The 72,089-nt window shown below is 37.2% G+C and overlaps 1 protein-coding gene across 9 annotated transcripts; it reads right to left on the bottom strand.

Moving 5' to 3' along the window:
- Window positions 1–13,487: 13,487 nt before the first annotated feature.
- LNPK (lunapark, ER junction formation factor) lies at window positions 13,488–57,115 on the bottom strand. 9 transcript variants are annotated; one of them, XM_052791349.1, is made up of 13 exons: window positions 57,037–57,115; window positions 52,943–53,024; window positions 51,656–51,700; window positions 50,263–50,450; window positions 46,910–46,968; window positions 43,638–43,678; window positions 36,705–36,785; window positions 36,565–36,616; window positions 29,008–29,226; window positions 23,669–23,774; window positions 22,887–22,957; window positions 21,433–21,603; window positions 13,488–14,453 (listed from the first exon to the last, which is right to left on the bottom strand). In XM_052791349.1, the coding sequence occupies exons 2-13, from the start codon at window positions 52,967–52,969 to the stop codon at window positions 14,257–14,259; spliced, it is 1,257 nt and encodes a 418-aa protein (XP_052647309.1). In that variant the 5' UTR covers window positions 52,970–53,024; window positions 57,037–57,115; the 3' UTR covers window positions 13,488–14,256. The 9 variants fall into 9 exon arrangements, with proteins under 9 accessions (XP_052647309.1, XP_052647316.1, XP_052647314.1 ...); XM_052791356.1 differs by having other exon boundaries at window positions 51,656–51,697; XM_052791354.1 differs by lacking the exon at window positions 57,037–57,115 and adding an exon at window positions 56,924–56,941.
- Between the last annotated feature and the right edge of the window lie 14,974 nt (window positions 57,116–72,089).

The raw sequence follows: 72,089 nt of genomic DNA, 5'->3' as shown, positions 1-72,089 counted from the left end.
AAAATACTCTCTGCAGTAACTTTTACACAGATATTATATTTTTTTCTTCTAAAAGAATTTTGCTCGAAACCATGGGCAGCAACCAACCTTCTCCAGTCAGATGCTATCTTCGTATTTATCCTCTTGAGAGTATCCAAATTAATTCAAAACTGCCTGTATAGGGTCTGGCAGGGACGGGGTTAACTTTTTTCGTAGCAGTCCCTCTGGTGCTGTGTTCTGATGTTTTGGCTGTTGCTGAACAGTGCTTGCCCACCCTCAAGGCTTTCTCTCTTTCCTGCTCTGCTCCCCCAGCAAGTAGGCTAAGGGTGGGCAAGAATAAGTCTTCTGGAAGATTTAATTACTTTTGACAGATTACTAGTAAATGGGACCCACCAAAACCCTTTGCAGATTCTCCACTGCCACTCGGCTCTTTAAGCATGTGTAGTTCCTCTGCCTGTTACTGGAGCCGCCAAGGAGATCTGGGATTAAGTATAGGTCAGACTGTACATAAGAGTTTATAAATAATATTGATAGACAGACACTTTAGTAAGTTAATCAAGTCTTAGACAGCAGTGGTTTTAGCTACAGAGTTAATACTTCTATTGCTTCTAAGAGTGCATATCACCTTTCTAGTATAATTTATCTTACAGATCTCTTATTAACTCTTTATTAATCATAACTGGAACTTGACTATCAAGTATGGCCAAGCTCCTGCCTGTGATAGAAGAGGGACATGTTCTGCAATGGTCAGTTCAAATCCCAGAGGAGAGCCTGCCCCGGCATGAAGTGCTTCCCGGAGAACCACCACAGACCTGTATGTTCTCTGTGTTCCCCCTACCTGGGGGGAAGTAGCCCAAAGAGTGGTTGGGGGTTTTTTGGTGCTTTGTTCTTTTTTTCCTGTTTCCCCTGCCCCCCCAGTATTTTTTCATTCAGTGAAAACAGATTCGTTCAATTAAGTTCTCTACAGAGACTCCTTGGAACTCCAGTGAGTAATAATTAAAAAAATAATTTACTTACAGTCCTAGCATACTTTCAGCATAAAAGACAGTAAGCAAACAACTGAAAAATGCCTTTTTTCTCTAAGATCTCCTGGCCTCCTAGCATGGAAAATGACACCCATTGCCCATGACCAAGGAACTTTCAACTAAGCACTACAGAAACCATTAACTGTTTTATCAAAAATGCTAAACAAGTAATTCAATTCATAATTACTTGGACAAATACCAAATTAGAACAAGATTTCTGAGGAAATAAATGATGCAATAAAGGCAGGTTCAATAAAATCATGGTGATATCCCTTCATGGCTATACATAATGTCCTTGTCATTAAGAAATGAAAAATTACTGCTAGACAAATCATGCTGTATTGAAGCACTTCAGCCTTTTGCCAAAGAGAAACCTGAAGTGTATCTTGGGTGGATTAGTAATGCTTGAATTTTTTAGGACTTAATACTACCATGTTCATTCCTTCTTACATTTGCTGTACAGAAGTATCCATTCGGATTATTCAAAGACTGTCATGTTCTCAGTTATCACCACCATCATTATATATGACAGTGAACACTTACAACCATAACACAAAAATTAACTTTTCTACAATTCTAGCCCTGACCCTGACAAAAACTCCCTACCCAAGACTTTTTTCATTCAACAAAGAGAGATCCACTCAATTAAATGCTACTAGTCTAGTAAACCCCATTTTTTGTTCAGGTATTAAAATAAAAAAAACAGGTAATATTCCAGTGTTGTATAAGCTCAGAGGGAAGAGTTTATTAAATCATTATTTTTGTAAAGGCTGAAAAATAAAAACAAATGCTTTTTTTTAGTCACTATTAAACACTTACATATTTACAAAATACATGTATCTTGTACTTCGTGGATGTATTGCAGAATTTAGCCTGAAATGGCATCCATTGACTGAGAATCCTTACAAAAATATCATTTAAGTTGGTTTTAAGCAACTCTGTGGAGAACAGAAGTCTGAAGCATAACAAGAGAGCCTTGAAGACACACGTTCCTCAAATGCAGCTGAAAGCCCGCTCCCTCAACAAGCAATGTTTTGGGAGATGTACAGTCACAGGCTTCCTTGGCCAGTCTTGGGCAACGGGGCATTTGTAGAGCTGTGACATCAGATTTCTCAACCCTGCTGCCCAGGGAATTTTTTTCTGTCTCGGCTTACATCGGTGAAGGAAATTAAGAGTGGCATCAGCATCCTTACACTGAAGAGCGCACTTCTGGAAGCCACAAGACTTTGAGGAACTTCCCTTCATCCTCAGCGTGCCAGCCTTTGGCAGAACCTGCAGAAAGCAACAGCCAGGCAACACACTTATGTCCTTTATACCCCCTGACCATAGGTGCGTCACCTGCGGAAGGCTCTTATAACCCCTAAGCTTAGTTTTCAGTGGGGCACTAATGGCTCAGGGGGAAATCTCAAGGCTTTAACCAGGATACACTGTTCCAAAAGGGAAACTGGATGCCCCACTATCAACGTGAGTGTTTAGCTATTTAACACCTTATAAACACGTCTGTGTTTAGCAACTGAGCTTTTTGGTATTTGATAATTTTATCAAGCTACCTTCTGAGCCCAGAAGGAAAGATGATGGAGAATCAGCATTAGTTTCTTTGAGGGAAGGCAAAAGGAGAGAAAGATATATTCTTGTACATTTGTTATGCATATTTTGGGGAGTTATACAACTTTAGTTTTGCAAAGCAATTTTCTGAACTTTCACTGACAAACAAATCTGATCTGAAAAATCTTGCATCAGCAGGGTTGGTTTGCAGATGTTATTTGCACCATTTATTTATCAAAAATAACTAGAAAATGTTTTTAAAACATCGTTCCAGACTGTACAAATAGGAATGTGACATGGGCTGTCTGTTTTACTTATACTGTTTTACTGCTTCATATTCTGAGCAAACAGAGAGGCTATTTTCCCCAGGGGTTCAGGAGGGCATACTATTTCATTTCTTCAGAAAATTGTTTCTCTGGATTTCAATCTTTTTAGCTAGATATGACAAAATATAGTATCAAGAACACTTATGTTTTTTATCAGTTCTATTTTCAAAGCATAAATAATAGATCAGTATATACTTAAGTCAGGTGACCAAGTCTTATTTCAGAAATCAAATAAGCATTTTGCAATTTTTAAATGATGCTGTACATTTTCACTACAGTATCATTATGCCTTTAAAATGCTTTCAAAAGACCAATTTATAAGCACAGAGCAATTCTGAAGATATTTCACTAGTGTTAATAATACCTCACTCAGGTGGCATTCAATTTTCTGAATCCTTGGGTTAATGAGGCAAATAAATCAAAATTAAATTGGCCTTGGAAAAAAAATTCAAACAAAATTGCATCTATCACATTATACATCCTGAGGCTCCTTCAGTACTGTTCACAATGGCTAACAATATTCCAGCTCTCGGAATCATTACACTTACTCATAACACGATCTGAGATTTTAAAATCAAATAGATCAGACTTCATGACTAGATTAACGTAATGCCTTATTATAATATATCAGGAGTATTGACAATAAGTTGCACACACTCTTAGTTGAGTACTTTCCAGTAAGTGTCCCTAAATTTCAGCTGCCCACTATTTGTTCAATAATCCAACAAACCCCTTCCAGGAGGATTTCACCATTGCAAACTGGTAAGTTTTAAGATAAGCCTTAAAAAGAAAATACATTCTGTAACTAGGCGGTCATTCACCATCTCTTTAAAAAAGCCCCAGCAACACACAGATGTAGCCAAATAGTTGAAAAACAAAAATACTAGCAGTTTTGAAAAATAAATACTTCTAGTCATATTGCCGTAGTAGGAATGGTGGAAAAAAATATTACCTTCACTCCCTTCTTTAAAATATGCGAGAAAGGAAATATTTTCCAGATATTATAAAAGGAATTCTACTGTTGGGGAATACCAGTGTTGTTAACTATTTTTTTACAGAACTGACAATATACAATACAGAGAACTAAAGATGCCTAAGTTGTTACCAGAAGTAATAAATTCAGCATGAGCAAACAATCAACAAATACTGACATGCAATGATAGAGCAGTTGCCATTGTTTTGCTGTTGTTACTTGTAGCCAAGTAACAAATGCACTTCTCTACCCATGGAGTCACCTACCTGCACAAGGGCATCCTTTCACCCTAAGGAACTTCCTATGAACACAGAGCCCCAGTTGAAAAACAAAATTCCACACTGAGCTGTTGTAACCACCTTCATCTGCTAAGTCAGCAGCATAGACTCAAGATTTCCATATATGCACTATTTACACTTTTTAATGGAAAACGCTGCACAAAAGTAGGTTGGGTTTTTCCAAGATAAGTTAGTACTATTAACATTTAAAATTTAATGAAAGTATGCAAAAAACCTTGAGGGTTTTTTTTTTTATTTTGAAGGAGTTAAGGGCCCAAGTGCCCTTACATGGCACAGGTTGAAAGCAACAAGGAACACCGCAGAAACATCTTTGCACAATTTCCCCAGGCAGTGCCTTCCTTGTGGCTTTTCAAAATAGTTTGTACGGCCAAGAGCTTGATTAGGAGTAATTTATGTGATGATCTAATGTATTTGTTTTGCTTTTCCTCCCAGAGAATAAATGACACCACAAATAGTCAAGAATTTTCTAACTGTTGCTAGAAAAGTAGTGAGAAAATGTGTTAGAGACACCTTTCCATTTTGATGAAACATTCATTACAGAAGTTTTTAGGTTTATTGCCAATCTACAACTAGTGTGTGTGTACAGCAAATGAGTAATTTTCACAGCCAGGAATTCGAAAGAGAAAGCTACTCTAGAGAAAGCACTCACCCCTCTGCTCGTGGCAGATTTCAGAGAGACAGGCTCCATTCAGTCCCCATCCCACATCAGCAACTTGGGTCACCTGCCTCCTGCACCACAGTCCCAGTTCAGCCAAACGTTACTGGGGACTAGGGGTTCAGATTCTTGACAGCTTAAAGAAAACTATTCCAAAAGGTGTTGATTTCACCTCACTATAAAACAGAATAAGCATTTTCCCAGCTCCTGAATTAAAGTTCAGTGCCTAACACCAGCATGCCGACACTGCTCAGTGCCCAGCTGCTGAGGAAGCAGATATTTTAGAAGAACACAAAGTTCTACTTCAAGTTATTCCATCGAGTTTTGGTTGTGACAGACAGCATTGATAGAAAGTCACCATTCAATGGTTACTCAATTGCTTGCTCAGAATGACACAGTAATTTTATTCTGATTTTTAGTCCACAGAACAAAAGCCACAACTGTTATCAGTCCTCTCGAGGCTTTATGCACTTTGGCAAGGAGTATTGATTTGTGTTTTTATAGCGCCTACCAGGTAGTGGTTGGGCACTATCCTTACCCAGTAATTTATAACAACAGGTGAGGAAGAAGGCTTGGAAACTAAACCAAATGTATCTTGATCTGCTCAGGAAAAAGATGAAACGTTGCTGGAGCAGCTAAAACAGTCTTTAAAATCAGTATGTGGTGCAGGTCTGAGATACTCTCGTATGTTCTGAAAGGCACTTAAAAGCATTTAAACTTGCATTATCATCACGTATGTAACCAACTCTCATTAAGTATTATCACAGGAGCAACAAGAACACAGTGACTTATCAACTGCTTGCAGGAATTGGCTTTAGCCATAAATCAGAATACAAAACTTGGATTACATTAGAACACAACAAAAAGGGTTAAAGAAACTCTCTCAGAAAAAAGTATTGTAAAGGAAGCCAATGGCACAAGACTCCCTTCTACCACTGAACCAATGTTAATTTAAAAGCCAAGACTCATTTGAAAACATTCACTTGCAAATCAAAAAGTCCCCAAAGATTAATTTCTGCATTTACACTATTTGCAAAATATATTTAACTTAGAGGCATCCTTTTTTTCCTGAAATAATTGCTTACAAGATGAGAACTAAAACACAATCTCAAGTGTAGTAAAGGTAATTGCTGCACTTACTGCTCATGTCATGTTGATGTATTACTACGTATCAAAGGTCACAGTTCTGTACTCATACATTATCAAATTTGAAAGAGCAATATTCGATTCCGACCAACCTTTAAACTGCCCAGAATGTGTGTGAAAATGGATGTCGGGCTAACTTGGGTTTTAAAAAAATGAACCCATGTTTCGGAAGCTGAGGGGTCAATCTAGCCAGACTGACAGGGTTAGGTGTCACTTCTGTGCGTCTAATACTCTCTTAGATTATCAATGAGGTGCAGTACACTGATCACAAGCTAAAGCAGCTGTACTAATGAAAATGAAACAGTCTGAAAAAATTAGGTAATACAGGCCTGTGACACAGGGCAGTACCTTGTGGACAATAATGCAGGAATAAGGACATAAATCACCATTTAGATACAATAAAACCTGTAATACCCACCCTGAAACATATGTGTCTACAGAATAGCAGGCCAAAATCGGCATCTTTGCAACTCCACAGTCCCCTCTGAAGTTCCCACACAATTTTTTATACTGAGTCAAGGCAGGTTTTCCATGCCTCTACTTCACTGCGCACACAAAATTTTGCAGTCGTATGCCAGCCTGACCTTTGAGGGTGGGTAGCTGGCTGTTCATGCCATGAGCTAGGAGTTCTCACAATTGGATGTAGCACAGATAAATGGGTCTTATCAGAACCCACTCAACCTTGAACAACTTTCTTCTCCTACATATGCCAGTCCAACTGGGGGGCAGGGGCTGCACTGAAAAAGCTGGGGCACCCTCATCCTTGTTTTGGTAACGTATGAGGTCCTTAAAAAAAATAATAATAATCTATGAAATGCAAGTTGATTGAGTACAGCCAGCACAGAATGAACTAGTAAATAGAGCTATCACCTTAAAATCATAAATCCCTACTATGCAAAGAGCAACCTGACTCTTATCCCAGCCATCATCATAATCCAGATCAGATGAATATTCAATAGCTTTTTCAGAATCAGGTTTTTCTTCAAGAGGTTACATACACCGCAAAGGCAGCATATATTCAAACAACAAGCTATAGAATTTAATTTCATACTCTTTAAAATTTGCTTCATTTGGTAAAATACTAAATTTCAAAAGGGGTGCACAAGTTTAAATATTTTCTTAATTACAAGCAGAAAAGCTAAGGCAGACATGTCATGAAGTCTATTAGACCCTAAGAAATCACACTGTCTTCACCATTGATTTTAATGGAGTTTCAGCTGCAGGTGATGTAACTACTGGTCAAGGCCACAGCTAGGATTAAAATTATACTTCTGATTAAAGATACTATTTATAGTACATAAACAATATACCCTTTACTAATGCAACAACAAGGCTATTACAACAATAAGGACTTAAACTATAAATATACAGGATCTCCTGTTTAAATAAAAGCTCAATATACAAAAAAGTACAAGTTCAAACATTCCTCAAGAAATACCAACTTCCCCATTTCTTCTAAAGCATTTAAAATAGTTTTCTTAAAATGAATTTTATTGGTGTTTTTGTAAAATGTTTTTATTTGTGTGCTGAACAAGTCAAAATTAAGTTTCATCAACTGAGCAGAACTCCTTGAAGCAATGCAAGGAATTAGAGGGGAGACCATTTCAGGAGAGCTGGAAGGTCTTTGTTGCTTGAGTTTTCTACAAATCCAGCACCTCTATTTTCATTTAGGCAGCAAAATGGAGAGACAAAGAGAGAAAGAAATATTATTTCAATATAAGTTACAAGTTTAGAGATGAATTTGAATTTACAAACTGAACACCCAAAATTGCCAGATCTCCAGTATCTGCACCCCTTGTTTTCTCCTATATCTGATTATTTCAGGATTTTGCTGCATGTATTTCTCTCTGGCAGTTGCAATCTCCTTTTTGCAAATTATTTTTGTCACACAATAAAAGGAGAATACATGATTTCACAGTGGCAAAGGCTTATGAAGCTCTCCTGAAAAACATTAGTAATTGTTTACTGAGAATCCTAGCAGTACAATGCTAGGTACATACAGAGGCAGTCTTACAGTGAGAAGTAACTAGTATTACAAGAATCAGTCCGGACCCTCCCTTCTATGCAAAAATTAAGTCACGATCAAATGGATTTTATGCAACCTTGAAAGGGTTATATTATGATTCAGTGCTTTAGATTTTGCACTGTTGCCAAGTTAGATAATCTATCAAGAATCTTAGAAGTGTTTGCTTTAATCTCAAAACCCCACAGTTTGGGAGCAAATTATTGTATAATCAATACATTCCATTTTAAAACCCTTCTCTTTATCCTGCCCATCATACACCTCTCTAAGTCTTATTCTTGCAGAGAAAAGATTGAATGTGACCTGACAGGACCCCGGAGAGGTTCACAAATCAAAAGCAGTGGTGAAGAAAAGTCAAATTCCTTGAGACTCACTATCTTAAGGGACAATTCAATTTGTTGTGGGTTGTTTGGGTTGGTTTTTTTTTTTTTAAATGCTGGAGGGTAGCAGTTCCTTTTGTTAAACACTATTACAACTTAGTCTATTTGTTGTGTAAACAAACCCCTGGTAAAGACCAACTGCTAAGAAATTCCCACTGACTCAGGATGCCATCATTTTCCTCCAAAAAGCCAGAATCCAGAGCATGAAGTACACTTAATTTCAGACTACCAGATACAATCTCAAGTATGGCACACTTCTGATGGGTGTTTACAGTTTGTCATCTGACAGAAGCTTTGGTGCATTACCACGCACCAAGACCTGGAAGCCAACAGCCCTATGCCAATCAGCCCCCCTAGGAACATTAGCATTAGAAGAGTCGGTTTTAATTCCTTACCTTCATCACCCTGCACAAACTTGAGACCTGTGAACTCAACCTAAAGACCACACACTGGAAGAAAGTAGCACTGCCACAGATCAGTAATTAATAGTTCCACAAACACTTTCCTTTCAGTGAATCAAAACTTTCTGACAACAGCCAAAATTCTCTTGCATGAACTATCACACAGATCCTGTTGTTTAAGACATTCTTAAGCAAAAACAGGAAAGGCACACACCATTGGAAAGAATCCATTGGTCACAGAGTAACCTCCTATTGCCCTCTCGTTCTCAAACTCCATTTTAAACCTGATGTCTCCTGCAAGACTATTTGTCCAAACTATTAGTAACTTTCAAACTTCCAGCCTGAGTTTATTCGTGGAAAACTTACTTTCCTCCTAGTGTTTATGCACTTGATGTATTTGTAGCCTTTTTTAAATTAGTTTGTATTAGGGATGTGTCTTCTGTACAGTCTCCGATACACTACAAACATACATGTGAAAATTCAGAGGCTCGCTACACCAGAAATCTGGACAGGTCTGCATTTATCAATTCAAGAAAGTAATTGAAATGTGAGATGCTAAGGTCTGAGGCACTAACTTCTAACCATGTGACTGGACAGGCAAGAACATCTTAGAGATATTAGGAAAAAAAAACAATCTGCAAGACATGGAAGGAAATGAGGGCCTAAAGATTTTGCTTGAGAACACTTAGTGAACTGATGAAATGATTATTTGCCAACAAAGACACAAAATGAATCTTCAAGGTTGTTGTTCTAGTGAAACATTCACAGAGAGGCCATTCCTTACCCCATGGACAGTCTTCCACATTGTGGAACCTAACAAAATCTCACTCCAGAAGCAGCTTATTTAGAACTTTCTTTACATCCAGTACTCTTGTACTGAATATGTTCAGACTTTATGAAGATTGACTTTTGAAGTTTTAATAGCAGACTTAACTATTGAATAATGAACAGTTTCCTCTAGCCTACTCACTCATCAATCACCACAGATCCACAAGTGCACAAATATTGCTAAGTTCAGAACCTTATGCACTGGAGAAGTGTTTCTCCCAGCCTTTGAAGGTTAATAAGGTTATAAAAATTAGTTACTGCTACAGTTTCACTACTCCTAGAAGTAGAAAAGAATTTCTAAGTTTTTATGTTTAAATAAAAAGGATAAGAGCAACTTTGCTACCATCATCTCTAGTAATAGCTAGACAGTCTAATTCTACCAAGTTAGTCACCTGCTTATTCTGGAATCAATTCTAAAAAGCAAATAAGTTTCTCCAATATGATTCATTGTCAACTGCATCTTTATTAGTTCTGACATAAGAACATATTAACCTGGGGTATGTACCATCATGTAGTAATAGCCAAACCTTGCTACACATTCTGAAAAAATCTTTTCAAGCTCTGATCTTTTTTATCTCTTGATTCAGACCTTGTTCTGACAGACAAAACCACTCTCCCCCCCACCCCCCAATCTGTTTCACTCTGTCATTCTTTTCTTTAAATCCTTCCACTGGCTTCTACTCATGCACCACATGAGGTTCAACCTTCTTGTTCTTGACTTCAAGGCAACCATATGCACCCCTAGTAGCATGCTTTTGATAACCTCTAGACCAGTCCATAAATTGTCAGCTTCCACATCATCTTTGTTTGCCTTCCCTTGTGAGCTTCTGCTTTTCCTGCATGTGGGCTGAACAGCTTTGTGACAAACCATCTTCATACCAAGGTTCCACTAATGATCTGTTTCTGTCAAAATGTCCAAGGGTAATCAATTGTGTTCCCCTTTAGAACAGGTATTAGAATTTGAAGTAACATTCCCTCATTTCCCTGTTCTGCAGGCTGCTTAGTTCAAGTTAAATTTGACCAACTGACTCATTTCAATTTATTTTAAACTAGAACACTCATTAGTCTTTCACAGCAGATTACATAGCCCAGATAATTCCTCCCTAATATATAAACTATGTTTGAATAAAAGGAGATCTCTGCAATTACTCACAATATTTCAGAAGCACTAAAAACACAGCACCAACAAGCTTGCCAAGTATCACTTTACCACATCACTCAATTTTGCTTTTCATCCAGGCCACATTTTGCCTTTCACCACAGGAAGAAAGGGGACTTGTATAACATCTCTCAGAAGTGAGATTTTTCACAGGACCAGGTTTTTAAGTACTGTAGAAAAAAATTAAGATTCAAGTACATACTAGGAAGTCAGAAGACAACAAAACATGGAACCATAGCATTTGTTATATTTTTCCCCCCTCTTTCTTCCATCTCATCTTTTGAGAGTCAGTCTGCAATTGGATTACATATCACTGACAACTGCTGTACCTTTTTGCTCTACATACACCTATTTCCAAGTTTTTTGATGTTAGAAAGACATGACTAAGTGTGGCTACTGCTGTTCGCTGACAGGTATATTTGGATTTTGACCAAATTCCTGTTGGACAGGCATCTTCTACTATTGCCACGCTTGCAGTAAACAGAAGCCAAGAAGCAACTGCTGCAGAAACAGAATCCTCTTCTCACATTCATATCAGGACTGGGGCACACATACTTGGCAGGAGTAACATGTGAATGCTTACTGTAAATTGAGGAAAGCCCAGAGTCTATTACTGTCAAATGTATCTCCCTGAGCCTGAATTCACTTACAGATTAATTAACCCTCTACCCTCATTTACTATAGCTGCTTTAAACCCCTGAAAAGTTAGAAAGTTAAAAATAGATCTGTCTCTACCAAAATACCAGGACATCCTTAACATCTTTTTCAAGCCTTCTGAAGCAATTAATGGGAATGACTGCTTGGACACTTTTTTTTAGTATGAAAGTCTTTCAGGAAAACTTTATCATGTGCTTAAGTTGCTTATTCTTCCCCCTCCTCAAAAATTCTAGGTAGCCTTAGGTCTCAAAGCTAGGTTTTCACATTTTAACAAGTATTTGTTTTCACATCAGGGTGACTGTCTCTATTTGATCCTTCAGTGACATATTAAACAGAAAGTATCAATCATCCCTGTGGCAAGTTGCTAATGGTACCTTTAAGAACATTGGGAGAAATAACACCACACCCCATACCAGATACTGAGTCTCCCTTTTCAAAACATTCAGATTCCCAACAACCTAAGAAGCATCAGTTTCCTCAACAAAAGCAGGACATCTGAAAATAGACATCATCCAGGCTAATAAAAAATTTTAATGTATAGCTCCGATATCAACAGATTATTTTCTCAGTCAATTCAATAGATATTATATGCATTACAGCTCAGTGGTTGCTTGTCATGGGAAGGACCTAAAATTACTCTACAAAAAGCCTGACACTTAAGATACAAATTTTTAAAAGGAAATAATACATGGGCCTAGAATAATTTTAACTTCTGAAGTGACAGTAATTCATGCATTCATATCCCATATGAGGGATCACAACATCAAATTTTACTTGTTTTTAGTGCTTATAAAGTAAGTACATCCAACAACTTACTGTGCTGAATTACTGAAGTATTCTGTGATTTATTTTTTTTCCTCCAAAGAAATCAGCCTTTAAACAGGTAAATTAGTGAGGTACAAAATGCAATGTAGAGATTAACATCTGAAAGTCTTACAAAATAATGAGCAAGCTTTGTCACCTTTCAGGCAAAATTATTTCTATTTTAAGGAAGTTCTGGAATATAAAATACATTCTCTTAAAATATTAAATAATGCATTCCCCTATCACTTTGTACCCTGTACTTTTCTCATACCGTAAGACATGTTTGGAAAAGGGACTGTTTTCTTTGAATTCCCCACTAAGATAGTCACACACAAGATGTTTTTACTAATTGTTTATATAAATATAGCCAAACACCTAAAAGCACTCCTTTAATCACATGCCTACATTCTGTCTATTGAGACTACTAATTAAAATATGAATTGCAATTTAGTTAGTGAACCAGAAAAAATTTCCTCATTTATCTAAATACAGACCAAACTTGATTCTGACTGATGTAAGGGTTGAGCTTCTAAACTAACCCCAAAGAATCAGAAAAAGCATTTGTTTGGAAAAGAAAATTAATCATTGCTGTTCACGCAATAATTATGTCTCATATAAAGACATGGATACTAAGGTCACATTTAGAAACATATTTTCTCTTGTAAAGGGCTTTTGAGCTACTAAGATTTAGCTTTTTGCTGCCTTTACACTGTAAAACCAGTTCACTTGGGGACCAAGACGATGGATAAAAAAATGTGTTTTGAAGTTTCTCCTTCCCTCCATATAGTGAGGTACACAGAAAATACACACATGATGAAACTTTTATCAGAACTACTACTAAATCAACCAAGTTACACATGGTCAGCATTTATTTCTAGAAAAAATCTGATTGATTTAGGTACCTCACTTCCAGGCACCAGAAAAATTCTACTCCACATTCCCAACTGCTATATTTAACAGGAAACGTATAACAAGTGTCCTTAGCTTGAAAAGCTATACAATAAAAAAAGTACAGTTTCAGTAATCCAGCAGCAAATATTCATTGTAATTTTAATAATAAAATCAACAGACTTTAGGCACAGTTAGGAAAGTCTTTTGGCAAATGCACGTGTGCTTCCCCTATTGATCAGGAATCTATTTCTATTCTGTCAAAGCCACCTTAGCTACATATAGATACGGTCCTTTTAAGGTGTCATATGCCTTCTGAACTTCCACACAGTAACTGTAGAATAGCTGCACACAGCAGAACAAAAATTCTCTTCTGTTTTAGGAATCACAAAGCAAGCATTGCTGCTAGATGTCTTTATTTTCCTTTAACAAAATACACAAAGGCACAAAATTCACTTACGTCTTGTCATTATTGTACAGGTATAAATAGTGCTTTGTATTCAAGTACAATCAAGTGCAGAAACTTTCTATTTTTCTGTAAACACAAAACAGTTCTGTATGTATGTGCCTCTGGTTCATCTGCAACGCAAATACCAAAGGAGATGCCATTTATCTGAGTGCTATTTAACTGAACCCTGTCTAAAAGTTAGACAATGAATAATATTAACACCACTGTAATGACACTTTCCATATGCTTAAGTCAAATGTCAGATGACACGAGCTTGTAAACATCTGTGTATTTAAAATGTACTCAATTCATTTTAACAGGGAAGCATTAAAAGTTAATGCTTTTAATCTTAAGTTCACTAGACCAAACTTACTAGGTCAGTTGCTCTCAATAATTGCTCTTTATGCGAGAGCTAAAGAGATGTCAAATTGTAGGTCACCCTTAGCAAAGCTTATACTTTTAAGTTTTTAAATATGCAAACTGAATGATGGCTACAACTGTTAAACTTCAATCAACTATACATTCTGTGTGTTAACATTTAAAGACACATGCTTAATTTACAATACCCACTTTACACATAGCTTTGACATACTGTGGCAGTTGAGGCAGTTTAAGCTCAAGCGAGATTTTTAAGTTGTACCATTAAAAAAAGCTCACCTGAATAGTAACAACAGGCATGAACAAAGCTCAAAACTAGCTACAGAAGGCACTTGAAGTACTTTATTCTGCTTTCACTAAAGATTCTTCACTTTGTTCAGCTGAAATAGACTCTGAAATAGTGTCTTCTGTTGTTGAAATGTTTTCTGCTGCTTCTTTTTCAACTTCTTCAGCTAGCTTATCATTTAGCTGCTCAGGACTTAGTGCTTTGTTATCTGTCTCATTTGTTTCAACAATCTGGGCTGTGTCTTCTTCAGAGTCTGTGGAAAAAAAATTATGAAATAACCATTTCCAGAAGTGAAAAGGTAGCTAATATTCTGAAAAAACAAGTGAAAGAACATTTTGCAATCATACACAGGTTTTGACTAGTGACTGCATGAAATTCTCTACTGCTAAAAACGATTTTATTTTTCTATCAAGCGGGTCACAGGCAAAACCTGTAAAATTTAATAAAAAAGAAAATACTATGGAAAAGAGTTCAGATCCCACTATGAAACTATTATGTATTATTTTTATGTGTTCACCCTCAGCAGAATTTTCTAAGCTTGTTCATTAGTGTGAGACAGTGTCAGAAATAAGACATGATGGTAATTTGGCTTCTTTGTGCTTGGTAATGGAAGTTTTACCAACAGCTTTTTCTATAAGAGTTCAATCTGTACACAGAACCTAAACTTTCTACTTGGTGGAAACTACTTTAAACATAAGGAGACAGATAACCAGAAAAAAAAAAAAAATCATTCTAATCTAGTTCTCAACATCTCAAGACCACCAATGAAAATTACTGCATATTGTCAATCTTCCCACAGGAAGTGTAGGAAGGATACACTGAAGTATCTTCACTCTCAATCTGGGATGGGAGTTTCTTTGATAATAGGCATAATTTTGAAGATCAGTCAGAAATATTTATCATAAGTACTACCTCTAAAGAAGTAAATTCTAGCTTCCCAACAGGGTTTCAGTAGCGTATGAGAAAAGACAATCACATTTTGAAGTAAGCATAAGCACTGAAAAACTGAACACCAAGTGTTGCACTAAATAACACAAAGGTACTGTAGAATGATACTACTGATGGCGGTTTATTAATTGACTAGTATTAGTCAATACTATATAGCATTAATGCATACCGTGAAGGCAAGCAGTTTGCAAAACTGATGCAAAGTTACAGGTCAAAAATGATAGCCTTATCAAATGTTTGTAATTTCGTATTTATCAAGACATTTTGGGTGTCTGAAAGTAAACTGGACGGCTTCAGGCTGATGTTCACAGAATTCAAGCAGGGCTGAAAGTTTTAGAACCATTACTCTGGCTTCTCCGGTCACGACCAACAAGAGCAGCTGCTGCACACCCTGGTCCAGCAGTCCTGGTACAACCGCCATGTGTCACCAAGAACGAGACCCCTCTTCCCACACACAGCTCCATGTTCAATACCTTTCTCCTCATCTACCCAGTTCCAGGCTCCATTTCAGACTGCTCAATGCAGCCCAGCTTCTCCATTTCTTCCTCTGACTTGATCTTCCATCTTAACAAGTTTGCAGCCAGCTTACCTCCTGATTCAGCTTCCTTCCCTGCTTTCTCAATCACAGGCTGCTCAACACCTGCCCTGGCTTCTTGTTCCAAAATTTCTCTGGAGCCATCCGTCAGATGGTCAATCCTCCTATTTCTGCCCAAGCACATTAATGTCCCTAGTTCCTTTCCAGACCATCCCACTCTCCCCTCCTGCTCTTCAATTTCCTTCTTGATCCCACCCCAGCCTGTGCTCAATCTTTATCACCCAACTGTCAGTTTTCTTTCTTTCATCTCTGCATTTTTTCTTCAGCCTCAAATTCTATGAATAAGTTTCTGCCTTTTCCTGCTACAATCCTTCCACACTTGGGTTACATTACTTCTTTCTTTATTGCTGCTGCTCAGGCTTGATTCAAAGTACAGGATGTGAGGAAGAGACAACTCCATGCCCTCTCAACTCATTTGTAGCATAGCCCAACCATTACTTGTTTGCAGAGTTTCAGTCCTGCAGTCCTCAACTGAATGAGGCTTAGCACTCTGCAGAAGTGACTTGTTCTTAGTCTGATCAAGGTAAAGAGACTATTCATTCAACCTGATCAGGAGGACGTCGAGCATCTACAACATGTTTGAGGACAGCACCAGGGACAACCAGCCACTAGTAGAAGCAAGCAGAAGCTTCTAATTAAAAGGAAAAAACTAACTGAGTGCATGTTCTAACTCTGTATTCAAAGGAACAGGAAAAAGATGCTGCTTTCATTTTTATATTCTACTAAAAAGTATGGAGACACTGCTTGTCTGAGAAAAAATTGTCGGGTATTATGACTTTTCCCTTCACCTTGTTCTTGACTAAACTTAGTGAAACTCCTGAAACTCTCCAGAATATACAGTTAAAACAAACCAACTTACATGGAAAATTTTGGTCTGATAATTAAATCTGACAAAGTTATAAAGAACTAAAGAGTAGGTCCTTTAAATGAGAAGTCAGAGCAATCATAGTTAAGTGATGCTACTAACTCCAACTATAAACATGACCAATCTTCATTAAACAAATACAGTGATTCCATTTTAAATGCACCAATTAATGGAAAGCTTGCCTAAAGCCAGCTTGATCTCAATATTGCATGATTTAAGTTATTGTAAGAACAGTAGCTAAGAAGAGAAAGCTCTAACAGTAAACTCAAAGATGACAAAAGAAAATTAGTGTTCTTGATGATTAATACTTAATCCTTGATTTAACTGCAGAATATAGCTACACATACATGATCTCAACAGCAAACAGCCCTATGCTGGCCTGAGGCAAATTTAAGACCTGTATCAACATAGCTTTAAAAACCTGCTCCTGGCTACAGCAGTTCCTTTTTTGCCCCCAACACTCCTACTTAATGCTTTGTACTTAGAAAGCATATGTACTTCATATTGTTAGTCAGCTACACCTCTTCTCGTTGCAAAGAATATTTCACTGCATAACCAGTGAAATCACAATACTGCATCACTATTAAATTAACTAGAATATGTATGCCTGTCATGCAGGAATTCACAAAAAAAAAGGTATAAAATAATTACACTAAAACATAGCTGCTTTACTTGTACTTAGTGTAGGAAAAAACCACAACCTTAGCACCACTAAAGTCTGAAGGACATTAGACTTTCACACCATTTTCAAGACCTTTGGGACAAGTTTTCTTCACTACTGCAGCTCCCCATTAGGGCAGACTTTCACACAGTGCCATGTGTCTGAAATATCTTGAAGGAACACACGCTTCACAGTAGTCTGTGTTCATGGCTTTGATACCACAGAAAGCTATTTTGAAGCCTTTGAAAAAGAAGCCAGATAACAGCATAGCATTTGATTCCCTACACCCTTTACGTCCTACCAAAAAGGAAAGCTGTGTTGTTCAGCAAAATTGAACTGTGGTAGACTGGAAACAATACATTTTTAAACCAGAAGAACTTGTTTACAAGTCATTAAACTCAAGTTGAACTGACCCATATCCGCTTGAGAAGTCATTGAATTCTAGCCATATTAGCTGAACTAAGGAAAGAGCACAGCAGGCAGAAACTCACATGTCTGAAAAGAAACAATGGCTTACAAAAAATATAGCAGGCTCATGCTGTCCTATGAAAGCAGAGCATATTTGGTAAAAAGGCAAGCCAAATCTGTGAAACAGAAAATGCCTCCAGTCCAGTTTTTTTAAAAAACAAACAAAAAAAACCCCACACTAACTCAGACCATTCTGACCAGAACAAACACTCAAAGTTATTTCTTAGTCCTTTATCCTTAACCAGTTTTATTCCTAGATAAAGTTTCTGCTCCATCTATAACACTTGCCCAAAGCCAAGCTCTACTTTTAGTAGAACTCAAATAAGCATGCAATTAAAGTGCCATTATTTCTGGAGGACAGCATTACTGTGAACCCTTCTGTTGAACAAACCAAGTTTCTGCATCTGCCTTTTAAATGGAAGTTCTTTCAAACATACTAGCAGTTGCTGTATTCCAAGAATCCTTAAAAGTGACACAGCATTAAATCATCATAAAATATTTCATCAAGATGGTCAAGGAATTCCATAAAAATCTAGAGACAACACAGGAAGCTGTCTCCATAAAGTGCTGACCACAGTGGTGAAATCTGAAGTTCAAAGGCATCTAATATCATCACCAGATACTCACCACAAAATACTGAAGTAGTCAAATTTTGTTTCGACCTTCGAACATTGCTAAATGCTAAACCTGAATCAAGAATGCAGTGTAACAGTACCAAATACAGGAAAGGCAAAACTAATCAAGAGGATAAAGGCGGTTCCTGTTGGCTTTTTCAATATGATCCAAACATTAATACTTCCAAGAGAAGTACATAAGAGAACAGACTAGCCTTTGATTAAAAGAATTCAAGATCAAGCCATTTAGGAAAAAAGGTAAGAAAAGAACTGAAGTATATTGCTTCATTCTGGTACTAAAATTTCCCAAATTATTCTGCTGAACAGTGAGGCATGATGTTTGTGCCAGTAATCTGCATCAGATTGACAGCTGACAACCCCATGTTTCCAGAGGATTTAAAAAATCCAAGGTTCAGTGTCAACAGCACTCCCCATAACCATTCTTCAGATCTCTTATCCACAGGAGTTGCATGTAACATGCTTGTCACTGCATGAGCACACAACTGAAAAGAGATTCAGTTTCATACTCTACTCATTAGTAAAAGTAGCTGACTGGTAAAAAAAATATTTATAGCACTTCTGTATCACATTAGCTTGCAGTTTCTTTGAGCTATACAGCTATGGTCTAAATGAGTTACAGATAAGAGTTGGATCTCCCTGTGCTGTCAACACTGTGGTGAAGTTGGGTTTCCTGATGTTAATGTTTGTTTACATCTGTAAGTGAAGATATTCTCTATTCTTGCTATGACAGCCACTATACTACTGTAGTGAACAAAACCCTTCCCCAGAGCTATACCTCAGTGATAGCTTCAAACCTTAAACTTACAATCAAGGAATATGTTCATTTATCAACAAATTCCGACTGCCTGTAAGCAGTTACGTTTCAAATTAGGGTTCTGATGGAAAAAAATTATTTACTGAAAATGTTATTTTCTCATTCATAAGATATTACTTTGTAGCAAGTCGCAGGCAGTTAATGCACAGTGACAAACTGATAGGGTAGCACTGGCCTCTTCTACATCAACAAGACATTTCTCAGTTTTCAGTTACGTAAAATATTAACACACACTTATTTCTGGCTGCTTACTAATTATCAAAACAGAATGGTTTATATCTTGGAGATGCAATATTCAGAAAAGATCAGATATTTAAGCTAGATAAAACCAAAAAGTCAGTATACTAGTTATTTATTTCTTATGCCTCTTCTGAAAAATTTCATCACACACTTCCTAGCAGGAAAAGGGAACTGGGGAACAAACCCCACAGTGGTTTCCTTTGTTGTTGTTTTTAAATAAAGCAGCAATACAAGACCACACCAACAAAAACCAAGTAATTTTCAGTGTTAAAGGTAAATTGGTAAAATCGCATTTACTGCAATAAAACTATCCTATATTTTATCCCAAAATACTTGATAAAATTCTGCTTTCAAAAAAGCAAGTTATTTTGCAGAATTTTCACTCCTACATCTCAAGTGCCTAACGAAAGTCTCACACTAATTCTTAAGGTTTTACATTTTTTACATCATCTAGAAAAACTGAGTCAGCAGCTCAGACCCATTAAAGGCATAGTTTGATAAACATTTCCTTCAATGATAATACCAGCTTAACTAGCACCTCCCTCTCCCAAAACCTCTAAGAAGCTGCAGTTATGGTTAATACTCAGAAGCCCGAGACACACACCTGCAAGAGCTGAATATCCATCTTTAAGGGCTTCCCCATTTGATTCACACAGAGGAAAATAAGCAAAGTTTTGAAGACTCCAGCAACAAATTATGTCTTTTCTATAAGAATCTTCTAACTTTAAAAGTAGCCAAGAAGCTACTAGCCTACCATCCACTCACTGAAAAGATTATTAGATCATTTGAGGGCAAAGATGACATTCGCATCGTCTTAGCTTCATCCATTTGATTTCAGTCTTACTTTCACACTAGTAAGAGTACTTTTAATGAAGTAAGAGTGCACTATGGCACAAGAAAAGAAACCAACCAAGTCTTCCCTATAAAGCACCTGGCACCAGACGACATCTAGAGATGGCTACAGTTAGATATGCCTTCGCTACCAGTCTCATGCAGACTTCTCATGCCAGAAAGTAAAGGCCAATGCCTTTTTGTATCCCTGTCAAAGATAATCAAGCAGAAACATTATTTCTGACAGTTTCCCACAGTTGGTGTGTTTCTAGCCTGAATCTCAGGGCTGTACACTATTCGACAGCTTCCCCTCATGATCCCTATTTAAACTAATGTAAAATCCCATCAAGTACTCAATAGCACATCTAACTGGAGATTCTCTGGTTTGAAATTATAATTTCTGGAGTCTTTTAAAACACTACATCTTCCTGTTGGCTGTACACCAGATGCCTACAGTATCTGCAGACTATAAAATGTCTCAAAAGGAACTATGTTAAATTAAAATTGACAATTTGTCTTTGAACTCCCTGAAATTAAACAAGGCAGTTTTACTAGATTTTCCTGCCCTGAGGAAAACAGCAAAAGGAACAAAGGCAGAAATTCCAACACACCTCAATCAAATGACCTGCTGAACACAGTGAAAGTTAACCACTTCGGGACATATTCCCTTCTTAACTATTTCTGTAATTTACAGTGCTATTTTCTGTCTGTTCATCAGTAACATAAAAGTGAAAAATCTTGTTATGCCATCATTTGCATGAGACATATTGCCTAATATGAAGAAATTTTAAGGTACAGGACGGAAGACAACAGTATCAACAAGCTAAGCTAGAAGCAGGGACAAGAAGAATTGAAAAAGTATAAACTGCACCCACTACAAAATTAGAATAGACTATTTCAGTTGGAAGGCACCAACAATGATCATCTAGTCCAACTGCCTGACCAATTCAGGGCTGACCAAGAGTTAAAGCATGTTATTAAGGGCATCATTCAAACGCCTCAAACACTGACAGGCATGGGGCATCAACCACTTTGCTAGGAAACCTGTTCCAGTGTTCGAGTTCTTCAGTTGTTCTTATTCTTATAAAAAACTCATCTAAACAGAGAGCTAAATGACAGGGGGGATTTCATTAGATATGAAAAAAAAGATCAGACTTCATGAGATTAACACATACCTTCTGTCTGTTGAGTCTCCTGGGGCTTTCCCTCTCTAGGTTCTAGAGGCTCAGTTTCAGATGGCAATTCTGCAGATTGCTTTTTTTCAAAACTGAAGTCTGGAAGTCGTGGAGCCTGCGGTCTAGTTTTTCTTGCAGGATTCAGGAAAAAGCAGTAGGCACACCTAAATGCTACACAAAAGTACACCCTATAAGTAGCCTCACTACTTAATTTCACGTTCCACCTTTATTCCTACACTATATTCTGACTGTCCTAAATACTAAAAACAAAGACTTAAATAAGTGACTATCAATACCCGGGAGTACCTCCATTAAATTTACACAAGCTGCTCCATATAGCTCCATTTTTAACTTTGGCATACATTTGCTTCTTAAAAACCTGTTTGCTTCCAGCTCTGCTGCACTTATCAGTACCGCCCACCACTGTGAAAGGTTTGACCACAATGAACAAAATAATGCAATTCAGTACCACCAGATGTTGCCACATGGTGTTGTTCTATTCTTTCCTACAAAAGAATTAAGCTGGCAGACGAGGTGTTTTTTTTTTTTTCTCTTAAGATGCCACTTTCCTCACCCTTTGAGTAAGGAGATGCTATGGATTCTGCAAAATATGTCTCACTGCTTTTTGAGGAGCATTCTGCTCCAACAGTGCTTAATTAAGAAAAGGTAGTTTTGTTCTGGAGAAATACTGGATACCACTTAATAGTTAAATGCATATTTCCCCCACCCAAGACAAAGGGAGAAGTGGCAATTTCTTGCACAGTTGAATTATGAACTTACTTGAGCTAAGATGACCAATAGACTACAATATCTTTGGTTCCACAGGAAACATTCAGCTTATTCTTACAATGCTATATATTTACTCATAAAATTAAGCAAAACAAAACAGAAGATTTATCTAAGATTCCCTCATTTCTTAAGCATCGGGCTTACACTTGTGATAGAAAGGAGGCAAAATAAAACATCTGTGTTCAATAAAGAGCTGTGTCTGTCTTAAGTTATTGTCAGCCGTAAATTCACATATAGCCCCCTAGGGCTTGTTCCCACTCCTTTTCCGATACCTCCCCAAGATCTTCTTGCCAAAGCAAAATTTTGTTTAAGTTCTGGTAAAAGAGGCACACTTTCATGTCAGATAGTTTCTCAATATAAAACCCTTCTGAGAACCATTCATAGCCAGTAGCAATTCTCAGGGATGTATTGGAAGAGGCTTATTTCTACTGAATAGTTTTCTACACATAAAATCCTTGGCCTGAAGGTTGCAATAAAGTACTTCTCTAAGACTTGAAGTGAATCTTAAGACACAGAGTAATAAGTTACCATAAAACTGTTCCCGTATGAAGTGGCATTTCACAGTGTCAGTTAAGTACTTAACTGCAACCAGAATGAAGTACGATGCATATTAGTTATGAAACGTAAGCCAACTAATAGAGAGTCTACCACAGTTTAGCTCTTACCTATGTATTCAAACTCCTCCTTCAAAGCCATACCATTGTGAGAAAAACATTGCTGACATATAAGGGCGTACCTAGAAAACATGAATAATATATAATTACATACCTTTAAGTAATAACACACTGAAGTGAGATGCATTTTACCTTAGATATTGACTAATAGCTTAGATATTTACTCTTTAAAGTAATTTCCACAGTGAAATTATTATCCTTTAAAGAAAACTAAATCTGTATATTAAATAATAGTTTTTAAAGTTGGTTTAAAAACAGTGAAAGATTCTTAGCTACAATTTAAACCTCATGGTTCAACATACTTTTAATACCATCATTGTCAGAAAATAACATCCAAATTAAGTTTATATTTCATTAGAATACAGTCAATATGAAAAGTGACCATGGTTAACATGAAAGTTCTGATATGTTTGGACAGTTCTGAAGGCAATCTGAAAGCATTTATAATGGTAATAAAGCTAAAGTGCTAAGATAATAATTTTTTTTTTTTTTTTTAGGTCAAAGTATAATTCATTCACTCACTCCAGCATAGATTTTTCTCTTTGTATCACATGGCTAATACTACCCAAACTAGAGGTTTGGTTTTTTTAAAATGTTACTGGTTTTCCTACAATGATTTCAGGTGAAACACTGAGAAAGGGCTATTTCATTATGAAAATTTTGAACAAATTAATTTGCAATTCTTTTAACCTTGACAGGTCTGGCTTAAAAAAAGCAGTTAAGAAGCTTCCTATCTCTTAAGCGTTTAGGTATTTCCTTTAGCAACACTTTACCTGTTCTGAGGACCATCACCAACCAAATATTCAATAACTCTATCCACAACTCCTCTTTCTCGAGGAAGAATAGGTCTTGCTAAAGGAGGGCCTGGAGGATGAAGACCTAGGAAGATATGAACTATGTCAAAATTATTTTCAACTATATTATTATATATGATATGATATTTCATTGTGCATGCTACTGTAATAAAATAATTGCACCTACTTAATATACATGGCCATATTTCTTAGTCCACTAGAAAAACTGCTAAGATTCTTAAAGCCACACTAGTTGAAAGTTCCTCCTCTGCTCCTTTAGCTTATAATCTTATTAAATCACTCTACTTTTACACCTTGGATAGGTAATTAAATTTGTAATTTCTAAAGAACTTAAGGCATCAATAGTATTTAATGTGATTAAAGCCTCACAAATAGAGGCTTTTTAAGCAAAAAAAACCCCTCCTTATTTGAGTTTTCTTCATATACTCTCAACTCTGCATACTCAACACTTCAAATTTACACCAATAAATCAGGTAAAATCAATTACAACAGTAGAAGAACTAAAGATGTTACCAAAGAAGCATCCACTGGTTTCTGTGTAAATATTATACCACATGAGCGTGCTCTCAGTGTGCATTCAGTCTACATATTAAACCTGTCTAGCCATTTGGCATTTTGGTAATCCCACATTTAATGGAAGGTTGGATACCTTCAGATTTATGCTTAGTCAAAGAAGCCAGAAGGCTACTATTAAGATACCACTTTCCATATCCCACATGTTTAACAAACTACTATCAAAATAAAATTCCATTAAGAACAGGTAACAGCAATAGTTGGTACTACCTTTTTCACCTCTGTTTACATATGGCAGTTAAAGTAGACCAACGGCATAAACTTGTCTTTCCACAAAGTTTTGTACAATAGACCAGATGTTTTAAGACTACTGCAAGCTGCCAGTTTCCATTATGTAGCTTTGAATTCTTATGTCTACCTTCCTTTCCAGCCCTAAAACAGAAGATGCTAGGCATAATGTGCAAAACACAATTTGGTAAGAAACTAAGCCTGAATCATTCAGATGTCACCATTCAAATAAAGTATCTGAAACTTCTTCCCAAGACCACGCTCCTGGCCAAGAGACATTTTACACAAGCACAGGCAGTATTAAATTACAGTACTTTCAACAAACAGATACCAGACAGATAGTCTTGAATGCAAGATAATTAAGTGAGCACTTAGGGGCAGGGGGGAACAACCAGACTTAAAGTGTTTATTTCCATAAGACCTTTATGAATTACATTCAAAAGCCACAAAAAACAATGTTTGAGTAGGACAATGAACCAGTCCTTTCAGAACTCAAACTAGGACAAAATGGTCAGCTTCAAGCCACCTGAAGGCAAAATTATGAAACCTGACAGATAAGACTCAGTTTAACCCAATGACCAAATTACTTGTAACAATGTGAAAGTCCTATTCAAGCTCAAGATAGTTAAGAAGGTTAGACAGAAAAAAATTCAACTAATATTAGCAGGTTTTGTACTGAGATGAGCATATGGTAATCTGAAGCCATGCAAGAACTAAGTATATTTAATTCGTAGAAGTAAAATTCCCAAGGCGCAAAAAGTGACCAGTGTTTTCTCAGGGAAGAGTTCTGGCTTGCAGCCATTCTTGCTATATCCAGTAAAAACAGATACACAAAAGGCATGGCTTAAAAGAAAGGCTTTTAGTGACCACAGATTCAGCCTTCATTTCTCTCTTCAATTTGCTGTATGCTTCCAGTATTTTTCTTGAGAAGGTATGTTTCACAGAATCCCCCATAATGCCCAATAAACAAAGAGGAAGCTAAAGGGCAAAACAAACTAAACCCAATGTCTGAAGATGCAAAAAGGTTTTTTTAAAAAAATCCAAATAAAGGACTACTAAGAGCGTAGAGCTTGTTAGCAAGTTAAACAATTCAGAAGGACATTTAATTGAAAGATACCATGGAAAAAAAACAGTGAACTTCAAGCTTCTCAGAGACAGATTTAGCTTTCTTGTAGCACCTTAGCTGGGGGCAGCACCGGGACATGCACAGTCATAGCTTCCAACACAACTGATACTCTTTCATAAACATAGACACAGAAGTAACATGTAGCTCTTAAGTACAGTACACACAGGCAAAGACAACACACCAAGTCTTACTATTTGGTAAGCTGATCCAAGACAGGCTTTAAGTTTAAATACAGCATTAAACATATCTGCCAGCAATTACCATCTCAAGCCTTCTACCTTTTAATCTTCACAGATCAAAGCAACAAAGGAAAGAGTAACTTATGGCAGAATGTGCTACATTGCGGTAAACCTCAAGCAGAATGCCACATACAGCTAACCTCCATCCTCTATGGCAAACCTCAGAAGCATTGTAGGAATCAAACATTCAGCAGTGCCCTCTCTAAGTGCTACACATAGAACGACACTAATCTGGCCATTAAGGTTGCAATATTTCTAACAGCACAGCCTTTCAGAACACCTCTCATCAATACTGGATAATTGACCTAAATTGACTGTCCTAATCTTTACAAGCACAATAAAAAGTGATCAGAAAATACTGCAATTTACAACCTTTCAATAAGCACAAAAAAGTTTCATGCTCAACACAAATGTTTTTAAAATAACCCTCATTTTCACAAACAAGAGAACCGAATTCAGGAGATATGAATCAGTGAATGCATTCCCAAGTTACTCCTGTATTGTCAACAAGCAGGAACCCAGACTAAAAAAAACCTCACAGCAGCAAGACAGAACAAATTCAGTGCAACATAAACTGGACCTAATGCTTCACTTTATAGATTCTGTCCAGAGAAGAGTTAAGGCAAAATGTATTTCCTAAAGCTTCACAAAAACCTGAAAGACCCAATACTTCCATTAAAAAAAAAAAAAAAAAAAAAAGAGTGAATGGAGAGTGTCTGACATAGGTGTGAAGTAAAGGTCTGGAGCATTGATATAATCTGCAATAAAATTAAAACTCTAGAATAATTTTGTGAATACCTGGCTAACACTCAAACATATATTTAGCCCTATATTCAAAAAAAAAACAAATTTTCGTATGACCTGTATATCACCAATATATGAAAAGTTTCTAGAGGTTAATAAACAAGGTAAAAATTAAATAAATTTACATAGAATGAAACATCACAACACACTCCAAGAACAACTTCAATTACCTGCCTACTAATAACTCAAACCAACCATCTTAGTTCTCATGCTGTTATGGACACCAGTAATTAATATAAACATCAAAAGCAATCATTGTAGAAAGACTGGTCATTTCTGCAAAGCTTGGCAAACTCTCAACTACCTGCTGGTTATTAATTTTCAAACATATGGGCGCTCTGTGGTAATACACGTTAAATTGATTCTCCTCTACAAAATATAGTATAATGAAAATGAATTATTAATCTTCTCTAAAGTACAGATAATTAAGGCTATTCCTATTTGTTGCAAGCCATGCATAAACTTTGAAGCAATGATACTACCTTTATAGATACTGAATTTACGTACTTTTCACTACAGCTACATGACTGAGATTTTATATGCCTGGAAGGTTTGGGGAAATTCAAGAGAAAAGAGGGCTTCCACATTAACTGACAACTGCAGTGGCTTCCATTGCTATCTATGACAAAATAACACATTTGGTGAAAACACCAGTTATTAATGAGAAAAAACAAAAAATGTGCTTATAAAGCATTATCACAAAAACTACATTAAATATTTTAATTAACAGGCTTGGCAACTGTCCTTTCAAACAAGTCCATTAATACTTTTTTTCTTCTTCCTCTAAACCATTCCTGCAGTAAAGGCTAAATTTCATCCAGCTTATTCAATGTGCCTGAATCTTCCTCTAAGAATAAAACTATTATATAGCTGATATTATTTTATTATATAGCCAGCTTCTTATACAAGGAGCCTGTGTTTTTAAACTCATTAAGGAATTTTCAGTAAGCAGGTTTCAGTAAACATAGTTTGTAACCAAATGACAAATTTCCTGGTGCAAGGAGCAGATTTCTGGTACTTCAAGATAATCAAGACTTACTAATAGCTTGCCTTTACAATTCACTTCAGGGATAAAAACAAATTTAGCAGTTTTGTAATACAGGTAAACAATTACTAACAAAAAATAAGGCTTAATGGACTCTGCAGAGAAATGAGAAATCACAGCTTCTCATGACAAGTTTATTCCACTACACTAAACAATACGAACAGGCATTTTAAGATCTTGGGCAGCTGAATGTTCCATTATGAGATCAGGTGTCAATATATTATGTATAGTCCTACTTTCAGATCGTATCATGGAAGTTAGTAAGCAAGGACATACAGTTTGGAAGACTTAAGTAACTTAAAGTTAAACATGAGGAACACAGGGCAGAGAAAAATATTCTTGATCCCTGTATAAAGAGCAAAGAACTACTCCACATTACAGTGGTGCTCAGAAGATTCTTGGCAAGTTGCATCCCTTCTATTTTCAAGACAGCATTTCATCTCCTTTCTTGCCTTGTGATCCAACTTGCCAGACATCCTGCAACAAATGAAAGGCCTGGCACTAACCCATATACAGCTTTACCATGCATGAGGAGAACAAGAACAACGCCTCCCACCCAAAACTCTCAAATTTTGCTATCCCTCCTATGGAATTTAGTTCATGTTCTATTTAATAAAGTCCGTCCCATCTGAACACCAAGTCAGAAATCAAGGAAAAAAGCATTTTCAGGATATGAAACCAAATTTTAAGGAGCAGTCATTTCTACCACATTTCAACCTGTTGCTAAACTTTCAACTCTTGTACCAAAATAACAATGTGATTTGAGAAGAATTCAGCTACAACATAGACAACTTTTCTGGTGTATTTGGTATTTTACACTTTAATCTATGAGTATAGATTGCATGACTATACCTCCTAGAGTAAAAATTTAAATAAATGTCAAGATGCATGTTAAAAAATATGTGCAGGGTTTAGTGAGAAACATGAATGTATTCTGAAAGTGTTCTCCTCCGTACCTGATTTATATAAGTGTAGAGCTCTTCTAAACTAAGAACATAAAAAGGTATGCTATATTGTTGACTACAGAATACTGCAAAGTTTTATTGCCATTTAAACAAAGAAGCCATAACAGTTAAATGAGCTCAGGCAATAGGTTTCAGCATCAAAAGGTGCCAGCTGTAAAGAGTTATGGCTAATTGAATATGGAACTCCTGCTTAATCAGATAACAGCTCTGCTATTTCCAAATGAAATGCCATTTCCATACTGTCTGAAAATGGCCTATTTTATTGGTAACCAGAGAAAACAATATAAACTGTAAATAACATTAAGTGCTCTGTTTACCCATTCCAGGCACTGAAGTAGCAGGGGATCCAGGGTGTCTTGGTAAAACATTTGATTGCAAGGATGGCACAACAGTTCTTTCTGGGGGTCCACTCAGAGCTGATGTGTCTCTCTGCAGATTAGGAGATGCTGGAACCAGTGATTTTGGAGAGCCTTGTTTAGGAGTCACAGGTGGGGGCGTAGAAGCATTTCTTTGAGCTGTGGTCCTCTGACGGATTTCTGACAATAAATGTGCATACTGAATTTAACATCTAGCATTATAAGCAAGAGATTAGTAAAAGTACATTAATATCGTTGTTCCAATCAGCAAATTAGAGTCAAACAAAACCAGAAACATCTATGACTAAAGATCACCAGCTGCCTGGCTGAGCATGCCATAGAAATAAACCCCCACACAGAATACTATATTTTAATAGCAGTAATCTATTAGAACTGTTAAATACTTAGTGCAAAATTCTTCTAGAAGAAAATCAGCAGATACCTACCTTACGATTCTGTTCTGTAAGGTAGAATGTTGGAGATATGAACAGCTAGATTCAAACCACAACATACAGTCAGAACTGATCACTGTTTTTACTCTATGGTTTAAACATGCTTCCAAGTATTTGGCTTTCCATGGGACCAAAAACTACTCAGTCAATGTCTAAAATATCCAGGCTAAGTGCCCAGAGTTATTAAAAATTTTTCAGATTGGATAAATGAAACAATTCTAAAGCCAGAAGAAAACGTAATGCTTCATTCAGATCATATAGTTTCATTCACTTTTTTCAGCAACCCTACCAACAAGCCACATGCTTGGATTTTCACAAAGCAAGAATGGGCTTTGCTGGAACATGTCCTTACCTCTACCTCTTCTCACTCCACTATCACAGTTACTATTAAATCGCTATTATGAAAAACTTAAGAGGTTTCCTCAGTTCTTCTTACCTGAAGTCACGAGTTCTCATTAACACCAATGGGAATATCATCCCAATAATACATTAAGGTTTGGATATTATAATATTCATGCAAACCTGAAGTTCCATTATATTTACCTGCAAATTTGTTCCCCAAAACAAGACAGGAACAGTGCTCATGAACAGCAGCCACTATCATCTATTTCTCATCCCATCTATACCTAATCACCTCTAGGGAGCCTTTGAAATACACTATTGCAACAAAACAAATTGAAATGTAACCCTCACTTTAGGGCTGTGGACATTAACATGGTTAACAAGTGACAGCTTAGTCTCTAAAAGGTACACCCCAAGAATGCCTACACCTAAGGCTATAGGACCCTACAGAGTTAGTATCTAGCACCCACATTAGTTTGAACACGCTTGCTTGTCTTCCTTCACAACAAATGGAATTTAACATTAAAATTGGACTTTAAATTCAACTGAGTTTCAAGATTAGAGAGATTTTATCTGCTGACTTTGTGTCAGAATGGAAGAGTTTAAATCCTTAGCAGGCAGTTTGCAGGTCCACTGGTGACCAGCCACAGTGAGATGGGTGTGCTGAAGTCTGAAGGAATGATCCCTGTCCCTGAAAGTACAACACTACCACACTAAGCTTCTGTACGGGCTGGAGGAGTTGGGGAGCGTGCATCGGCTTACACTAGCTAAGAAAGAGTTGCTGTTGCTGGAGTACCACGTCAAACACAAAAGCTCTGTTGGAAAATCGCCAACATCTAGCGCCACAAAATTGCAACATACCTAGGCTATGTTCTTGCCTACTTATCTGTACATATAAATAGGATTAATAGACACCAGAAGAAAGAATAAGAGACTCTTTTGTACCATCAGTTAGAAGACTACAACTGCACAGTCTTACTAAAAATCCAGCTAGTTCAGTTTCCTACAGAGCAGAACAAATTGCTAGTTTTCCCACGCCACACCTTCATGTGCACGACTGCATTACTTCACACAACTTTATCATCCAAGTTAGATCACCCAATGAGTATGAAGATTCTGTATTTTAACTTGGTTTTAGGAAGTAAAGTTTGTCTCCTCACTATTTAAACTGTTCAGAATCTGGAAACCGGGATAAATTGGTGAGGTAGTTGCAGAAATTCCTTTAAGGTTTCCTTGGTGACCTGTTTCTATTTTTAAAATAAAACTTTCAACACAGGAGCAGTTTTCATCAAGAATTCATTTATGATGAACCTCACCATTGACATTTCTCTGAGAGCTTTTTGGGAGAGACCTCAGTAGTAACCTTTCAGGTCTAACTACACTAGAATTGTATCATCCTCTCCATGCCATCTGACCAACAGGCAAAACTCATCTACAAACAATATATTCATTCTGCCCCATGATTTATTTATCCATATGTTCAAGTTTGTGTTATAGTTTCTGCTCATGTACTAGTTTCAAAAATCAAGCTAAAAGTATGCAATTTCTCAACTTTTCTCAGCTCCACAGATCTTTAAAAAAAATGAATGATAAATATGAAGCCCAACTCCACTTGTTCCAAGATCATTTTAAGTATCTACAAAAAGACATTTTAATCCACTGCTAAGATTTTCTTCATTTTTTTTCATTATAACGCCTGCTTTAGTATGGTTTTACATATAAAAATGTCAAAGATCATAACTATAATTTCTACATATGGATGTTACTTCTACATTTTTAAGGCTGTCTTCCTATATCATGTGGTTTAAGCACGTCAGTTTTGGTTGCTTAACACCTTTGAGTCTGTTTTGATAGGTCACAGATGTATCCACATTTATTCTGAGCCCATAATACACTATTTCTAAGCAAGTTCCATGCCACCTGCAAGAGCTTTGCCCCTTTTGCCTATTCTTTCTGAAGACTCATTTTTGGCAAACCTCCTTTAAAAAGACTTTCAATTTTTAAAAAGTTACTGCTACTTCAATGACTCTTTCCCCATATTTTTGCTCCTACAGAGATGTTGAGCCCAAGTACTTTACAGTCAGTATTAGAGAGATGCGCTTCAGTAGTTTTAGTCTCATTACAGAGGTAAGAATGCAAGACTCGTTGCTAGTTTCCACAAAATGATATCAGGTTATTCACAAGGCTTCCCCCCTCCACACACACTCCCCGCCCCTGACTTAGAAGTTGATTTGGCTTTCACTCTATTCTTATTTCATACTTAAGAGAACTTGTCAACACTCAGCTGCTCCCCAAGTAAGAGAAGTTACCAGAACTAACATTATGAGAAAATGAGAAATGCTCTACTTGGCATCCATCCAATCCATCCCAGTGGATTATCTCTTATGTCATCTCTCAGAGTGGTTGTAGGTGTTATTTAATGACAACACACAAACCTGAATGCTTTCTGTTGCCTACATCTGATACCACCCCCAGGATCCATAGACGCATTGTCAGGGACATTAGAGAGTACAGCCCTGTCTAATCGTTTTAGTACCACATATGGACCCTGTTGCCCATGAACTCCTCTAATTCCTTTTAAACCTGCTGCCTGCTTCCGCAATAACAGCCCTAATATTCTTCTGCAGTAAGTGGATATGATCTATCTATATATATATATTTCTCAAATTGCCTTGTGTTGAGATGCAACATGTTAATAATGAGCCTCTTGCAAAGTTCCAGATTTCCATAACTCACGTTCCACAAGTTTGCTAACACGTATATTGTGTTAGCGTTGAGACATGATGGACAGCTACTGCTGATGTAGGTTTAATGAAGTTCTGCAATTTTCCAAGGTTTTTTCTTCCCTGAATGATTTTAGTGCATCTGCAAACCAACTGTATGAAGACAGATAAATAACTTCAAAAATAGAACTTTTATTCTTCAAGCAGACTTGAGTCCAAATTCTGCAGTTACTAGCACTGAACAATACAAATACATAAACAGGCACATTACTTAACAGGGCTACTACTCACAACTGATGATTCAGTATGATCTCTTAAAGAATATTGCCAGTGGTGAGACAGCTGTATCTTTCATGTTTACAAGCATAACAATTTTATTTCTCCCTGACTTCAAAACTCCTTGATTTCTGTAGGAAGAATACATCATTTTTAAAGAGCTAGAGCACAATGCAGGTCAACATACAGTTCACATAACTTGCTGGCTTTAGTGGCAAAGACCAACCAAGAATTTTTTTTTCCTCCTCATGCCTGTATGCATCCCACAGCTTACAACCATCTGTTATTGCATTATTTTTAATTCAGATCATGAATACAATACAGCCCTGCTAACAGTTGTATTAGCACAATGAAGGGAGTAGGTATCAGCAACAGGATATTGTTGATAAATATTTATTCCACTGCCAATATATACTCACCCTATTTTTTTCATACCACCTCAGTAGTGAATAACTATATGCTCATTAACTCTACCCTTCAAAACATTTCTGAACAGAAAAAATTGCACTTAAGTTTTCAAATTCCTTTCCTTCTGGATTTCTAGGTGCTTTCTTAGGCCAAACTCAAGATTCATCTGAACCATCTAGTAAAACTACAATTATTTAAGAAGTGCGTGTCAAAATCACAAAAATTGCAAAAAGAGCTAAATATATATGAAAATTGGGGCACTACCAGTTGTTTTTCTGAGAACCAGCTACTATGTAATGATGATTAAATTTTTTGTACTAATTAGCATGATGCACAAGCTTCCATTTCAACTGGTAAGTCAAAAACATACCAACTAACCAACCTTCCGTCAGCTGCCTTATATACATCACTGTCCAATCTGATTACACATTGGTCGTTATTTACCCTCTTTTCAAAAAGACTCAGTTACAGACCTCAAGATAATGAGTTCTGCTGCCTGGCTAGCTTGTGTCTAAAGTGAGCAAAGAGAAGACCAAGGAAGCTTTAATGTTAGCTTGTTAACAGATATTTTATTATTCCCAATCACTATAATTCTACCACATATTGCATACACCAAATTACACCACAACCACACTAAGGTGTCACCTAGTTACAGTAAGTTATATACTGCACAGAACAGAATCTAATATTTGTTTGGGGCAGATATTTAGTGTGAACAGCAATAAGCTAGTAGGTTTTTGATAGCTAAAAATTGAAATAATTACTGCACATACCAAGAAAAGTTATTTAGAAAGTGAGTCTCCATAATTTCACAAGCTAAAGACAAACACAGCATGTCCCTCCTGAACTATAATGCATCTACAAAATACAATAGACTGAATATCCACTTTTACATGGACAAAAAGCAGCACCAATTCTAAATTCAGTGTGTTAGAAAACAGATCGGAAAAACAGAAAAAAAGGAAATTGTGCTGTATATGAACAAAATTATATAGAATCATAGAATCATTTAGGTTGGAAAAGACCCTTATGATCATCGAATCCAACTGTAAGCCATGATAACTTACAAAATTTATTTTCCAAAATCCTTTCCAAGGCTAAACTGCACTTTTATTCAGGATAAAGTAAATTGCTTAATTTAATGTGGATGCACCCAGAGAAGTTGAATAATGTTTGAATCAGAAGTGTACTTTACATTTTCTCAATTGTGTGCCCACTTAGAGTTCTCTGGTTCACACCACAACACAGTCTCAGAGAGCAGCACTTATACTCTTCCCAAATGAAACTAAACTGAAAGATGCCCTCCACCAGGTCCATGAGACCAGTTTACAGCTAGCCTTAAATAAAAACCCCTAAACATATATAGTGTGGTCAAACTCCTTAGCAACAACTGTTTCACTCCACAAATCTACTCTTATACTACACTTACTAATGTAGACCACAGCCCATAGTGACTGGCTCTCAGAAATACTTCTAACTCTCTCAGAACCTCTCCCTCAGCCCTTCTATTAACAGTTAAGTCAAAAATCAACAAAACACGTCATATGCTGGATCCAACTAACCTGCTTTTGACTAACTCGGAACCCTGGATCAAAAGCACATGCACTGTGCTTTGTAAACCCAAACATACACAGGACTAGTTAACTAATAGAGACTGAGCAACTCACTTGTCACCATCACTACTTACACAGCCTGGGCAGAGCAGAACAGAACAATCAAAACTCCTCAGGAGTTTCAAAAATGCTGGTGATATCTCTTAATAAAGCCAGGGTAACTAAAGACCTCATTGTCTATTTAATTTATAGCTACTTATCTCTAGACAGAAACACACATTTCCAAGCAGTTTCATCCCCTGGTCAGCATTACTTGCATTCTACAAACAGATGTTACCCTACTTCTGGAGGGATTTCTAAGGAGAAAGGATGAATATAAAGAGTTAAAAAAAAAAAAAAGACTACCTAAACATTACAGGTATGACAGAAAATTCTTGGCAACCACGCATGAATTGTATTAAGACAGACAACAGAAGAGGGTGTCAGAACGGCCCTTCAGCCTTAAAAAATTGTGAATGTCACAGAAATGGGAGAGACAGGTAAGGAGCAAACTTGAGAAAAAGCTGTTGTGCCTAGGACACCAGAAAAGATAAAAGCTTTACTGCTAACATACTGCACTGCAACTACTCACTGTCAGTGTCAACAAGTAAGGATGGGCTAAAAATATTTTCGTGACAATTTGAAGCTAAGCAAGAAGAACAAAACAGTGGATTTGACCATGCAGCTTAGAAACACCTTTGTTAGTAAATCCAGGCGCTCTGCACCCATCAAAACCAGTACTTCAAGAGCAAAAATGAGGCAAATAAAAGTTTGGTTACTCACAAGAATTAGACACAAAGTTGACAATTCTAATACATGCTCTAAAGCAATCTGTTTATTTTATGGAAAATTACGCACATCAGATTCTGCAGTTCATTTTGAGCACCAGTCCCTACAGGTCTAAATTGTTTAGAACACCAAATTAGTACTCACACTTTGAGATGGATCTTTGTAAGTATCTCCAATATTACAGTACAAGGTGGCCTTTATACTGTGTTAATACTACAGCATATTATACTCAACTTTAAGAAAAACTTAACAGTAGTTAGTTTGCATAAAAATGTGAACTATAAATTAAAAAAAAATATTTAATGCAAACATTCTACTGGAAGAGTGTGGGGGAGAGATCTTTTCAGTCTTGAAACCTGTGTGTGCAATCTAGAAACAAGGCTTCCTTGAAATGCATGCAAGTTTTTTCTATTTCTTTTATTATTTTATTCAATAGCACCTTTAAATGGAATATCATAAACTAGTAAAGAACTGTCCGTTCTTTGCATCTAGAAAACATCCAATTTCTGCACTAGCTTTGTGGAATCTCTCCATCCACCATATAGAAGTAGTTTAAACACTGCATTAGGAAAAGTCTAACTAGCCAGAAATAGCAAGAGAATTGAAAAGCTAAGTTAATGAACATTACATAAGATTCAAAAACACCTTAGTATTCTAGAAAAATTGCAAGTATGCCACAAGTAGTTAATTTTCTCTCTGCTTTACACTCAAGCAGCATTAAACATCCTGATGTCTAGAAGAGCATCAGCTTTTAGTAATAGATCCCTTGTCTGAAAAATTCAGAACAGTAATGGGCATAGTCTAATAAACAGTCTATTAACCCTAAATAAAGGTCAATTGATCTACAAATTTTATCATAGAGAGACTTCTAGAGTGGAAATTGCTATGAAAGATGAGTATCTATGCTAAAGAGCAGCCATTTTATGGGGCTATTACCTTGTCCAGGTCTTGGGGTTGCAGATGTTCCAGCAGATGGCAGTTCAGCCTCCTGCCAATTAATTATAAATAACATTATCTGAACGTTTGGCTCCATAGTACCTTTCATATTAAATCAGTATCAATATCAAGAATCTTACCTTTGCACTTGATTCTGGATCAAACCTTTCAAGGATTAATTTAGCAGTCTTGTACGTTTCCTTCTCCATTACTTCCTCAAGCTGGAAACAAAAGGTTCTACACATCAATACAGAATTCTTCAAAGTATTTTCCCCCCATATCCTCCCATTTACAAGCAACTTAATAATTTTAGCAAAAGGTGATGCTCAGTCCAATAAACCAGTGGCATGTTCAGATACCTGCAGATTTGCTGTGTTCAATGGAAATGAAATTTTGCTTTCAAAAATAGTTTCTAAACTCTAATGGGCTACTTGTATTTAACAGCTTTATTGCAAGGAAACACCAAATATTGCTAATTGTTTACATATAATGAGGAGAATAATTACATGCACCAACTTCAATAATGGAATGTGCAAAAATCTATCAGCCATCATTATTGGAAGTTATTAGACATGACAAGCAAATGACAGGTAATTCCTCAGATTTATTTCCTCATAGCACTTAATGCTATTAATTTAAGGAAGGTCATTAGCCAAGTGCTTTACAGAATAAAGTCTCTGTGCCAATTAACTGCTGTCAGCATCGATTTTAGATTATTTATTAGCAGAAGCAATTAGCTTGCTGCAAATGCTGTGAAAACTCACTAACTAGAGAACAGCCATGGAATTTGCTCAAATGACTTTAAAGGCTGGATCTCCATCTTTACAGCGATTCAAACCGCTTTTCAGAAAAAAGGGAACATGTTAAGAATTTAAATAAAAAAATTTACTGAGAACTATGCATACTTTAGAGAATGTAATTAAAGCACTTCATTATTACAGCATTTTATTTACAATGCACTCAAGTGGCTTTATAGCTAATACATGGGCTTAATTAAAAAAGTAATCACTAGTAAAGTATCATTTTAGTGGTTAACAGCCAATATCAGAAGAAGCTTAACTTTAAAACAGATAGTTGAAGTTATGACAAATAGCTAATATGTACAGAAATCATAATGTATTCTACAGTATCTTAAGCAGACCTTTTCTCCTAGATACGCTGACTAATGGCCATGTTCAGCTAAAAGTGGGGGGTTTGTTCTTAAGTTTGCTGTTGGCATAAACTGCAAAACTGAAAAGGTCAGTGGTCAAAAAAATTAAGTTCTCTCAAACTCATTTATCATTGCTAAAAGAATAAATGGTGCAGGTTAACATGACTTTTATGCCATTATTTAGCTAGTAAGAAACTGAAGTTTCAGCCATTCTGCGTATATAGACCTTGCAGGGGTTTCACCTTTAGACAGACTTCCGAGTCACAAATAGACCTCAGAAGCTAAATAAAATTCACTCAATTTAATGGATACAGAGTATCCATTTAACACTCACTCCTACACACACTACCAGAAGTTTAAGGCAAGGAATACTATCCGGGCTGTTAATTAAGGACTGTTGAAACAAAAGAGAGTGAAGAGGGAAGTAAAAATCAATTTCCTAAACTTGTATTTCAGCAGGACTTTGGAGTTAACCCACTAACTTCGTAAAACAAACGCCACATAGTGCAGTAAGATCAGAAATAAGGGTCTAATAGGAAAAATAAAGTATTTATTGCTTATAAAAGTGAAAACCATAAAGCAGACCTTTATATGAAGGGGTAAGGTTAGTGTGGTGAAGCTGCAAAGTGGGGAAGTGTTAACAGTCAGTGTCAATATCTAGCTCCCAAATCAAAATAAAAAACCCCGAGTCCCTTTACATCAATGAATGTATAATGCAGGCAATTGTCTTTATAGCCACACAGGAAAATGAGAAATAACCTTCTGCAGGACAAAGTGACCTTTAGAAAGAAAAAAAACAGAATGCTCCACCATCACTTGACACTTTCCTTATCTAACACATTTCTTGCTATAGCAGTATTAAATAGCATGGTAGTTATTTGTTGATGTATAGGTTTTACAGAAACAGTAATGTTATTTTGAAATGGAAAAATTTAGCTCGCGTCACAAGATTCAGATGTCAAAGTTATTCTTCGCATTATAGAAGTTATCGGATAATTCAAGAAATTACTCTTAATATTTTGAAATTCATATATAGCTTTATAATTCTATTAAAGCTGAATCTGAACAAGAATTCAGTTTCACAACTGACTCTACAAATTTCTTGAAAATGTATAGAAACTGTCAAGATAGGATATATTTTTCTAAAATCAATTAAAATTTGGCTGACAATACCAAATAAGGAATCAAATAGGTCAAAGATTACTTACTCCTTCAGCAAATTAGTGTAATTACTAGAAGCAAATAAGGACCTGTGTCAAATTTAAATACATTTGCATAACAGAAGAAACTGGCTTGTGCACTGCCACAGCAAGCTCATTTATAAATGCAAATCAACATACTGCCTTCTGGATTATTCACCATCCTGAAGCATAACCTTGGAAAGGTTAACCTAGTGCTGAGCACTGGCTCACTAGCACAGCAAATTGCTCGACACCTCATGCTCTTTTTTCCATAATATACTCTGCTCTAAGATCCAAAACTTTTCCCCACAAAAACATTTTCTACTTTCTGCCAAGGGCTAATTCATAGTCTATTATTATCAAGCTTAAATGCTGAGTAACCAGATCACAAGTGAAGTCTCTATGAAAGTTAATACCAGCCTAATCATGGATTTTTCAAACTTATTTCATGGAATTAACCACACCTTAATAAAGAAGCATGGTCATGTACCACATTCTCTCCTATGAATAATTGCACGGATGGCGTCATTTCCAACTGGCAATGAAACAGAATTCCTGTGGCAACGACTTCAGTTGCCTATATTGAAAAGTAATACAAGTAATGTATTTCAAGCTTCTTGTAAATGTGATTTAGCAACTGGAAGTCTGAAGTATTGGCACAGTGCAAACGACTTATTTGCCATACTACCACTGAGTTCTTAAATTGAATTACTTATTATATCAAACCCAACTATGGAGAGGTATTTCTTTACGTTCACACAAAGCCACAAGATTAATTTCAGTCTACCATGTAAGATATGCCAGTACACATAGCAGAAGTTTCCTTAAAATAGGAAATAAACCATTTAAGCCACAATAATCAAGTGTACTCTGGATAGATCCATGCAAACAGTAAAACAACCAAAGTAACTGTTTTGTGTGAACACTGCATGAAAGAAATACCTCATCTGATCATTCATCAGTAAGATTTTTAACAGTATTCTGAGCTTTCAATTCCACATTTGCAGTACTCTAGCATATATTGGGTAGACAAGACTGGGCTTATACAACAACCAGCTCCTAGTGGAGTTTTTGTCATGTACTGAAGGTTATCAAAATATCTGAAGGTGTAAAGTTCATTAAACAGTAGTTATTTTAAATAACAAAATTTGTATCCTGCATTTTTTCCTCCATTATTAGCATAACTCCAAGGCAGCCTTGAAATCAGACTTTTTTTGTGGAAAATTAACAGATGCAACTTTCTAAATTCTTACCTGAAATGGCTAGGAAGCCCATCCAAGCCTAATATTACACTGAGCCTACTGTAACAGAGTAACTAAGTAAACTTCAGCAAAGTTTAATTCTAACATCAGCAAAGTAATTACTATACTATCTTTACAACTCTGTCCTCAGGCTAAGAATTATCCCATCTTTAAGACTGCTGCTCCACATGAAGTCTCCACTAATTCCCACTTGTAGCAGCTTAATACATGTCCTGTGCCCTTGCTTTAATATGCTTAACCCTTTGAACTTGCTCATCTATACACATTCAGGCTTAAGGGCTGACATCCTCATTAACTGAGAACTCTAAGGCCAAAATTACAGCTACACAGTCACGAACACAACCAGAGTATCCCTTACCATCAAGGAGGGGAAAAAAAAAAAAATTGTATCTTGAAGTGGTGCCTTAATTATAGCTAATGAACTTAATCCCTACCTCCAATCCATAAAGAAACACTCAATGTGTTTTAAAGCTCTCACTAGGAAAAAGGTAGTGTAGAGAGTCAGTTCTGTGGGAAAAAAAAGTATTACACAAACTTTGAGTCGAAGTGCAGGATAGACAGTATTAATGGGCATTTCCAGATGAAGTATCTGTATTTGTCAGGTATTTTACCCACATGAACATCCATGTGATTATGCCACCAAAGACTGAAGCCTTTTGAAAAGAACTGAAGTTCTATTGAGCAGCTCACTACACAGCCACCAGGGCATTACATCTAGTAGATGAGGAGCTTACTCTGTTATAGGTACCCTTCAGCATGTAAGTAATGTCATTAGAGAAAAGGTGGGCCACATGCCTGTAAAACATAAGTACTGTAACATTTTTCAAAAGGGCAATTGTCTTCAATATAAGATTTCTCCAGCAATCAGGTAGCTGAGCTGCAATGAAGTGAAAAAACCATAGCTGTTATGCCAGGCTGATAGTGCCTAGACAACAATTTGCGTTACAAATAAACAGGAAATACATAATTTACTTATGCCAGGTACTTTGAGGATCACAATGTAAATATCTTAGTAACTAATCCTATTTGCAAACTCAGTAGCAAATCAGAATCCGACAGGGAAAAATTCCTCTCCCTCCCTCCTTCCCATTATTTTACTTGGTAAAGGTTTTTATTTTGTTTCACTAAAAAGGTGTTGCTACAGTTATTTATAGCCACAGATAGTCCTAAGGAAGTTAATCCAAAACAAAACCAAATCCGAGTATTATCAAAACCAAATTATTACAGAACGCAACTTTAAGAGTGTTTTTATCTAAAATACAAATTATATTCTGTCTCATTACCTGCATCCACTTTCAGCTCATTTCAACACGGTAGGTTTCATGTATGATGATCTAATTTTAATGCTTAATTGAATACCTTTAAATTATGATGAAACTCCCGAGTCAATCTCCTGAGTAAAAAATACCAACACCATGCTGATTCAAGAGGTTGCAGTAAGTCTTCTGTTTCTGGTTCCTTGCTAGGAACCAGGCACCCACAAGATCAGGAGGTAATCCTGCACCTTTTATTCCCCTCAGATTGAAAAATAGCTCAGTTATAGGTTATTGGACTTCCTAGAATGCTGTTTTACTAATCCTATTTAGAACTTTGTCTTTAATGATTAAAGCTTGACATGCATATATACTAATGGCAATTTATATTTCCAAGTTTAAACTCTCCATAGTTACACTATAATTTCTGTATTGTTCACAAAGTATTCATGCAGTTTAACTACCGCCTGCTCTTCTACAATGTTGTCTTGATTTTTTGCATATGCAAAATACACATTTACGTCTTGTTTCAACAGCATCAATTCCCAAAGTAAAAACTCTTCCCTTTATAAACCAGCTTTTTCCTAATGTTTTATTCAACACCTTTTCTCTGAAGTGCTTCTCACACACAAAAACTCAGCATTACTAGATCTTCTAGAATAAATACAAAGATTTTCATGATTACAGAAAAATAAACTTAAACTGAAACAAAGGCTTTACATTTAAGACTCCAAAAGCTGCTTTGTTCTCCATTGTGCTGCTTCTGTTCCAAGACCCTTCCCTCCAAAGCTACCCAATGACTATGTAAATTGGAGAGATTAACTAATTTAAGTATTTTTCATAAAATAAAATTAAAAACATAGTTGTCATACTCATTTATTTCATTCTCAGAAAATATAAGCCTCTCCAACCGCTTTTTATCACCTCTCCAACCAAAGGACACTCCCATTTAATAGATTCTTTAATATAAAGATTAGCAGATAAAAATGTTAGCAAATCCTCTTCACCAAAGGACAATCACATAATTAGGTTACAGGTTATCATTTTTACATCTACATTTTAAAAGCGATAAAATACAGAGTGTAAGATCAGTGAAATCTGTTTCCCCTGTAAAGGCCATATAATACCAGACTCTTACCTGACTCCTTTTTGGGAGCTTTGTTGTGGTTTTTCTATTAATTTAGCTACAATGGCAAAATCCAGAAGGCATGAGGTGAACACTTTGGGACACTCATTAACAATAAAACCTCATAATAAAACTTTTGGAGTTTTCTGGGGGAGGAGGGGCTCTTTTGTTGGCAGGGGCGGGGGGGGTGGTGGGGTTTTTTTATGTTTTGGTGGTGGTGGTTTTAAGTTTTGCCTTGCAAGGCAGGAGATGAAGCTAACAACATAAGTCAACAGAGAACTTCCTTATGGAATGATTGAGTAGAAAGGAAACAGCTTTCAGTGTTACAAACTTTGCAAAGAGTGCAAGTTATCCAAGACTTAGAATCTTTTCCATCCTAAATTTGCCTTACTGAGATTAAGTGTTGATCCAGTTGAAGCAAGTAACAGTATGAAACTGGTGCATGCCAGGTAACTCATCCACACAGCTCACAAAATAGATGACCTCAAGACAACCAATAGGATTGATACATGACAAGATGAATTTTTTAGCAGAAAGAATGTAATGGAAGAAATATATAGTACAAAAATTAAGATGGAGGAGGATGGGAAATAAGTGGTCACGCAGTTAAGATATCATCAAATAACAGAATATTGTTTAAGAAGCGAATCCAGACAAGATAGTAGTCCTTTTTGCCATTTATGAACAAGATATTAAGTGACAGAGTAACTATCATAGTTGCACTCTATGTTCTTAAATCAGTGCAACATCTTATGTTTTTTTATAATCCTAAAAGTATTCAACAATGACTAGGTGAAAGCATACATTTTACTTTTCTGACAAAACAGGATCACTTTACATAGATGTAGCAACACTAAAACAGTAGGTTTAAGTTAAACTACAAGGAGACAATTTATTCTCATATGCAAGCAGTCCTTTGTAATTTTGGGGTAAGGAAAACATTGTGTGGTACTACAAAATGTATCAAAACAGAGGAACGGTAATAATTTCACCTCCCTCCCTTTGCTCTTCACCTATATATTACAATCAAACTCAACTTGTAGAGATGCAAAACCACTTTAGTGGACCATAACAACTAACTTTTCTTGAAGTTTTACTTACTATTTTTTTCTTTTGAGATTTTAAATCTTCCAGCGCATCATCTAAAAGAAGGACATCATATATTAGTTTTCAAATATAAATAAGAGATAATTTCAGCACACTCTAAACACTTGACTACGCCCTGTGAGATCAGGAAAAATTATGCACTGACCACTACCAACCCTACAACATTAGTAAACTTTGTGTAAAATAACCAAAGTCTTTATGTGAAAATAAATCATTTTAAATGCTGAAATTGCTTATAAATTATAGCCCACTTTTATCACTTTACAGTTATAACTATTAAAAAGTTTTATGTACCATTTCCTCATTAAGCAAACCAATTCTAGCCAGTGCCCTGCTTTGACCTACATTAAAACTAGTACAACAATGGACCAAATACACTTAATCTCATGAGTCAAACTACAGAAAAAAAGCTTGAGGTCTAAGTATTAATATATCTGAGTACCAGATTTACTGGCTTCAGTATTTCACGTAAGCCTCTTAACACATGCTAGTTTCAAATGCCGGGTCAATTCTGAGCTTCAAATCTCAATCTGTTTTACCCTTTCAATACTTTCAGTCTACAGCAAAAACCCCAGTTTTGTAAGAAAAGCTACCAGATCATTTTACTACTAAATGTTAAAAGACTGTTACAACTCATAGGCACAGCACCTAACCTCTCTAAAAGGAAAGGAAAGAAGAAAGGTCAAATGCACATGGGATTTTCCTTTAAGTCAATGCTTGCAGCTTGGCACTCATGGAAAACTCACTGTAATAAACGATCACCTAATATAGAAGATATTCTCTTGATAAATCTGTTTTCTACTACCTCCTTCACAGCAAGAAGAGTTTTACAAAAAACTTTACAACTTATTCCCCTTCTCAGCTCTACTGGACACCAGCAGTTCACTTCCTGTAAGATATAGCTATTTTTACTCATTTTTCAGTTTTCAAAAAAAGAAAAAGCTTTATAGAACTACAAGAAACAAAACCAAAACCCACCAAAGTAAATATATATAAATAAAGATACAAAAAAGTATGTAAGTATGCTATACACACTTTTTAAAGTTACTTCAGGAACACTACCATTACTTGAAAATAAGGGAACGCATAATTACTTGAACTTTTCCAGAATGTAGAAACCCATTTTGATAAACCACTTTATTAAATGTACAAAATACCAAAACTGTGCATGTACATATTTGAAAGTTTATGCAATGAAAGGGTAACTACAACAATCCCTTAAGACAAATAGGACATGGAACAAGACCATATTTTACACTGGCCTGAACCAGAGAAGATAGACAATTCCAGGAATTGTGCATCTTCAAATTAATAAGGTACCTCCCTCCACCAAATTTTACATTTATATTAGAACACTGCCTCTCATATAGCCCCACAGAGATTAGCACCTTGAAATGCACTGCAATGCAGCATGGTATCATGCAGCCAAACAAATAGCACAATACAGTCAGCTGTTAACAAGTTACTTAAGAAACAGAAGCTGCTTTTGGTACAGAAATGCGTAAAACATCTTCAAGCATAGCCTCCCACAAAGCAATGCAATCAGTTTAAAATGTGGGCATTTGTTTCTGATCACTTTACCTCCTGTGTTCAACAAGAACCTCATGAAACACCTGCCCCTTCAAACGTGACCAAATGGCAATTACTGCAAAGTACTCTCAAGAAACCAATATGTCTCATCTTAATTAAACCTACAGAAAAGAATTCATACTAGAGAAGTCAATACCTGCAAGATACCTCATTTATTTTCCCCACACTTCGGGACAGATCTGCCTAAATCTTCCTCAACAGTTCTTTGCCTGACCAGTCTTAAAAACCGAAATTCTGTAATCTCTCTACGTCACCTTCCCTAGTGTCTCAGTAGGAGTTTTCCACATTCAGAGCATGGCTCCCAAAACTGGTGTATGCTGGTAATCCAGCATAGAGCTTTATAGTACTAAATAATCATCTCCAGTGACTCAAAGTGTTATATTAACTTATCCCAGAATCAAAGGCTAGCTTTGAGACACTCAGTTGCCAGTTTGCTCTCTCAGCTGTGTTTTCTCCTGCTTTACTGCTGTAACTCTTGCACTGCGCATTTGATTTCTCTTTTCCGAATACAGGACTTATATCTTTCAGGTAAAACACTTGATTTTTACCTGATCTCTGGAACAATGCAGAAATAATTCCTTTTGGCATGTTCTAACTTCTACTAAAAGCCTTTATACACAGGTTCAACAAAAGCACTAAACTTGCTTGTATGCTAAAAACAGCAATAAAAGACACTTAAGCAAACTAGAAAAACATACATACTTTTTTTTTCTTATCCAGCCACTAAATGCAAATATATATTCACCTTAGAAATGAATCACACAGCACCACAGAATATATGGACAACTTTATTTCTACATAAAAATGTATGTCCTATGCTTGCATATCAAATGCAAACATTAAGAAAAATTCCAAAAGTGATGTTTAACTCGTAAGCTGTCACAAATTAAATACATCATGTTGTTCTGCAAGTCATAAAACATAGTGCAACATTGAGGTTTTCCTGTATTATTGCTCACATCACCATGAGATATTGTTACAGGCTGGACTACTTTGAAAGAAGTCTCAAATGAATTCTAACTACTGCAGACAAGTGTCACAGATGCAGTTTTTAAGTTCTGCATTAGAATGAACCTGCATGTTCTTTAACAACTTTTTACATATATTTGAACACCTGCATTACCTTTGGTTTTGTTACATGACTCCAAATTTTCCTTAGCTCTCAAAACAGCACAAAAACACCTGCTTATCCCTTTTCCACTCAGGAAAATATAAGTAGGCTTTGGAGAACTTGGGAGAGAAAAGCTATCTTGACAAATAAATTAAACACATCTGCTATAAATCTCTTCTCTTGTACATAAAGATAACAGATTAAGACTGCTGGAATACTTGCAAGGTGCAGGTATTAAGGGAACTACCGCTATTGTTTATATTTCCTTCCCCTCATTCCTACTTCTACACCACATTTTATTCCATTACACTTTGAAACATGCAAAGACAGGAGAAAGTTACCACAATTCTGCAAGTGAAGTGAAAGATTAAGCAGTTTCCTTCCTGTTCTTTCAAGAATTGTGTGGTAGAAACAACAGTTTAGCTAATGCTACCCATTTTAGCATCAACCAAAAGGCTACTCTTCTTTTCCTGGAAGCCAAATTATCCAAAATATTTATATTTTCATAGCAAGTATCACTCCCAACTAGTTCCGTATGCTAAAAAAAGACAGAAAAAATACTTACTATTCCTTTCTGTCCTTTTGGAAAAGAAAAAAATGAGCAGTGTTCTTATAAACCAGATTCTTTAAAACAGAAAGAAGAAATATATTAATTAAAATATATTACAGTAACCATTTCTGAAGTCATTTAGCAAAAGAAGGCTTACCAGATGAGATTTAACTTTGCAAATACAAAGAACAGAAATCTTCAAACAATATTTATACAGAAAAACAAAAATTAAATTAGTATCTTGTCAACAAGACATCAACATTGATCTAAATAAAATCCTCCTGTCTATTAAAATTGAACCAAGTATTACTATAGGTAGAAATACTAAGGAACCAGCAGCAAGTAACATCATCGCTTGCTAAAATGTTCAGTGGGAACTTTTTAAAAATCAGGGTATGTGCAGCTAGCTGAAAATTACTTAGTCATCACTGCTTATTTGATAGATTTATGATGCATGTTATCCAGAAAACCAAGCTTACCAGCTAAAGCCCAAAATTAAGACCCAGGAGATTTGTGGGAAGAATTCAATACCAATGAAAACCATGAGATACAGCTATTGTACAAATGCTCTCCTAAGCAGAGTTAACTGACCTGACTCCTGGCGATTTTAGAGAGCTCTGAATCCACAGTTTCCATAGGGTTTCAGCTGACTTAGCTCAAACAATGGAGCAGTTTATCTGTGCTCAAGATAAAGTTAAACTGATCTATGACCATTTTACATTTGAAAGGTCTCTCTGCAATCATCAGGACTTCATTTGTTTTAAAGCTTAGAATTGCTTATAATTATTAAGTTGACACTTTTCCTGGCAAATTATTCAGCCTAAGCCAAGGGCAAATCTCATACTTCAAGCCCTTCCAAGCATCTTACCCAAAACCGTCCTAGTGCCAAGCACTATATAATAAAGCCTGAAGTAGCAATGTTTCACTTAAGAACAAAAAAAAAATTCTTCAAGGCTAGAAAGGTTCTCTGAATAACAGCTAGTGTAAGAAAGCAGGCAAAAGGCTATGAGATTTCAAATAGTTTTGACTTAATTCATAAGAACATCTTTTGCATTTATATAATGGTTGCCCAGTTCAAAATGCTTTCAAGTATTAACAATAAAACCTGAGTTAGGTAAGTTAGACAAGATAACTGAAATTTGAGAGTAAGCTATCCAAGGTCAGAGAAACAAAGAAATTTAACTATTCCATGTTCAAAGGTGTGCTGTAATAACTACTGTAAGAATACAGATGGCTTCACCTCCTTACATAATGCAAGATGTGTCTCTTCATAAGTAACAAAAAAGATAATTTTTTTACAGGGTTTGAATTGCCTTAAAGACTATGTTACACAGGCAAAAGCATTATTTCTTTTCTACCATATGTTTAATAAAGAGTCTTCTACCTAAAGCTGTATTCTAAGCTAATACATATATGGTAGGACTTCATAAAATAAAAAAACATTTCCTCTTTAAGAACTTTGAGGTGAAAGTTTAATAGCAGACCATTTCAGACCACATTTACAAATTAAAAACATATATCTCTGAAAATCAGAACATGCAAGATAAAACAGAATCTAATTCAAATGAAAATCATTCCAAGAAGAGCATCCTTCTAACATGTCAATATATTTCTTCAACTTTTCAGGTATTTCAATATACATTTAAAATTAATGATGTTATATATTTCTAGAACTTAAGTCACTCTACCAGCATCAGTAACTTGCTCAGACCCTGAGGGAATGACCTAAGGCAGAAATAAGTTGGTGACTGACTGACTGCAAGCTGGAAAAGGCAGACATATTCCAGTCTGATTAGGGCTGAAAAATCTCTAGAGCTATTACTGGGTGGCACCAGGCATTCAGCATGGAGTCACCTCTTGACCGAGAACAAAGACAAGCTGGCAGTTGCTTGCCATTGATATCTGCCAAAAAAAGCTGAAGGGGAATAGCTTAAGAGAAAAATCAGATAAACAGTTGCAAGACATAAGAGAACAACAGTCTAATTCTAAATGTTAGTAAGCTGATATCCAATTCAGAATTTTATAGAAAACCACTTTTCAGAAAAAAAAAAAAGAAGAAACAACAATTGGAGGACAAACTAGAGAATAAAAATCCAATGCAAAAATTCACACCACAGCACTAGAAGCCATCACCTTCAGTAATAAAAGTTTTCATTTCTACACTAATCCTAACAAACCTAAATAAAGGGAGGCTGGTAATACTTCCTCTTCTACAAGCCTTCCCTGTTAGCATGAGCAAGCCTCACATGCTAACAACAAAGACTTTCAAGTCCTTGCCCTTAAGAACCAAGTCAATTCATATTGCTGCCAAAGATTGATTTGAGCTTTAATTTCTATATTAATCCTTTCCAGTCAAGATATTGCTGCCCATGTATCTTCTCCACAGGATTCCTTAACAGCAGCATATTAGTACATTATGCATAACAGTATGACATACAAAAAGCATCTTCAAGTATTTTTTTTGCATATTATGTTATGCTGACCCACACTCAAACTTTCAAAGCCTTAAATATTTACATTTGACTTTGCCTTTCAAGTCTAAAGCTAAGGCACTGACAAGTCATGTTTTCATACAAAGATGCTGTACAAATATGGACAGTATGTACGATGTTCATTTCAGCAAATTAGTAAATGCACTGTGCTCCCCATCAGTAGAAAAGATGCTCAGTAGGCTGCTTCTCCTCCTTGATACTCTGGGGGAAGGGGAGGCAGGGAAGCAGCTGTTTAGTGAGGTAGAAGCCCATTTTTTTCATTTTTAGAAAAGCAGTTTTCTTAGAAAACAAAAGCCGCTCATGAGGATGAGCAGCCAATCAGCTCAGTGGAACAAAATAGCAGACAATATTTTCTCTTATTCACATCCAATGATGTTAGGATATTTTCTGGTTGAAGAAAATGGTCAATGATTTTCCAGAATAACAGCTAATTATGTAAAACCAGTCCTCAACATATTTAGGCTGATGACCTTTCAAGTCACATCTGTGTTAACAGTCACCTAATATGTAAAAGTTTCTCCATTCATTCTTGTATTTTTTTTTTCCCAATTTTATATGCTGCATTTTACATATAGACAACATACCTCTCTCTAGCCCTACTATAATTTTTGATAAGCCAAGTAACTTTAGATACTAACATCTTTTGATGGTAAGACTTAGTTCTACACTAAACCCAGACTCATGAGACATTTCCCTCAAAGAAAGCATCTGCCTAACTACTTGGATTTATTTTAAGAGAAAAAATTCAGCAAGTTATGACAACTCAAGGATCGTCAAAAGCAAACCCAAACCCCTGCTGAGATGTATTTTCCGTCTCCTTTTATCAAAGAGACAGCAGTTAGGAGGGGAAAAAAAAAAAAAGGTGTATTTACTTACATCAATGGAAATGCAAAAAATGGAAGTGTCATCATCAACCTTGCTGTCCATTCATCAGGAAGACACCACAAATATACAATTATGCACGTGATAAGGTAAAGAAGTGAAGAGTAGAGAAGCAGCCTTCCAACCCATAGTTTCTGTAGCCTCTGATTTTTTTCTCTAAATTCTTCTAATGTCTGTATTTCCTGTAAATAAATAGGGTTCAACCTTATTAGTGAAATTAGTAGGTGGTTTTACTAAGCTGTCTTTAAGTGTTTGCTAAAATTAGCCATATCAATTTAATACTTGGTTAGAAAAGTCAAGCAGCTTTTTGATAAATGACAATATTTGCCAAAGATAACTTTTATAGCATAAATACATCACGCTATTAAGGTTATGATATGGGCCACTTACACTGTATTAGCAGTAACACATTGCTATTAGGAAGAAGTATTACAAATCAGCGCTTTTTCCTATTTGTAATGCGTTAGTATATGTGGGACAAGTGGAAAACGCTAATATCTTATGAATGGCAGTTTCTATGATCACATAAATCACTACCAACCATACTTTGCATCCTAAAACTTTCATCAGGCACCTGTGGAATTTCAAACACTTCCAATACTTTTCTACTAACGTGGGAAATTGCTGAAACCTCTCCGTCATTTCACGTGTTTTCATTTCAGTATTTTCCTCACATTAAGAGTGAAATCCTGAACATCTGGATGATGCTTTTGGCATATTAATAAGTGATCAAGCAATGCTCTGCTATGTTACCATTTTGACTGCATTTTAAGTGACAACAGGAGTACTCACACTTTCATTAAAAGGAAAACAAAAAATATCAACAGCATATTTCAAAACAGTTAATTTCCCCATAGAGTACAGACATCTGTCACAAATGCTGGCTACAAATCACAATTGATTACTGAACCATCTAGTCAGTTATTCTGCCCCTGACCTTACTTACTACCACTACAGTTACAACTCTTACACTTTAAACCATACATTGAAGCTTTTCTAATGAGCCTGATGAATAGAACTTTGAATTAGTGACATTTTCCATTACACAGGATTTTAACCATTAGTTATAATTAAATTGCGTAATCAAGCCAACTTCACGTTCATTCCCATTTCAGGCTCTGTACAATATTTAAACTGTAGTTTCTCACTATCTATTATACAGTATGGTGTTTTTTAAATGACTAATAGTAAGGGGAAAAAAGGTAACAGTCCATCTGAAACTCAGAATCTCTAGTACATCCAACTGGAATAATTATCAAAATAATTTAAAATTCCATGACAGTATTTTACCTAATGTGAAAGAAATACATGACCAGCAAAAAGGATGCATAGTCCTAAACAAAAAAAAAAAAAAAATCAAACAAAACACCAAAAAGCAAATACATACCTTATCAATTTTTTCTAATACTTCTACAGTGGAAGGCTTTGCCTGCTTACAAGGGAAAGAACAAAGATGTTAATCTCACTAAAAAAGTCAGTATTTTGAGGATTACTGTACATTAACAGTTTCCTAACAAAAAACCCATATTCATAATAGATTAATATATTATCTATTTTACATAAATAATAGTGACAAATAGAAGGGACTGTAATGAACCACTATTTTACAGTTGGCATTACTATTAACTGAAGGCTCCTTTCCTACACCACAAAAGATGAAAACCTGTAATGCATGTACAGCAATAACGGATGTGTGGGTGGGAAGTAAAACAAGGAGAGAATTGATGAGTGGAGGGAATAGGAAAAACAAAGAGAATATATACAGGAAGCCCCAACCTGAGAACTTAAGCTTTTTATTACTATTCATTCCACACAAAGACACATGCTCTAAATAAATTATAAGCAACTGCAAATAAGTGTTATCATCTCCAGTAAAATTCCCCTTAGGAGCAACCTGGAATCCACCTTCTAGGAATCTTTCCTAATTTCTGAGACGTATAAAGCCACTATCTTGCCCTACCCCTCAGGCCACAAATTCATAAACCATAGGCCACACTGCATCATCATGAAAATGAGTTTCTATTACACAAAACTGACATTTCACCTAAACTTTTGCCCTTAAAGGAGTTTTGTATGGGAGCCTCCAAAATCAACTGATAATATGCAAAGGCAAACCTAGACTTGAACAACTCACACCTGCCAGGAGAGCAGTCAAAAACCTCATGCCTATTCCTCAAACTCAGTACACCATTCAATAATATACAAGCCAATAAAAACAGTTAGGAAGAAAGACTTGTATAGGTATAAGTAGCTATCAAAACACTTGTTAAAACAGACACAGAATGATATTCTGAATGTACCCATTTTGACCTAAAATAGCCACCAACTTTTCAAGTCACAGATGCTGCTGTATATCCCAATAAAGCACCACAAAACTATTTAGATTTTCAGAAAGAGTTAAAACTGTATTTGTATAAGTTAACCAAACCAGGGCCAGGCCTGGTATTGCAAAGGAAATAAAGGACAGACCCACAGTTTAACAGTTTAGGGATTTGGCAGAGAATATTTTTGGTCCTTATGTCTCACTACTGGACTTTTAAGGGACATACTAATGGGAAAAGTTTAGCACTAACAACCAGAATTAACAGTCAACCAACAGGCATTAAGAAACAGGTCCTGCATACTCCCATCTTCTAGACTAAAGATTATTATATTGTGACACAATTTTACTTACCCTCCATCTTGAAATTAATCCACCCATCTTCTATTGTGAACAAATGTTGGCAGAGCTATCAATCTTCTACAAGAATTCACAGCTAGAATTGAAGCATTAAGCACTTAGGAACAATCTAACAGCATAGTCCAAGATTCACGAATTTATTCCAATATCTAAAGGAATCAAAATATCACATAAAGCCATTGCCTAGTTATCTACCTATATGTTATTTTAAAATCCAGTCTTCTGTTTCATAGACTATCTTGTAAGTCAGTTGATCAGCCTTGATGTGGCCAAACTTATTTTTATTCTGGAAATATTTAACCAGAAGTAAGTCCTCAAAAACAGAGGCACAAAATAAGTGCTAAAAAGCCACCAAAATCCTCCAGCAGAAAAACAATTTTAAACACTTATTATTAGGCAGGATTATTTAAGAAACTGATTTCCAATTATTACCTCTGCTGCTCATAAGCATAACTCTTAATGTTCCTTTCCAGCTGTCACTCCAGGCATCCAGCATTAATATCCTACTATTTGTGAAAAAGTTAATCTCCAATAAATCTGCTTCCTTTTCATGCTCTCAACAACAAGAACGTATTAGATAGCACTATCGTTCTTCCTTTGTATGAATTTTTAAGTTCAAATAATCAGTTTCAAAGAGATCTCACTTGCTCTAGGAAAGCACTACATTGGCAGGTCTGCCCTGCACAAAACACACAGTACAGTCACCAGCACATCAAATGGTCCTAAAGCAATTCCAAAGGTGCAAAAGTAGCTCACCTCACCCTACACAAACCTGGAACCCAAGAACAGCACTAATTTGATGATCTGGGTCTAGGTTCCCAAAACAAAAGTGTAGCAACTTTCATTCAGCAGGTAGATGGAATCAATTGACTTGGAACCTTCGGATGGCAGAATTTCCCTCCAGTCACTTAATTTACAAGTTTTTACCCAGTGAATGAAAAAGTGATCAGTTCATAGCAACCCCAACAGTAAACTCATGCTCAATCCCAACTAGGACTCAAACCTTTTTTAACTCTGAAATGAAACACTAAGATTTAAAACAAAGCACTGACCCAGTTAAGCAGAAACGCAAGTGCTTATTATCTTGTTTATTAAGTTACCTTTGCCCAAAAATGAAAGATAAAGAAACCTAATCCCAATCCAAATTTGTTTCCAAATTATCTGAAGCTGTCAGAACAAATATAATATAATATAGGATACACATTGCTCACTAGCACAAATGCTACTGTAGTATGGTAACCTCTTCCCCTTTTAAGAAAGCCAAGGACTTCAGAATCCAGAACTGTAGGCCCTATGACTTCAAAAACCAATCCTTAAAGATGAGGAAATCCGTATTTGAAATGCCGCCAAAATGAAGCTAGAACAGATGGACAAATTAGCTCCGCCACTGCCAAATTACTAGCACAAAGGGGCGAGCTGCAGAAAAAGCACAATTACCCCTTGGACTCTTCAGTAAACTCTCAAAATAATCACTATTACAGCAACTCACCCCAGTAAAACAGCAGCAATGTTTTTCTTTCTCAAATACGCAATCTAACACTGAGAATTTTATACAGTTGTCACTTTGCAGTTACAGGTGAGTTTTTGCTTGACATGTATTGCAGTAGATCTGAGCAGACACTTTCTTTGCAAATATTTCTACAGAGACAGATAATATTTATTGCAAAACATTATGAAAGCTATGTCAAATAGCCAATCAAGAAGTTTGTAAACTTAGCACAAGCTTCCCAAATCTAGTTCACTTCCCTAGCACTGCCATTGCTGTTAGGAGCAATGGTAGCTCTCAGTCGTGGACATACTGAGACATGGAGATGCTCACATGGTCTTTTTGTGTGCCATTTTCCTTCAGGCCATAGTTTGAGAACCTCTGCAGTAGAAGTGTTAGAGGATCTTTTGGGCATAGGTTATTGTGAGCCATTGGTGACAGCAATCTTTGTCAATAACACATTCACAATGCTATCTCCACCTGTTTTTTAAAATATCTGGCAAATATCGGGAAGAGAAACGGGTTTGACAAGCGTCACCATGCACATAATTTTATATGAACTATGATGCTGACAGGCTTTACGTATGCTGCTCTGAAAGTCAGTAATACTACCAAAACCCTTCCCCAAAGAGGTATTTAAGGGATTAGGGCCACTAGATTCACGTTTACAGTTTAGTCACCAAATCCTTAGTTAGGAGATGGAGAATTTTCTATGGTTTCTGTGGAGGGCCTCAGATGTTTTCCTTCCCTCCCTCCCTTCTTTTCTTTTTGACATGACAACACAAACTGTCTTCAACTGCTTCAAATTCTCCTCGTTCCTCCTCACCTGCCACTCCGCATACCTAAGACTAATATCCTACTGTTCATGGTAAAAGTCCTCCTTCCTTCCCATGCTCTAACCATCAAATTATTGCATAGCACTTTTTCCTTCTGAAGACTGCATTTCTTTAGCACAGAGCTGTCCTTTCCAGTCACTGAGCACTGCTGCAGTTGGACTTATTTCCACAAACATTATCACGCATTTAATACACAAATAAGAGAGCTGCAACATTTCCTAGTCCTAGACTTAAAATAGACAACAGAAGTATTAAAAAACACTTAATGTAGAAGCTTAAGAAAACACTATTACCGATTTATTACCCAATTCTCAAAAAAAAAGATTTCCTGATAGCACCTCCTCTACCCCAAAAATATGCAATTTAATTAGCAAAAAGCAAAGCAACAGTGCCACAGTAAGAGTACCAGAGCAGAAAAAGTTTCTCTTTTAAAAGAGGGATGAATCACGCACAGTTACAGAAGTCATCCACCAACCTATTCATCCAGATGGAGAAAATAGTTTGATGATCTCATTACACTTTTATCAAGTCAGGCTCAAATTTCTTCAAGCTTGTTGTTAAGATGAAAAGCTCTCCAAAAAAATCAAAGTCTCCAAAATAAATTTTAATAACTGACGTGCTGAAATTCAAGACAGAATAACATCAAGACAAGTCATACTAGAAAAAAGGAAGTTAGAAACTTGAAATCAAGGCTTTCCATACCAACATACAGACCTTTTCCCTGTAGGAAAGGGTAATGCTCTTTAAATGAGGGGTTTTGTAAACTTAGCGACTTCATTTTATGTAAATATTTTCAGATATTTACCATTACAAAGAATACAAGCTCTACCTTTCAAATTTAATCTCCAGTTCTGCTCACAGAGTTTCCACCCAAATTCATGTTCTCCCACAATTTACTGACCTCAGGAACTTCCACATTGACCATAAAAAGTTTCTCCAGCTACAAGCGCTGTGGACAAGGAAACAAGCAAAACAAAACCAGGAACATCACCCACCACCTACTGCTAGCCTGTCCTAGCACCTCTCAGTTAAGACAAGTTGCTGACTTTTCTTCAACGTAAACTTCATTTTCAGCTGTTTCTCTCTGGAAGCGTCCCATTGAGATCCCATGCTTTGGAAAGCCTTAATTAAAAAGGCAAATTAGTTTCCACACCGGGACTCCAAAGCGATGGAGCAAGGAGTGGGTGGGTCGGGTCAGGCGCTTTTTCTGAAGCCCAGCCTTGTTTTGAAGCCTGCGAGGGCGGCCGCCCGCGGCCCGGGGAGCGAGCCCGAGGGCCCGCGGGCCGGGAGGACGGCGGCAGAGGTCAGCTCCGGCTCCCGCCGCCTGCATTCCGCCCGGCCACCCGGGAAAACCCCACGGCTCCGCCGCCTCCCCCCTGCTCCCGGCCGGGAGAGCGGGCGGGGAAGGCGCCCGCCGCCCCCTCCCCGCACCCGGTGGCTTCCTCTTCCGAGGCTGCGCCCCGGCCCGCCGCCGCCCAACTCCCCAGCAAGCCGCCCGGCTGCCGGTGGCGAGGCGGGAGAGGTCGGGGGCAGGGCACCGGCCGCCCGTCCTGCTCCGCTTCGGCCCCCGGGGACGCGGGGCCCGAGCCGGGTCACGCGCAGCACTGGGCGCCCCTCTCCCGCCACCCCGCCCACGGCGGAGCCATTCCCTACCGCGGAGTCGCTCGGGGCCGGGCCGGGCCGGGCCAGGCCAGGCCAGGCCGGGGCCGGGCCGGGCCGGGCCAGGCCAGGCCAGGCCAGGCCACTCCGCCCCCGCCAGCCCGTACCTGCCGCGGGCCGGGCCGCACATCCCGCCGCCGCCGCCGCCCGCCGAAGGAGGGGCGCGGCTGTCGGGGCGGCGCTCCCATCAGGCCCCGCGCGGCCCCGGCAGCCAATCAGCGCCTGGCTGCCGCGGGGTGCGCTGGAACAAGGGAGGGGCCGGGCCGCTGTGTGAGGCGGCGGGCGGAGGCCGAGGCCGAGGCGAGGCGGCGCGGCGCGGGCGGGCCCGTGCCCGTGCCCGTGCCCGTGCCCGTGCCCGTGCCCGTGCCCGTGCCCGTGCCCGTGCCCGTGCCCGTGCCCGTGCCCGTGCCCGTGCCCGTGCCCGTGCCCGTGCCCGTGCCCGTGCCCGTGCCCGTGCGGGGTTCCCCACCGCCCCTCGGAGCCCGGCGCGTCCGGGCGGTGGCACGGTACCCCGGGGGGGGGGGGTCGGAGGCGGTTATCGCCGTCCCGCAGCCACTGCCGGCGGGGCTGGGGAGGCCAGCCCGTCCTCCTGCGGTTCTCTCTGATACTTCCTTACAGGAAAAAGAGTGCTTTAACGCTAAAGCCTAGGAACACGAGGGTCAAACTGTCACGTGAAGGCTTGCAGCAGCCTCCTGACACTCTCGTGTTCGGCCCCTGCCAGTGAAGCAGGTGCTGACAAAGGGACGCTGTGCTGGACGTGTTTTCTCCGCGGCAGGCCCTGGAGTTGCCTCGGGGACACAGAAGACCACCGCTCTCCCAGTAGGCAACCGTTGAACTTACTTGGAGAGAAGCAGCACTCTATATTTCTTTAATTTACATTGCTGTAATAACGGCACTCTCTCTTTTGGTGCTCTACGTTATCAGTTTTCTTACGTGGCGTCCTTTCCTGGCTGACACCCGTCATCGCTTGCCCCATACCGAGAGGACTGTGGAACAGAGAATACTTGCTCTGTTTGCACTGTCTTTCTCATAAGGTCTTCAGTGCCCTGCTCAGAATTTTTGCCACTATGGCTACACGAGTGGGAGCATGTGCACAGATGTGGAAGAAAGTCCTTCAGAGTGCCCTGAAGTAGAAGCTGTATACCTTCAGCTGACCCTGCATTGTTGAACTCATTGTATGTAACAACGTATCATAACACAGCATATATATATGTTGGGGGGTTTCCAGTCATCGTAGGTTGACCACCAGCAGGTAAACACCCAGGCAGCCTCCTGCTCACTCCCCTTTAGTGGGATGGGGGAGAGACTAGGAAGAGTAAAAGCAAGAAAGCTTGTGGGTTGGGTTAAATGAGAGTTTAGTAAGTGAAGGAAAGAAAAAGAGTGATGCAAGGGAAATAACTCGCCACCTCCCACAAGCAGACCGATGCCCAGCCGGTCTTTGAGCAATTATCTACCCTGGAAGACAAAACCCCCCACCTTCTTATTCTGCTACCCCACTTTTATTGCTGACCATGATGTTATATGGTATGGAATATCCCTTTGGCCCATTTGGGTCTGCTGTCCTGGCTGTTTCCCTTCCCAACTTCTTGCCCACCCCCACCCTACTCACTAAGGGAGCAGAGCATGAAAAAGAGAAAGCCTTGACACCGCGCAAGTACTGTTCAGCAGTAGCCAAAACATTGCTGTGTTATCAGTGCTGTTTTAGTCACAGAATCCAAACCACAGCAGCATATGGGCTGCTGTGAAGAAAATCAACTCCATCCCAGCCAGACCCAGTACATCAATTTTAAAAAGAATTCAAATCCAAACAGAATAGGCAAGATTTTTAGGCCAGGGGAGGACAAACAAGATATCCCACCACTTTTCCAGGCAACACAATCAGCTTCAAGCTTTAAGTAGTAGAGCTGCTGAGTCTGATCATCTGCCAGGTATTCAGTCATAGTTTTGACTTTGGGAAATTAATCCTTTTAGCTTCTGCCAGGGTTCAGAGTGAATCTTGCTGCTCTGCATTATTAGCTAGTTACAATATCAGCTAAGTAACAACTTTAGCTGTGAATCATGGTCTAGAATGGGCTTCAAGTAGGTTCATTCAAACGCAAATAATGGCAGTCAATGCAGAGCCACTGACTATACTAGAAATGCTCTGCTCTCAATTACAGAGGTCATCTACAGCTTTATTTTCGCCATTGAGACCTAGACTGTTCCTTCCTTTCCAAGTGGAAAAAGACTCAGTGACTGAGCCTCTCCTCTTCAGCTTGCACCCTAGAGCCACATCTACTTAAATCCTTGTAGCAATGAATATTGCTCCACTGAGAGAATGTCTTCCTTTTTCCTTTCAGATGAAATACAGCTATAGTCCACTCCTGGTTTTGATACTTCAAAGTGGTATGTTGCTGGAAAGAAGCTGATTTAAATCTTCATCTTTAAGCTAACTTATTTAAGTGTACTAGCATATTTTTCCATGGTCTAGCATAGTATCCACTTAAAATAAACCCAAATAATGACAAAACCATATTTAAAGTCTTTTTTAAATGTTACAGCCAATACTGGCATCTCCAAGAAGCTTCTCCTCTTTTTTTCCCAGAATCGTAAGCATTTTTAAGTCACCGCAAAATCCAGCCCTTACTCAGGGCTGAACCAGAATTGTGAGGAAGATCCTAGACTCTACTTCTGTCCTTGGGCCCTGCTGCAGAACCCTTTTTTATGCAGGCCTCCTCCATGAAGTTCTAGTCACTGCTATACAATTATGAATCTATCTAACTGGTAGTTTTAAAAAAGTATTTTTAGCTACTGTTATTGAACTTTACATGCAGATAAGTCTCTCAGCTATGTGATATGATAGCATGAAGCTACCTGTTTGCTTCAGAGCCAAGATCTGCCTAAAAGAAGAAATGATGCCCATGTAGCTGGTGAGGATAATAAAACTGAGTATAAAACCATAACTTCTAATCAGTCAGCTTAAAATTTTCATTAATCTGGTTCAAAACTGCCCCCTACAGAGTATTTAAAACTCTAAACAGATTCTCTTCAAAATTGTTCATTATCAGTGGAATTGGTGTTTAACCTGATACTGCATAACCACTCTAACAGCAGAGAATGTCTTCAGAATTTTCCCCAGCATCATAGATAGCATTTAGCACTTTCAGTCCCTCTATATGCAAAATACCGATCAGTAATAAACTTCTTTTAAAATGTTTTGGCCTCACACCCTAAGACTGTTTTGCTTTCAAGAAGAGTTTTCCCATGGTAACATTCATAACGCTCATATATGTTAGCAATATATGTAGCCTACTAGTCCAATTTATTTTTCTAAATAAATATATGGGTCTACACATCCTTAGGAAAATGCTATCTGGTTAAGAGAAGCTTAGTGTTGCTAATTTGTGTTTACCTGAGGTTTTTTATTTAGGCTGCCAAAGTATGTTCAGCATTCTCTTAAAGTAGACCCTTTTGGACTTCTCTGGCTAGTGAGGCCATGTTGTTTAACTCATTTAGATGCTGGGAAATTTTAGATGCTGAAACAGAGCCATTGTTTGCATTGCAAATGGAGACGTGATTGCAGCAAATGAAGGTATGTAGATAGCTTTAAGATCACAAACTCCACTACCCATACCACTATTGACTGTGTCCTGCGTGTGCTGCCATCTCACCAGTTTTTCCACCACACTGTTAGTCAATGCAGTTTGGGAATTAGGTGCTGCTGTATGCTGCATTGCTCAGACCAAAACTGGGGTACTGTGCCCCAGTTACTCTGTTTTGGTTAGCCATTCCATGCTCGTTGCTGTACACCACAGGGGATTCCTCAAGAGCACAGCTTTGCTTCAGACCACTTCCTCATGGGCACGCCAGTGATTAAAGCAAGCCTGAGCTGTAAGGGACACAGTCCAGGCACTGCTCACTACGGCTCTGCTCTCCACCTGCAAAGCTAGTCTACCACCACTGGTGGAATGGAGTTGCTGTCAGCCTTTGGGTTGCTGCAGCATCCTTACATCCCATCCTCCACTGAACGTACCACAGCCAGTAGTGTTAGCATAGACCAAAAGTGAATTGAGCCAACAATGGATCATGTGTCTCAAGGCCTGGACTCTGTTTCTTTTGCATCTTGAACAGAATGAGTGCATGCTGGCATTTCATAAATGAGAAATACATAGTAATTAACACACATTTGTGAATGCTCTGCATAATTCAGTTTTGGTGAAAAAAAAAAAGTTGACAATACATTTGATAAAGTAATATAGGAAAAACTTATTTTTTACCAATGCAAGAAAATACATATGTTATTAATAACTTCCTTGTGTGGGCATATCTGTAGAAAAGTTGCATCAAACCTGCACTTTACTCTTAACTGACATGACTGGTTACGATGACTCCAGATTATTTTCTTGTCTTGTTTTGTTGTAAATTTCAGTTAGGACTGGGACTGGGAAAAGAGCTAGAGAACATTTTTCACGTTACAAGGGACTGGTAGAGCCCTCGTAGAGGGAACTAGTGAGCTAGAAAGAGTTAAGGCCTGAAGTCATGAGGCAGATATAAATTGGAAGCTGCAAGAAAGGCTTAAAAATGGATTACCCAAATAAATTGTGTTTAATTTGTGACATTTGAATCATTGCAGAGCATACAAAAAAGGTGGCGCTCCCGAGGTGGGGTGACTTCAGTAACATATTTTGGCAAGATGTGCCTTAGAAATGCACTCTGCAACAACAGCACTGAGGAAGATACCATAGCTTTGATTTAATTTTTTATATGTAATAGTATATGCTTCTTTTGATGCTCTGATCCAACTATAATATTTGGAGTGTCAGATGTCTGTATTCTTACAGTTGCCTCTAATTCCCTGAGCTTTTCGGTATTTTATCATGTAGAGCATTTGAATGCTCCAGCACTTTCATGAAGTCCTTTGCATCTGACTCTTCCTGAAGAAATATATAGTCCATCAGGTCAAAAGATATAATTTCAAGTGAGTTGCTCATATAAAAATCTTAACAGTTGCATACAATCATCAGAAAAAGCCAAGATCAACTTTTCGATTCCATAAAGTATTCTTTTTGTGATTAAGACCTTTGCTTTTGATTAATAATAATTATTATTATTACTAATATTATTATTACTATTACTTACTATTGCTGTTGCCATTGCTATCACTGTTGCTGTTACTGTTACTATTGCTATATTACTATTGCTGTTGCTTATTATTACTACAATCATTACTATTATTATTACTATTATTATTTTGCTGACTATTGATCTGTGGCAAAAATGTAAACATTTAAAAGCTTTAAATAATAAAAAAAAAACCTTAGTGTCTTAAACCTCTTGGTTGGTACCCTAGAGTGTGAACTTTTCCATACTTGAAAGACGATCAATTTTAAAGCAGGAATGGCAGTCTCATCTTCATTTGAGTACTATAAATCTCTGACAGTATGTTTAGGAACATGGTTCAACTTTGGATTATTTTTGTGGCATGGTGCATCAGGAAAGTGATTTCCTATAAAACACTGAAATACATGTGTTTATTCTATCATTAAGATCTCATGAACAATCAGAAGAAGCCTACTGTGGAATTGTCACGTGAGAAGCAGAAAGATGGGTTTGCCTCTATTTGAGATAAGTTATGCTTCAAATCATGTATGAAGTTTTAGAAGCAGTTATTAAACACATATAAGTACATTCCCTTCCCTGATGGGCATGACTTCAAGCTTCTGACTCTTTAATGGTTATAATAAGTAATATATGTTTATAATTAGAAAAATGACTGTATAAACAATAACTCAGTGTTCTGTAAAAAAACATACTAAATCAATTTTCCCTAGTCTCCAAATGAAGGCATGATTATTCTCACTGAAAGTATTTGAGCTGTACTAATATCTAAGTCAGCTATATTATTTTTGCTTCCTGGAGCAGTTTGCTCTTTAAACAAATTAGGGTTCTGATTCAACAGGATTCCTCTACTTTAATAAACACATAAGTACATCCTTAAATTTTATTAACATCTATTTCCTTGAAGCTAAATAAAATAAAGAATACTTTCCAATAGCCTTTTTAATATGGTTGTGCCTACTGGGCAAAGTGGGAACTAACCCAACAAAATGAGGGCCAAATTATGAAGTAATTTGAATGAAACTCCTGTTGACCTTAAGCGGATTTTTACTTGATTAAGAATAATGGAATTTGGAACCAAGTAAATGTGATTCAAGGGGTGAATGAGAATGTGCTGTTCTTATTGCAGCGAGCCTCCCTTCCAGGGCACTGTGCATGTGTGCAGAGCGCAGACAAGTGCGGGAACGGTATCCCATTTCTGTTCAACCTGACTGCGTTTCAGTGCTTTCTTATTAGTCAAGCCGGAGGAGACAGGCAATGAGAAGGAAAGTTCTAATTAGTACATATATTTTGCTTTTGATAACTGCTTAAAATGGTAGATAGAACATTACCTACATTAAATGCATTTCATACATACTCCTGATTGTTACAAGAGCTTGCTTTAATGAAGTATTAACTTTACATATAAAATTGTTTTCAGCAAAGCACCGAGAACTGGATCTGCTAATAAGCTTTGTTCTGGTTGGAAACCAAACGGAACCACGGAGTCCCAGAATGCCAGAAATAGGACAATAAATATTTCTGGCACAATTTCAAAGGTGCATAATGCCAGACATAGACATGTAAAAATAATGGCAAGCTCTACAGAGATTATAAAAGAAACAAAATCACAGTTCGTAATTCATATAATCATGTTAAATAGCAGGCTTATAAACCAATTCATATAATAAAATCCACATGTAAAAGTATCTGTGATTTCATTCAGTTAAAGATGACAAATATTAGAGCTCCCCTTGAAAGCAAATATATATCTTGAAAGCTGAAGGCCAATGAACGGTTGCTTTGTGTTCATGTTTAATGGTATAACCTCTGTTAGTCTTTTCACACATGTGATTTTCAAATAACTTTTCAAAGAACGTGAAATTTGAAAGCATTCAGAATTTCAGAATGTATTTCAGCTACTGAGTATCCTTTACTACAACTATTACTGCTTCAAGTTCAGATAATTTAAGATCTGAATTTACAGTCCCTTCACATGCAAAACTCCCAGGCAACATGATTTTCTTGTAGTATGTCATACTAATAAATGTCTGAAACAGAGCTTGAATGAATTATATTAGAAGGATGTCAAAAAAATTCCCTTTCTTAAAGTAAAGCTGTTTCATTAAATACATGTAGAAGATGGACAAAAAGCAGAACTTCTACTGTAATCACTCCAATGACTTCAAATGATAGGATTCAAAGTCATTCCGAACCTGCTTCAGCTACATAGAGGTGCTTAGATAAAATTAATGTGTCTTGAATTTGGGAACTGGTATTTCAGAGCAATGAGTTGGGGTTTTATTGCACATTTTTGGGGCACTCTCCACGTTGCAGTCATAAACTGACCCACAATCAACCAATGGACCCATAATCAACCAGTGAAAATTAAGGCCAATGATAAAGATGTAATGAGTCAAAGGTAAAGTGCAGATGAGATGTGGGGGAAGAGAAAAATCTGAAATAAAACTTTAGTTCTTTAGGCAGAATAAACCTGAATAAAATACATTAGAAAAGGCTCATTTTCCAGCACAAACAGCACATCAAATTGAGTCCTGTTGAGACTAAAGGAGGTTACCAGGAAATAGAAATAGCATGTAGTGAAGTCTAGGAGTTTTGCTTTAGGGCAAAATATATTTTTTTGTTAGGTCTGGGTTATTTTATTAAGTAATATACATTTATCAATACTAGATCAGTTCTTTCATGCCAGAAAAGCAGAAAAAACTACTATAATACATTTTATGCTTGTCAGTGACTTAAGTTCTTTATGAAGGATAGTAGTTTTACACATTCACTTAATTATATTCACTTTAGGACAGATAACCAGGACATAATCCCAAACATCTTAACCTAATGTACAATGAAAACTTACTCTCATTTTGTTAGCTGCCTGTCTTAGCAATTTGTTCTTTAAAACATCATAACCTCTCTTCATTTTCACAAAAGTTTTAACACCATAGTGCACTGAGAAGTCCAGTGAAAAATAACAATATCTGGCACATTACTAACAGAACAGTATTGTCTTATTGATGGCCCATCTGCCTTTTGTTTCTTTCCCTATATTTAAGATGTAAACAGTTGGGGCTGTCTCTCTTTCATGCTTGAATGACCCATGGCTAGCAAATTGTGTCCTGGGATTCTTGGAAGCTTCCACAGTGCAACTATCCATCTCCTATTCTGTAACATACTAAATTATACCTATCTGATATATGTATTGACAAATCATAAGCTTTCCTATTTGGCCTGTTTGCTTAGTCTTTGATTTACCAAGAAAACTTTCAGAAACATTTTGTGCGTTCAGGTGAGATGCTGCAAGGGATCTGATTTTCAGAAAGTACTAATTGTCTAACCTTTGAAAATCAAGTCTTTTTAAAATGTCTTGAGCTTGGCTCAAGTCTTTTTAAAATGTCAAGAGCAGAGGAATCCATCCATACTTGTTAGGGTTTTTTAAATCTTGACCTATGGATCTTCCTATTTTTTCTATTTTTTAGGAAAATAACTTCTGATGTATGCAAATTATTTTCCCTTTTTGTTGTAATATAACTAAAAATTAACAGTAAAAGTAAATCATTACATTATTGCTGAGAAAAGTGCAGGCACCACACATATTTCTAACAATCTATAAATGCATTCCTACAAACTTGTTTATTGGATAAGTCTGGCCATAAATTGGCCAGGACACAGAACTTTATATGAAAAGAGCAGAACATTCAACAAAAACATTATAAGTCCACAGTATTAGATTTAAAGTAAAGTAACCACAAACTCCTAAACATGTATCCCAAAACTCACAATCTTTGTAATGAAAGGAAAAGACCACATCATATAACTGTCTTAGCCAGGCAATTTGGCATTTAACTTGTTTATTTTTCAGTTAAACAAAATCCAAATATCTCTGGGGAAGACAATGCTAATAACAAACATAACCACATAAGCTTTGTATATGAAATTCAATTTTAGCTTTAGTAGGGCCTGTCAAATTGGAAATTGTAGTAAAAAGCCAATAAACCTTAATCAAATTCTATCACACAGAGAGATTGGGCATTTTGTTTTTACCCAGTTTGCTCCAGAATTTCTGGTCTGATCCTGAGTCCTGAAATACTTGCATATTCCTTTGATATTATTCGCTTTGCAAGTAATTTACCATACTTTTTAATAAGGAAATTCCATCTTAATAGAAGAAATCCTGCTTAATGTGCACATTTGAAAAAATGAAGAATATTTGCCTTTTGTTTTTCTGGTGATGTTTTAAGAATTTTTTGAGTATATGATTCCCTATTGGCAGAACTGCTGTTGATTTCCATAAGAGCAGGAACAGCCTGCTCATGGAATAGCCACCTGCAGTCTGCTGATTTTAAAGCTCTCCTGAAGACACTTCTTTAGCATCGCTTTCAAAAGTACGTGCATTGGCATCTATTTGTTAAATTAATTTGTATATATCTAAAATAATTCTTTGCTTCTTCACACTGTGCTTAACTGTTTTTCTTACACTGGCATCTTCTTTCATTCTTTAACACGTGCTTTCCTTAATTTAGAATTTACGCCTTCTCTATTCCTTGAGCATTGCATGAAATTAGACCCTAATCCTTCATCAGAGTCTAAGTGGGATATTTTGGCTGCATGCTTCCCCAAAACTTTATTAGGGTTCTGCACAGTTGTAGGGGTCCACACAGGGACCCGCTGATAATTCTATGACACCTATCTCCTTAATTACTTGACAATTTTAATCTATTCTTTCTACTCTTGCCCTTCACAATTTTTGCAGACTAGCAGAGTTACAAGGCAGCGTATGTTTTTTTATTTATCATTGCTGCTGTGTTATCTGAGCTGTGCATTGGTCCAGGAGATTTTTCTGCTCATCTACTTTTATAACACCCATGCTTTCCAAAGTGACAGCTTGTGTTGGGCACCATAGTGGAGAAATCCCATAGATTCTGACTTTTAAGGATGAGTAAACTACATAAAGCATTGAGGGGAGGCAGTTAGAACTGAAAATGTTAAGCATGTCAAAAATAGTAGACTCATCTGCTCTAAAGTCTTCCTTGGGCGTTCAAATGTTTCCTCACTATCTCATTGCTTTATTGAAAGGCTTTTCAGTTATTAACTTATATCACATTACATACATTTTCACATTTTGGGCTAAATTCTGTCTTCAGATGAACACAACCAGCTCTTTGACTTCACCAGAATTTTGCGCGAGGACATCTACAAGCTCTCTGCTAAAGGACAAGGCTTTTGTCTTGACCAAAATCATGGAAAAAGCCTTCATAAGTTTCCAAAAACACCCTAGGGTAAGAGCTAGCACCCTCAGTCTTTACCCCAGATCTCAAACGAGAAAAAGCACTTCACTGGTGCTCATAATTGTGACAGCACCCATGGCACAGATAGATACAAAATATTTTCATTTCCAAAAGGGTCTGTGTCTCATCTACTTACAGATCCACCAACCAACAGTTCCTTCAGCTCATATTGCAACTCCCAGAAAGTCATTCCACATGACCATGAAAGCAGACAGCAGAATGGGAGGAACAGAGGTGGGAACCCCTCCATCCACAGCCCTAAAACCACACCAGTGCCATCAGACCCATGACACTGATCACCCATTTTGGGCCTGAGATGGACTTGCCCTGCTGTGGTCAAACACAAGGGAGACATTCATCTCCAGTACACAGTCAAAACCATACATCTCCATTTCAGAAGCAGGTGTGTTATGAGTAGTTGGTATCTGGTTCGTTGTATTTTTTAAATCTTTGTCTTTGAAATGAGAATTGAGTGATCCGCCCAGCTGCATACAATTAAGAGCAGCAGCTCGGCATAATAGGGTGAGGAACTTTTAATGGGTGTTTATAGGTTGAAAGCATCAACCTCTCTTTTAAATGAAAGAAGCAGTAGAAGAAATAATAAGTGCTAAAAGATAACTCAGAATTCAGAGTGCCCTTAGAAGAGGAAGACCTGTTATCCTTGAAGCTTCAAAATGCCAGGTCTTCAGCAGACCTCTGTGTTGCAGTGTCACCAATAAGGAGAGTGGGAAACTACTTTTTAAAATCTTACTCTGAGGAAAATTTTTTTAAAAGTTGCATTAGCATTTTTTAGCTGCTTGGAAGGTTAAAAACATTCCAGCAAAAGGGTCTAGATTGAGGTATGTGAGGCAAAAACAAATATTTCTCCATAAAATGGCTACACTAGCATAAAGAGAAATACTTAGTAGGCTTAAGGTGGGAATTTAGGGAATAGTATTTTTGCTTTTTTTAACAGGAAATACTGTTTAGGCATTTTATATAGGGGGTTCTGCATTTGTGAAGGGATAATTTGCTCTAAAATATGTGGGCAACCAGCCTAAATTCTCTAATTGAGTAGTTTGCTTATAACCCCAGGCCATTAGGTGAATGTAAACTATTACAGGCTTAGTAAGAAAATAGTCCCATTAGGATTTTTGTATTTGTATGTGGTTGTGGGTTAGTGTGACTGTTTCCAAAATGATGGATTAATGAAAAGGTCTTTTTTTCTGAGTTTGCAAATACCAGCTTTGAAATACCCAAACTGAAGTTAAGCTGAAGAGTTCTTTTTTCTATCAAAAAATACCAGATCAAGGCTTAACTATTAGTTCCAATGTGAGTTATCTAGGATAAATCACAGGTATGTTTGCAATCTTTACAAAATAAATATTCCTACAGAAATACCTAATTCAGTTTTTGCTCCATATTTCTTAAACTCTCCTTAATTTTAAGTACCAGCTATTAGTGCAATAAAAAATGTCCTCTGTCCTCTGATAAAACCATGGTCTTTCTGGAAGTGTAAGTATTTAGCCTTCATGCTTTGTATATGTACTTCAATTGCTAATGTTAAGATGTCACACAGGCTGCTTGTAGACTCATATTTCTATAAGGAAGGAGACAACTTTATGTGCAGCTTCTTTTATACTGCTAGTACTAAATCTTGTACTTTTCACTACATAATACATCTCTCAGTTGAATGTCTATTGCTTTTCCTGTTCCCAGGAAAACTTTAGCCTATCACATTTTATTTTTCATGGCCACTGTATGTACATAATATGGTAAGATATTAAGAAGAGGAAACATAGCTTCAATTAAAAGTAATGGGAATAAATGATCTACATATAAACACATTAGAAGTCAGCCCTAAATTCACTTATAACTTCCAGCATCCAGCCTCCTTCCCACAAAACCTGAGAACCAAGAGTTATGAGAAACTCCGAAGTCTATGAAATAAGTCCTGTAATAGCTTTGGTGCAGAAGAAGGTAAAGAAAAAGTACTTATGTCAATGGTGCCTAGACTCCAAGGGAGAAATGTGACCACAGAGGCAGACAGTTTTCCAGATGAAGTGAAGGAGGGGTGTAGCTCACCCCTGGAAACTCTGGAAAATATTCACCTAGCAAAAGAAATGCCAGATCTGAAGACTGCCACAGTTTTCATGTGAGTTGACAAGTTTGTCAATATAACAGGGACTGGAAGGATTAAAAGAGAGAAGCAGAGATCAGAACATTTTGCATTCAGGCTAAGTACAACTGAAACAAAACATTGGAAAAGGAAGCTACACACTGAAAAAAGGGTGGTATTGCAACATACAAATAGTCTGGTTGCTCAGGGGATTAGAGGGAATAACCCCAAGAGCAGCTTCCTATAGAATTAAGAAACTATGTAATGGGGATTTATTAAAAATAGAATGGTCACATGGCTTGTTCTGCTTCTCTTATAATGTCAAAAGATTGTAAGTTGTTGATGTTTTCCCATTATATCAGCAATATAAGGGATTTTGTTCATTAAGTAAGAGGGTGATAAATAGGAGATCCCTATTTTGAGGATTTAACAAAGTTAAAAGCACTGCAAATCCAATAAAATAAAGCACAAACAAGAAGAATGTGAACACAGAATAAGTATAGAAATGCAGTCAGGAGGGAGCACTATGTGCAATAGTAGGTTGTCCTGGCTATACCTAGAAGATCTGATGTAGATGGAAAGGAAAACCAGTAGAAGTCAAAAATTGAGCATTATAATTTGAACAGGTTATCAGGACAAGCATTCGAGAGAAAACATGAAGATTTCAGATTTTTTTTTTTTAACTTAATCTTCTTAGCATCACAAACAAACCTACTTCAAACTTTCCCTCTCACACACAAAGTCCTCCATAGGCATTCCCATGTCCTCATCCTTTCTGTCCCATACTGTCTGCACAGAGACTGGGAACTTGTGAATTCAAGAGATACGTTGTGCCAGGTCTCAGTCCCATGGCCTAGATCCACATGATTCACAATTACAGCTACAGACAATTGCAATGAAAAGGGAAGGTATATTCAAACCCCCTCTAAAAATGTACAGATGCAGTGTAGTGAGCACTTCTGCCGCGGGGAGGTGGAGCATGTTCACTGCAGACAGATCTTCAGAGAATTTATTTACTAAGCCCTTACACATGGCCACTCAGGATGTGTGAAATAAGAGGCTTATTTATTGGACAAATTGGAAAAAAGCACATCCCTAACTTAAGTACAACTCCTCTGCTAGTCTTAAGTTGATCGTCCAACAAGAAGCTTTAAGATTGGGGGTTTATTTTTTACTTTGGGGAAAACAACATATTTTTCATTAATGTACTATCTTAACTTCTGGTGCTAAAATTTTCAAACATTGGTCAAAGGCAGATACACAAGAATTTGGTGTGAACAGTGTAAGTCTGAATATCAGGGACAATGGACAATGAGGTCTTCTAGGAGGTGTTGGAAACCTTAACTGTACAGAGTACTATTTGTAGTACTTAGAATTAAGATTAAAACTCATATGCAGACAGTTTGGTGGCTGTAACTGTGCAAATTCAGGTGTTTTCATGGAGTCATGAATTAATTTTCAGTTGTTCATTTGTGTTTCCTCTTCTGCCATCAGGTTCTCAGCAAGCTTAGCCTTCAGCACCATTTTAGACTCCGGCTTTTGCTGTAAACCAATAGAGCTGGTGCTGTGGGTTGTCTCTCTAGAGGAAATTAGAAATGAGCCCTGAACATGGAATATAAGCTGAACATTGAACCCTGAACATAAAAACAAATGAAAGTTTTACTCACTTCATCAAACACTCTAGAATTTCCTGCAGTACAAAGAGGCTGTGCTGGTAAAAGTTCTCTGCAAGAAGGCTGCTGCTCTGAGGAGCCTGAGATCCTCCTTAAGAGCACTCACACTCTTCCCAGAAGAACAAGCAGACTATGAACACTCAGCATTTTGCCTGCGATGGTATTTCTGAGTTCCCCAGCCTCTGGTTCTTCCCACCCACCTGACCAACCAAGAAAAACAAGCTCTACAATGATACAGAAATGTCTCCGTTTCTATACATGTGAGGCAAATGTCTCTCTCAGTTTCACTGCCATCGCCCTTCCTATTCCCCACCTTGCCATACAGAGTCTGGCTGCCTCTAAGGTCAGAAGTAAGACACTGCAGCCTTGAAAATATGGGGCAGGAAGGGGATTTTGCAGATGATCCAGTACTTGGGCAATTTCTCCTTGGCAGCATTCACATCCTTTCTTCTGTTTGCTCTCTTGACTGTCCTACTAGGGATGTTTGCAAAACAGGGGATTTGGAGTAAATATTGTAAAATACCTGCGGCCAGTGTATGTGTGAGGATCAGGTTTCATATGCAGACACCTGAAAATTTTCTAAGTGACATTAATTGCTTGAGAAGTCTGAATCAAATAGTTATAATCAATCAGCCTTGGAAAGTAAACATTATGAAGCAAAATATAATAGAGGCACTGGAGACTAAATTTTGTGAAGAAAATAAATGGATATTTATTACCTTCAGAAGTTTTATGAAGGAACTCCAGATGCTGAATAACTCTGAAAATCAAACCACTTCTCTCTGTGGAAAGATGGAGTTAGTTGCCTTCAATCAAAATTGTTCTAATTTGCCCCATAGAATTTCTCAGTCAAGAGATTGCTCAGGACAAGCTAAAACCAAAATAAGTGTCAGCTGTTGGTAATTTTTCCATCTAAGAAGAATTTGGCAAAGCAGTGACATGGAAGGGATGAAGATTCATGAACAAATTATTTTTTTGATGAATCCTCCATTCTACTTCTATGGAATTCCAAA

The sequence above is a fragment of the Harpia harpyja genome, chromosome 7 (genome assembly GCF_026419915.1).
Source record: "Harpia harpyja isolate bHarHar1 chromosome 7, bHarHar1 primary haplotype, whole genome shotgun sequence".
NCBI lineage: Eukaryota > Metazoa > Chordata > Aves > Accipitriformes > Accipitridae > Harpia > Harpia harpyja.
The sequence above is the reverse complement of the archived record's forward strand: the minus strand, read 5'-3'. Positions and strand labels throughout refer to the sequence as shown.

Excerpts from the sequence above, each read along its gene's own strand:
- LNPK (XM_052791349.1), bottom strand. The coding sequence starts at position 52,969 with ATGGGTGGATTAATTTCAAGATGGAGG. Across the intron at positions 43,679-46,909 it reads CAAAAGGACAGAAAGGAATA|ATGATGCGCTGGAAGATTTA; the intron begins GTAAGTATTTTT and ends TCCTTCTTTTAG. Across the intron at positions 36,786-43,637 it reads AATCTCAAAAGAAAAAAATA|CTTGAGGAAGTAATGGAGAA; the intron begins GTAAGTAAAACT and ends TTTTGTTTCCAG.